The sequence below is a fragment of the Lycium barbarum genome, chromosome 3, assembly GCF_019175385.1.
Source record: "Lycium barbarum isolate Lr01 chromosome 3, ASM1917538v2, whole genome shotgun sequence".
NCBI classification, from domain to species: Eukaryota; Viridiplantae; Streptophyta; class Magnoliopsida; order Solanales; family Solanaceae; genus Lycium; species Lycium barbarum.
This window is the reverse complement of record NC_083339.1, coordinates 118,431,357-118,502,898: the sequence shown is the minus strand read 5'-3', so window position 1 is coordinate 118,502,898 and position 71,542 is coordinate 118,431,357. Positions and strand designations below refer to the sequence as shown.

The window sequence follows — 71,542 nt, the reverse complement described above, 5'->3', positions numbered from 1 at the left end:
AACTCTAAGAAGATTATATAAATTAATAATAGACTATAAGAATCAAAGCAAATTAAAAACATACTAAAAATATTCAAATTGATGACTTCATCATAAACTGAAAATTAAAATTGACCGCATGAGTCTGAAACTTAAATGACCCAAAATCTAAGAGAGTGAACCAAAATAACCCCTAATCATCATCAGAATAGAAGTCCTCAATATCGTCCTCAAAACAATATTTTGGGTTTCTTAAGACATCTTTTTTCTGTAGATGTTAATTCTCTACTTGTTGATGACGCTTGTTATTCGGTCAACTTTAGCATGTAAAATCTACAATGTCTTGTTAAAATCCTGTTGTTTTCTTTTCTAAATCTTTGTATGGCAAACTTGCAAGTTTCTGGACCTACTTGAGGCATGGTTATTGAGTACCTTGTTGGAATTTGAGCGTTGAGATTTTTCAAGTCACGAACAAGACGTTCTGATTCGGCATGCCGATATGCCCATTCTCGACGTAACCCGCAAAAATATTCTCGTAGACCTGAATATTTCACGCTGCAAAAATCATCATTATGCTCTATAAGAAGGTGAGATTTCAAATCGTCTAGTTTGAAATCATTATTATCAAGAAAACTTGGTTCACTGGAATAGCTGCTATGAATTGAACTATTATCACCACTGCAATTCGAATCATTTGGAAGGAATAACGACCAATCTACATTTCGACTACTCGACATTGAATATTTTGTAGTCTAATAACAAATGAAAGGCTACTTATATAGTTGCGAACCCCCAAGTACCCTCAGGGGTGGTCATTATGACCCTACCTACTTACTTTATTATAAAAAAATATTTATCTTCATCGGACATCTCATAGTCCGAATCCCACTTGGATCTGAATCTTACGTAACCATGTTGATCATATTCTACTCTTAGCCAACGTATTTTCATCCGATTGTTCTATTCGCGAAAATGATTAAGAGCAAAATTCAACTCTTGTGGAGTGTCACGAGGCATTGACACAACACGTTTTTTTAGGCGTTTAAACCCTAATGACCTTAAGTTTTGTTCCAGTGCTGCAACCTCCCTGACACGCCAATCTCACTCCTCTCTCATTGTATTATTGTATTGTCGAATGAATCTGTTGTTCGGGTTATTTGAGTATTTAAAATCATCATCTTGTTCCCATGTCCTACCCATTGCTTCAAATATGTCTACTGGGGTAAAACATGCAATATCAGCAAATTGGGGATAGAATGACATGATCACTCATTTTAATGTGAATGCTAGTTATTCATCAATCATGTTATATACTACTCCTTGATTTCACAATACCAACTTATATTGCGCAACATTTAAATGCACAAAATATGAGTTTTTAGACACACTATACTTGATTTGACAACACCGTGTTGTATTATTTGACCGCTTTTTATGACACTAACTTATATTGCGCAACATTTAAATGCACAATATATGATCAATAGATGACACACTATGCATGATTTGACAACACCATGCTCCATTATTTGACCGCTTTTTATGACACACTATGCTTGATTTGACAACATAATGCTGCATTATTTGACCGCTTTTTATGATACTAGCTTATATTGCGCAACATTTAAATGCACAATATATGAGCCATAGATGACACACTATGCTTGATTTGACAATATAATACTGCATTATTTGACCGCTTTTTATGACACACTATGTTAGATTTGACAACACAATGCTGCATTATTTGACTTCTTTTTTTATGACACTAACTTATATTGCGCAACATTTAAATGCGCAATTTATGAGCCATAGATGACACACTATGCTTGATTTGACAACATAATGCTGCATTATTTGACCACTTTTTATGACACACTATGCTTGATTTGACAACACAATACTTCATTATTTGACCGCTTTTTATTTCAGGAATCTTATCCTATTGCGCAACATTTTCATATGCAAAAGTATTGCCTAGAGTTTTTATGCGCAATAGGGGTTAATCCCACGCTTTTTAAATGTTCACTTTTGCGCTCGAATTTTTCCTATTTAATATGAATGTTGGATGAGGTAAAAACTCATCCATTTCATAAGTTTAAGTCTTTTAAGTTCTTGAAAAAAACCAAACTTCAGAGAAAAAATGTCTTCTCCTCCATCAACTGTTAAGGTTTCGCTATTCTGGCATGGAGATATACTTGATGACAATAATACCGTTCGTTATAGTATCAAACCAAAAGCCCATGTAAAGTTTTCAACAACCTTGAATTACGAAACCTTAGTCAGTTACTTACACAAAAAAATGAAAACTAATCCCACTCAGTATGGATTATCTGTAATAGGCAGATATCCACATACCGTTTCACAAGGTTTAGTGCTTTATGGTGTGTGGAATATCATTAATGATGACTCGTTGAGGGAGTATTTGAGGGATCCTGAAGAATATAGGGAATTAGTCGCCATTTATGTTCTTGAAATGTATATTGAAAAGATACCTCAAGAAGTCCCTCAAGTCCAGCCTACTCATGATAATACTTATGGAGAATTTAGTTCTTATGGAAACATCTTACGTGGTCAAGTGTCGTTGGAGACTCTAAGCCAACAATTTAATCAAACTTACATTGAAAATTGGTAAATATCCATTTTTAAATTATTATTTTATATAGTAGCATGCGTTTATTTTATTTATTGGTAAATATCCATTCTTGGTATCTTTGTAGGGGTTATACACCTGATATAAGTAATATTGGGGAAAACTCTCAGTCCGGAGGAGTTGATCTTTCTCCAAACCAACAATTTAATCAAACTTACAGTGAAATTATTCACAAAACTCGTCAGTGGTACCAAATGTTTATTTTGGGCAAAACTCTCAGTTCAGTGGAGTTGATCTTTCTCCAAAACATGACAATGTAGATCAATATCGGTAGGTTGATCACCTTGATATTAAATAATCCATATATATTTGATGTTGGTATTTAAAATATGTTACTTTTCGTTTAGGAAGAGGCCTTTCTTAGATGGGATGATTGTCCAAATTATTGTGAGACATCATCAAGTGATAGCGAACCCAATAATGCAGAAGTAACCGATAATGATGATGATAACGAAGAAGTCGATGTTCAATGTGGTATGCAGCAAACAAATTTAATAGAAATGATGCAAAGTCTAGCGATGGAAAATCCAAATTTCGAAAGCCCAATGCGTTATTTTCAGAATGGTGATACAGAGCTAGGGGACCAATGCCTGTCCAATTATCCCACCAAAAGTGTATTTTAGCTTCATTTATCCTCCATATTATATGCGGTTCTACATCAGCTTTGATTCTCAATAATTCCTTCCAGATAAAAGAGTGATAGCCTTGAATTTTCCTGGCAACTACATGACTTCTTTGACAGTACTTAGCCATCATAAACTGAGACCATAAATTATCTTCAACTCTTATTCTCCACCATCTTTTAGCTGCAAACACTTTACATATATCCTCAATGCTTTTGAAACCTGTACCCCCCTCCTGTTGAGGGTAGCACATATTTGTCCAAGAACTCCAATGGTACCTCTTTTTATTTCAGTCTGCCCCCAGAAGAAATCTGCAAAGTATCTTTCCAGCTGTTTTATAATGCCCCTAGGAGGTGACATTGCTGCAAGAGTATGTAGGGTTTGAGACTGGAGTACATGCTTAATGATGATTGCTCTGCCCCCAGATGATAGAATGTTGCCTTGCCATCCTTGAGCTTTGTTCATGACACTCTTTGCAATATCAGCAAAATAAGACAGTCTTTTCTTTCCAGGAAATATAGGACAGCCTAGATACTTCATAGGAAAGAATTGGTGTTTGTACCCAGTAATCCTACTAATCATCCTTCTCCTATCTTCAGGTGAGTGAGTAGCAGTCAAAAAGACACTTTTCTCAATGTTGATCTCTTGACCAGCCTCCTTTTCATATTGCTTCAAAACCTTGGTGATCATTTTAATAGTTCTTTTGTTTCCTGAGGAGAATATAACAATATCATCCGCATAGCATAAATGATTAATAAGAGGGCCCTTCTGATGCATGGTGTAACCTATATATCTCTCATTGTTGTGAAGATGGTTCAGAGCCTTAGACAGAGTTTCAGCAGCCAAAACAAATAAAGCAGGTGATAGAGGATCACCCTGCTTAAGACCTCTGGTAGAGTGAAAGAAACCATGCCTCATGTCATTGATCATAACTGAATACCAAACTTCAGCTATGATTCTATGTATGAGATCAATAAATATCTCAGAGAATCCCATTTTCCTGATAACAGTCTTGAGGAATAGCCAGGACACCTTGTCATATGCTTTGGCCATATCCAACTTCATTACAATGTTCCCATGTTTGTTGTTCTTTTTGATGTCCTGCACCAACTCTTGTGTGAGTAAAACATTCTCAGTAATCAGCCTACCTTTGATGAAACCCGTTTGATTCTGAGAGATCAATTTAGGCAAGATGTTAGTAAGTCTGTTGGAGATAATCTTGGATAGGATCTTGTTTGAGAAGTTGCTCAAACTGATTGGTCTCATCTGAGAGAAATTGTTTGGAGATTCCACCTTTGGGAGCAATATTAAACAAGTGTGAGTATAAAACTTTGTGAGTTTGGCCCCTCTGAAGAAATCTGTGACCATATTGTGTACATCTTCCTTGATAATCTCCCAAGTGACTTGGTAGAACTTTCCGCTATACCCATCAGGCCCAGGGGCACTATCAGGGTCTAGGGAAATAATAGCATGATGAGTTTCCTCCATACTAGGTATATTATTAAGCCTCTCATTATCTTCATTGGTTACACTTCTCTCAATGTTATCCACTATTCTGATTTCAGATTGCTGCACAGGCTGAGAGAACAATCTGCTAAAGTGTCTAATGGCAGCATCTGCAATTTTATCATCCCCTTGGATCCATTGATCCTGTTCATTTTTTATCCTGTATAGCTGTGTTTTTTTCCTTTTTTGTCTAATGATACTGTGGAAGTATCTAGTGTTGCTGTCTCCCTCATCTTCCCATTTGATTCTGGCTTTTTGTCTCAGCATAGAAGTCTCTTTATTAACCCAATAAATTTGCTCGGCATACTTAGAGTGAAGCAAACTTCTGTTTATATCAGTGTTGTGAGTAGTATACAATGCTTCAGCTTTTTCCACTTGTTCTTCCAGCTCCTTCACTTTCTCAAACACATTACCAATGCTGTTTTTTGACCAATTGCTTAGGCAGCTGCTCAGTCTTTTTAATTTTTGTTGCATAATCCACATGGAATTACCCCTAATATCAGAATGCCATGAGTTTTTCACAATATCCATGAAATCATCTTGGTCAGTCCAAAAGTTTAAAAATTTAAAGTACTTAGTCCTTGGAGGCTCTTTACTGCCACATTTCATAAGAAGAACCCTGTGATCTGATCCTGTTCTTGGGAGATGTCTGATATTTACACTAGGGAATTGCTGTGACCATTGATCATTATACATGACTCTGTCCAGCCTCATCAGGATCCTCCCTCTCAATCTTCTAGCATTAGTCCAAGTGAATTTATCCCCAGAATACCCAGCATCCATCATGTTGCAATCTTCCATACAACCTACAAACTCCAAACTTCTGCTAAGTCTATGTTGTCTTCCCCCTTGCTTCTCCTCAGCTTCCATGATGTTATTGAAATCTCCCATTATAGCCCATGGTTTTTTTATGTGACTATTTAGGGTGCTCAAGTCCTCCCACAGTTTTTTTCTCTTCCTAGAAGAAGTTTTAGCATATACTATTGTTACAAAAAATCCTTCAGTGTTACTGCTATGCTGAATTTCCAGAGTAAGCTGTTGATTGCGATCACTGATCACCTTACATCTGAAATCATCTTCCCATAAGCACCATATCTTGCCATTTTTGTTTGTAACAGCATTAGCAAAACCGAGTTTTCTTTTGTATTTATGAATCTTGTCCTTGTTGATGACAGCATTGTGTACAAAAGGTTCTTGAAGGGCCACAAAAGTTGCCTTGTGTATCTGAGTGATTTTTTTGAGTCTATCAAAAGCTCCTCTGGAGCCTATCCCTCTTATATTCCATATGATCGTATTAATCATAGGAACTGCTCAAAAGTGTTTTTTTGATCCTCGTCCCTTGCCTCTGGTGACCATTGCAGGGGTTGAAGTACTTGGTTTTTGTTTTTGTTTCTTTTTTCCAGGAATCTCAGTTCCTCTGGGGGATAGATTCCCTTTATCCACCGCCTCCTTGATCTGATTTTGCACCTCACACTCCATATTTGGTTCTAGTGCAAAGGCATTGATCAGGCTATCAGCCACTTCTTCATCTGATAGGCTATCAACATTTTCTTGTTCACTTTTCCTGTCTTTATTGAACTCACAGTTATCAACATCTTCTTTCTTGTCATCACTAGAGCCAGTTTCTGATTTCTCAGGAGGTTCCTCGTTTGCATCAGTGCCACCATGTTTCTCATGTATCTTCTTCTTCTGGTTAGTTCCTGGGACCATATTTTCAGATAGAGTGTTCTCACTGCTTTGCTCTTGTTCTTCCTCCTCTACAGGTTGTCTAGTATCATCAGCTATGCTCTGAAATGCATTCTGAATTTTGAGTGGAGGATTGATAGGAACAGTTATTTCATGTGTACTGTTTTCCTCCTTTTCACTGGTGGTGATAACTACCACAGTTTTAGGAGTCTGATTTTCCTTTGTATTGTCTTGTTGTTCCTCTGGTGTTCCTGTTCCCTTGAACTTTCCAATCTTTTCTACATTAGTATGCTCCTTCTGAACCTCTACTTCATCAGTAAGTTGTTGTTCCTTACTAATAATTTGCTTACTGTCCTGCTCATTGCTATTTCCTTTGTCTTGGTCTTTCTCCACTTTTTCCTTTTCCTCCCTCTGATTCTTATCCTCATTTTTATGATTCCCTTTGCCTTTATTTCTTACTACTTTTAGAGCATTCCTTCTTCTTCTTTGCTTTCTCTTTTCCCTGTGGTTTTCCCCTTTGGTCTTAGCTGCTTGGGTTTCCACTGCAATTTCTTCTATCTGTCTATTGTCTATCTCTACTTCAAAATTTCCTTTTCCCTTATTGTCTCCATTTTTGCTTGTCTCAGCCTGATCTACTATTTCCCGATTCTCTTCATCCTTATTCTCATCTTTTTTCTTTTTGGCAAACCTACATTGCACTAGAGAGTGTCCTATTTTCCTGCAATGTGTGCAGAATTTTGGAACACTTTCATACTCAATTTTTTGGTAAAAACCTTTGAGAGGGTGTGATTCATCCTCCAAACCCACCCATAATTTGTCAATTTGTGGTTTCGTTAAATCTACTTCAACCCGGACTTTAGCCATGCTAGGTCGAGTTCTACTGCTTGTAGCAGCATCCATAATCAGAGGGGTTCCTATCGGCGCTAGTATTTGTCTCACATAATTCCATGCGTGGCAATGAAAAGGAAGTTTAGGAAGGAGTACCCAAATTGGAGCCATTGGTGAGTCTTCTTCCGGCTTGAAATCTGGATGCCACATTTGGAGCCACATCTGTGCTCCATTGATTTCAATTGATCTCTTGAAGTACGTTCTTTGACAATCTTCCTCGTTGGTGAAGTCTATGAACACCGAGCTGTGGTCGTATGCCCCAATTACAGTTGTTTCCTTCAAAGTAATTTTTTCCAAAAACATGGACCGAACTACATCGATCTGTGGTCGCCCCTTTAGAAATTTTCCAATCAAAGTGAATTTACACTCATTAGCCATGACTCCGTAGTAATCTTTGGATTTGAAGATGACAGCAGCTACCCCGTTGTGTTGGGTTCTTCTGGTTTTCACCGATGGGCATCCGAACTTGTTCGCCGGTGGTGGTGGTTTAGGTGTTGATATTGTGGTCGCATAGGTTGGTTTTTGTGTAGAATCTTCACGAGGTATTGTCGTCCCCATGGTAGGGATCTGTTCCCCCACCGGACGCGCCACTTGGGGGCCGCCGGGAGGCTCCATTGGGCCGCGCGTGGGGTTCACGCGTTGCTTTAGTTGAGATAGAAGAAACGTTTTACCTTTAGTTAGTTGGGTGCTTTAGATTGCTAATGAGAGAAGACAGAAACTTATCAGTATGTTTAACCGTAAGGCTTCAGGTGAACTCATCGGCAAGCACCATTAATGAGGCGGCTGGAGAGCAACACGCACCAAATCATATACTTTTAAGCAAATAAGGTTAGTAAACAACCAGCCATACACACTGAATCTTCCACTAAGAAATAACTGCAAAATGGAAGTGGGACTCATCTTGTCCCTCTCAGCCTTGTCTTGAAATTAAAACAATTGGCTGAACTAAGATTTTTATCAAGGGGATTTAAAATATGTAGAATTGCATATACAAAGAAGTTAATGAAATTTAGCATATATATATATATATATATATAATTTTAATTTTATATATATGGTGTAATTTTTCAACGAAAGAGATTCAGATGTCTTCTCTTGCTACCCGCTATCGCTGCCTGAACAAACCCTGAGTTCCAAGTACAATATGAATCTATCTTTTTTTTTTTTTAGACATTGAGGCACTCAGTGACGGAATCAAAAATTTATGTAGGAATTCAAAAGGGCATCATCATACTTAAGATTTGAACTTGTGACTTAAAAGTAATTTTCAACCTCCGTGGCACTATACGAGAATCTCTTTTATGTATGACAAAAAATTCAGTTTTATCATATTTAAGTAATATAATTTTTCAATGAAGTAGATTCAATTAAACTCCTCGCACGGACTAAATCGGGAAAAGATCAACTATTCAAGTAATATAATTTTCCGACGAGTAGATTCAATTAAACTCCTCGCTCGGAATGATTAGGGAAAGGATCAACATTTTCTAACTATTTTTAAGAAAGCATTGTGGGAGTTAGGTTTCTAATGAACCTGATTTTCAGAGACCATGCCTTATCCCCTTTCTTTCTCCCACCTGTGTGCACGACCCTTGACAGATTATGTTATTAATTGAATATAATATCGAGATTTTAAGAGTTTTCTATCAGAGATCCTTTTGTATATCTCCACTCGACAAGTGTAATTCATTTATGTATTAAATAATCCAATTTTATTTTTCTGCCAGTAACATAAAAATACAGTAGTAGCACCAGCTTATGAACACGACATGTCACATGAGTCACCGTGCCATTTTTCCATTTTTTATGATAAGCTAAAATGGGCAACCTTTCTTATTGCAAATTTGCAATGAGGGCTGATATTATATTTGTGGCAAACTTTAACTCATGTAAAGAGGGTACCTTCGTCTCAATTTACATGCTATACTTTCATTTTTAATCTGTTTTAAAAAATTATATGTTTTTATTAATGATGTATATAGTATAAATTGATTTTTTTATTTTATACATAATGAGATAATTAATACGCAGAACATATGACATACCTATGACTTTTTTTTTTTCAAACCTCAAGCTTCGATTTTTTTTAATTACTCCATGTTCTAACGCCATTATTCTTTGAGCTTTTAGTCCTCTTAAAGTAACGATGACTTTCACAAACATATTTATATCAAACTCCATCATTTCTTGCTTCACTTACAACTTACGAAAAAACATTGGAATATTTGCTTATCATACAAAATCGCGTAATTTCTTCTGCTTGATGAGTTATTGCGTAATGCAGAACTGACGAGGAACAGCACAGAATTATGTGCACTTTGTGAGAAAATCAAAGTGAAATCACATGGCTCACTCTTGGGCAGGCTTCTATGAATTCTTTAAATGATTTTAAAAGAATTGTTGTAACATACTGATTCCAATTCTATTTTGAAGTGAGAGTAAATTTAGTGTAGAAATCTACTCGCATCGATATTTATATCAAATTATACTAATTTATCATGATTAAATTATAAATTAAGATGACAATATACATTAATTAATTATAATTTAGTAACAAAATGTACATGAAGACGTGTTGTGTATTCATTAATTGGTATAAATACCGGATATAAATAATTTTCTTACGGTGACCCCCTGAGGTTTTGAATGGCTGTAATATAACTAGTATTAGTACACTCATTTCATTAATGCTACTGACTCTGAGTCTCTGACCACACCTACATTTCATTCTATTAATTTTTTCAACAACAATAACATACTAGTGCGATTTCAGGGGTGGGTATGGAGAGAGTAGGATATACGTAGACTTTACCTTTACCTTTGTGAGGTAGAGAGGCTGTTCCCGATAGACCATAGGCTCGAATCACTTCTTATTTTTCTTTCCCACATAGTTATTGGAATTGAACTCTTGACCAACAATTCGAAATGTGAGTTTTAACCACTAAGCTATGCTATTGAACCAACATTCTTCCCTTCGGTGATCTACAAAAAATGGTATTGGAAATGAGTGAGCTTGAATTTTTGGACCAATTCATACTATGGCCTGTGGGAAAAACATCAAGTTTAATAAGCTTTACCCCATAAGCAACACTTTAAACTTTTGACTTTGAAGGTTTGCCGATGATGTCAACGGGTCTCAAAAATTCAAGATCATTCATTTTCAAAATCATTAGGTGTAATTTCGTGTTTCGTTTCCATTTTTTTGTGCGGATTGCCCTTCAAATGCACTGGTCTTTAATTTTTATCCCTCAAATTGGTGGTCTTTAATTTTTGTCTCTTTCGCCTAATATCATGAGGTTTGGAGTTCGAAATCCAGCTCAGTAAAAAAAAAAGGGAAAAGGACATAAAGGGCCATCCGGCCCAAACTATTCCCACCGGATGGCCCATGTTTCTCCAAACCCAAAGTGTAGCCAGCGCGACCTTTTGTGGCGACTTTAGTAGCCACTAAACTCCGCTGCAAAAAAAAAAAAAAAAAAAGGACTATTTGTGGCGACTTTAGTCGCCCCTAAAGATCTTTTTTTTTTTTCCGTAAAAGCCACTAAAAATCAACTATGTATAGAAAATGTATCATAAGTATAAAAAAGTATCATTGTTGTATAGAATATGTATCCTTACCGTATATCTATAGAAAATGTATCATGGGTTTGTATCATTATATGTTGTGTAATTTGTGTATAATAAATGTATCATCAACGTATACTCACTAATCATACATATATTATACATTAGTTATACATTGGTTATACACTAATGATTCACCTATTATACATATTTCATACATAAGTATAGAAAATGAATCATTGTTGTATAATTTATGTATAAATTGTATCATTCTTGTATAGAAAGTGTATCATATGTCTAGACAATGTATCATACATATATAATATATATAAACTGTATCATTCTTGTATAGAAAGTGCATATAAACTGTATCATTCTTGTATAGAAAGTGTATATATAATTCCAGCATATGTATATAAACTGTATCATTCTTGTATAGAAAGTGTATATAAACTATATCATTCTTGTATAGAAAGTGTATATGTAAGCCCAACATATGTATATAAATTGTATCATTCTTGTATAGAAAGTGTATCATACGTATAAAAATGTATCAGACATATACGTATAGAAACCGTATCATTGTTGTATAGAATATGTATCACTACTGTATATGTATAGAAAATGTATCATACGTATAGAAACTATATCATTATTGTATAATATGTGTATAATAATGTATAATTAACGTATAATTAATGTATAATTAATGTATAATTTATGTTTAATAAATGTATAATTAATGAATACTTACTAATTTTATTAGTTTGTAGTTGATATATTTTAGTTTGTTAAGTTTTCGATGATGGTTACTTTAGTATATAAAATGTATCATTGTTGTATAGAATATGTATCCCTATTGTATATGTATAGAAAATGTGTCATAAGTATTATTATACATGTTTCAAGATATTTCTTGAAGGCTCAATCAATGTATAAATATACGCATATTATAGTACATGTGTTTGAAATATTTTTTGAAAGTTCAATCACTGAATAAGTATACACATATTATACATGTTTTGAAACATTTGTTGAAGGCTCAATATGAATTTAATCTTTAGTGGAAACTTTTTTTAATTGCCACTAAAAAAAAAAAAAAAGTTGATCTTTAGTAAAGTCGCCACAAATAGTCCTTTGTTTTGCAGCGAACTTTTAGTGGCCACTATAGTCGCCACAGAAAGTCTCTTTTTTTTTTTCAAAGGCATTTGGGCTGCTGGGCCGGCCAGTGCTTGGGAATAGTTTGGGCCGGCCAGCCAGCTCACGGTATTAGGCTCAAATGTGGGATTACTTTGGCCTATTGGCCATTGTATGTCTTTTTCCCAAAAAAAAAAAGATAATTTCGCAAAGCAGAGTTTTGTAGTAAAGTTAGGCCTGTTCGGGCCAAAGTTAGGCCTTAAGGCAGAGTTTTGCCTTCAGGTATAAGGCAAAACTATGCCTTAAGGGAGAGTTTTAGCATGCATGGGTAGAGTTTGCCTTAAAACTCTACCTTAAGGAAGGTAGAGTTTCAAACTCCACTTTGTGAATCCAAACTTTACTTTGCAAACTTTTATTTAATTTTTTACTTAGCGGGAGTTCGAACTCGAAATCAAAAGGTTCTAACGAAGGACAAAAATTAAAGATCACCCCAAAATAAGGGCATTCCACCCTTTCGTTTCTGATTCTACTCTTGGGCCGGTATCTGGCTATCTGGACTACTAGTTGAACACCAAATTGTAGAATTTTCATGGAAGAAGCCCAGTTCATGACAACATAACCCCTGGAATACATTTAAAAAGTGGTAATCATCTCTTAGACCCCTTTAAGTTTGGAATGTCAGTTGAGCCTCCGTAATTTGATTATATACTGGATATACCCATTTTATACAGTTTAGTCATATTTTTTAAAACGTGTTAATCAAGTTTAAAAAATAAAAGAAATATGACTACTTCTTAAATGGCATTATTTGGTTGCTAGTCTAATTAAGAGATAGCAGCAACAAGATTACCAACTTATGTCATTTTGGCCCTTCCCATTGAAAACGTACGTAATTTGGAAAAGGGAAAATAAATATATACTCGCTTTAATAGTACAGCTATACTCTAAATTTTACTCCAAATGTTTAATCATGATTTTAGTAGTTCAAATATGCTTCCATTCACCTATGTAACTACATGGTTACCATGTTGATTTACCATTTACCTTAGTGACAGAGTTACCTATACCTGGTGGGAAAATAGGAACCCAGTGGAATAATAAATGTATGAGTAATTACCCATACCATGGTTATAAAAGCTTAACTCGCTGGGATGTTTCTATCGAGTAAACATTATGCCCTCATCAAGCATGAAGGACGAGTCGGCAGCCCAGAAAATAGACATAAACATCCCCATGATTCTCTGTTCTGCCTTCTTGTTGAACTTAAAGGTGGCAGTGAGTGCTTAGGGCTGGCCCTCTTGGGCTTATTGTGCCGAGTATAAAATTCATATGAAGCTGAGAAATGGAACTAATTTCTCCTCAACTACAGGGTGGATGCAGGGTGGCTCGACTATAATTCGCTTTTTTTTTTTTTTTTTTCTTGAGCTCCTTTTTTTCATAAAGATGTATTATATAACTATTGCCTCGGCCAAAAGAAGTTTTTCAAAATTAAAATTAAGAAAATCTTATCTAAAATCAACAATGTCTCAATATAGATTGAATGGATTAACCATATTATCAATTGAAAGGAATTTTTAGAACAAATCGATTATAAAACAGTAACTAATGACTTGACATCTAAAAAATCTACGAACTTTAAATAAAATATATATGATCTTTAATTTTCTTTAAAAAAGAATGGGGCCTGATGTTTGGCTTTAGCCCCCGTTATTGAGACGGCCCTGGGTGGATGATTATATGCTGCCGTGATCATATCTACTTTATCTTGACAACTTTAGTGATTTAGTCATATGAAAGACCAACAACGGCGTTCTCCTTTTATGTTTTTTTTTTTTTTTTTTTTTTTTGACATATCTCTTCAATAAAGTACCAGATAGCAATCGTCATTACCTAAACAGTCCTACCTGAATGCTTCAACATGGAGAAGTTAAAGGGCCCTATGCTTCCCTATGCTTATCGCGTTTCAAAACCTATCTATATTGCTCCAAGATAAGAGCTTGTCAAAACAAATTGTCAGCAAATATTATCAGCAGAAACACCTGGAAGAAAAGGTTAATTCATTGGTTTCTATCAAAGATCAAATTGCTCATACAACCATTAAAGATCAACATTCATGATTTTCCTCCCCTCCTAAGACATCGACTCCCTCCATCTGCCCATGGTACAACTCAAAGAACAGATCAACTCATTAATACATCCAATGTAAATAACAAAGTATCTGAAAGTAAAATGCCCTGACTCCACAATTACCGATGTGCGTTTAGCCCATGGCATACTTCTGGGTCCAGCTCCTTGCAGTAGTCTCGTACTTGTTCCGATCTGTCTTGTACATGTGTGCAATCTCAGGTACCAAAGGATCATCAGGATTAGGGTCCGTCAAGAGAGAACATATCGAAAGCAACACCTAAAATTGAAACAAACAGTTCTCAATAAATAAGTGGAGGCACAGAGCAGAAGTAATATTTATTGCCCTGCAGAGATTAAAGCTTTGAATAATGCAAGACATCCTCATGAAAAATTTAGTGGCTGATCACATCCTAAGAGAGCTGTTAAGTTGTCCGATCAACATTGATTATGTTTTGAAGGGGCTCCCCTTTTTTCTAGATGCACCAGTAGTGCAAAAGGTAAATAGCAGGAGGATCACCAAAAGTTGACACGACTGTTATGTTGAATCAATGATAGCCTTTTTATCTAAGATATACGGTCAGAGGCAGTACTTGAATATATGAAAAAGACGTTTAAATAGGTACTCTAATGGCATAATGAATAGAAGAGGAAGTCATTTGAATAGGAACTCTAATGGCATAATTTAAAAAGGAAAACCGGGCCCAAGATGCCAAGAATCTAAAGCTCTCTAGTCGACTAAACAACTTTAGCTCTGATATATATGGCTATGATCATGACAAACTGGAAATTTGAAAATAAACGACATAGATTAGTATTGAGAATATTCCTATAAACTAGTTTGCAGACATTACGATTTGCTCATGGTATTAAACGGAAATGCAAAATAAGTTTTAATTACTCTAATGTAAAGATTTAAACGATATAGAAATCTCATCGTTTTGGCTACTAAACAATAATAAGAGTTCTTTTTAAAGGAAGCCTTTCTAGTGGCAGTATACAAGGCTCTTTTTTTTTCTTTTTTTTTTTTAAATACATGTAACCAAAGATTTTTCAAATACTTGCACTAAGCCAATGCCACAAAAACGTAATTACAGATTGTGCAGATCCTATATTGTATCTAGGATTGCACAACGCTCTGTTTATTATTACTAAATAAATCTTCATATTAGTTTCCAAATAAAATGAAAATAAAAAAGCAAGATTGTCCCATATAAGTGTAGAACAATTTATTTAACTACAAGGGTATTATGAGCGTGCGAAAACAAAAGCACCAAAACACTTAACAAAATATTGATAAGTAGCACTTCAGATATAAACAACTCAAATGTAATAAGAGATGAACCTTGGAAATCGTTAGGGCAGGGCTCCACTGCTCCTTTAAAATGTCAAGGCATATGCTCCCATTGCTGTTGATGTTTGGGTGAAAAACTTTTGTCCTGAAAGCCACCTGCCAGAGTTTCATCAACGGTGAGTGTCTTTCAGCGAAGTTCATTGCAATGCAAAAGCAGTTGAAAGAAATGAATACAGAATGTCACCAAATCAAGCACTCAAGCACAACAGCTAATGCTATTTGTGACTACCACTTTCACGGATAGTCCTTGATCTTTCACCTTAGTTATTCTAGTTGACATTTTTTTTTATTGATCTGAAGAGATATTTTGACCAGTTTTGACAGATTTTGTTGATGCTTTCACAACTTGGAGAAACCGGTTTTAGACTTACACTAATGTTTGGTTAACATAAAGATTTAAACGATTATCACAAATCAATGTTTTATATGCGGTGGCCATTATTTATTATAAATTGCAGAAGGCAACTAAAGTTGGCTTTTCTCTCCTGGTAGACTTGAAACATTTTTTGTGCTGTTAAATTTGATATCTATTTCATTTGCTAAACAATCCTCAAAGAAAAAGTAAAAATAAGATGCTCAGAATCCAGAAGGAAAAGGAATTTATGTCATCTATGGAACCAACACTATTTTCAAGGGAGAACACTGTATAAAGAAAATAAAAATACAAATAAAAAACTCTTTCATGTGGAACCATCACGCAAGAACTATTGGGATCTTCAGAAGACTATAAACTGCAGCTAAAAACAACATAAGCATGGCAGCTCCAAAAGAAATATGAGCAGAACCTATTCCCTCTTCAGCTATCTATTGAATTTAAGACCCAATTTCACATAAAGGAGCTTAATCAATCGTGTTAAAGTTGCAGATCACTAAAATGAAACAATGCATCGTAGTAACAAAAATTGAAGACTAAGTTCACTTTTTCAATGGACAGGGTCTCTTAGAAGCACAATTTCTAGGTTGTTAAGAACCATACTTTATCTGTGAAGTCATATCAACAGCTATTATCCATGTTATATTTAAGGAGCAACAAGAACTCATAATGCACCTTAGGTGGCTTGAACGGATAATCTGGAGGAAAATGGATTGTCACCAGAAAAACCCCACCAGAATAAGGGCTGTCTGGAGGACCCATGATCGTTGCTTGCCAATGAAACATGTCCTCAGCAACAGGTCCTGAGAAATCCAATTTTAGCAGATGAGTAAAATAAAATGCAAATGACAAGCCCAACAAACTTATTCCTTAAGAGAGGTTTTAAGATATGTGTCAATGGGGTCTGCCCTGGACGGCCGATCAGAATATGACTTTGTTGCTTTATATGAATCCAAACATTGATAAACGAAGGAATAACCTGCATAACTGAACTTTTGATTTTTCCTTTCAAGAAATTACATGAAATAAGCATATCTTGATAATGAGAACAGAAAAATTGTCATGGCGTCTTTATTAAAAGAAGGATCTGACTTTAAGCAATAACCATTTATGTCAAAAGGCAAAAGTTCTTAGTTCTATTAACCGGCAGGGAAACCATGAAAGGTTCTTTTATAGACTAGCCCATTCAAAGGACTACATAAGAACCCGTCAATATAACATAATTGCAGTTTCACGTATACAATTTCCTGCACGAACTATGCTAAACAAACACCCCAGTTCGTAATGCATAGTGCATGTAATAGAATATGATATACATGCTGAATAAACTACTCCACAAGATTGGACATCAGTAGAAAAATAACAAGATCTCATTTTCATTTTTGTTTTTGCAAACAGAGAGCTATCCATTCTTGCAACATATCTCTATTTCCATAAAACTTTCATGTCCCCTTGCTATCCGATTCAATTGTATCACTGGCAGGCCGCTACTAAGCAGTTGCAGCCATATAAATGACACACAAAACCAGAAAACAGATTATAACTTCCATTCAAGTGACATCAAATGCAGCCGTTGACATGTTTATGGTTAATAAATCATACTATTAAACCAGGCATAAAGCCAAAAACAAAGCATTGATACCAAAAAAGAAAAAGATAAGAATTTTGTGGCAGGCAGATCACAGTGGCATCATCACATCACATGATATGATCTTGATGAAGGTACAACCATACAAAACAAAGGTACGAAATTAGAATCCTTAAAATGATGATTCCTTCATACGTCCAATAAGTCAAATGACAGATTTGTTTAGCAACACAAAATTTCAACCAAAAGAAAGGGTAAATAAATTAAATTGTCTTAACACACGTTTATAAAAAATGCACAAAAAGCGTACAAAAGAGAAATTGGGGGGGGGGGGGGGGGGGGTGTTTACCAGCACTACAAGAAGTAGGAGGATCCTTTTGAAGATCTTTGAGCTCCTTCAAGATCCGCTTGGAAGCCATAGCGACTCCTGCAATTCTAATTTTCTAAGATCCATACCCCCATACAATAAAAAACATTGCTCTAATTTTGCTTTTAAAAAATAAAACAACAAGAAAAACATTAATGAAATTGACCTGACAGAGATCGGGATCCTCCTTTTCTTTGGATGAATAAACAGTAAGAAACTACCACAGAGGAAAAGAAGATTAAAAAATAATGATGATTCCGCTAGGAAAAATGACCCTTTATATAGGGTCTAGCCCCGCATTAAACATATTTATTTTAGTAAGTAATACTAATTTTTTAAACATTTCCATTTTCCGCCGATCCGCCGTTCCTTACTAAATTCTACAATAATCATTCCAATTGGAGATGTCATGCTCATTAATGCATGTATATTTGGTAGTACGATATAAATCATGCAACATAGTTGTGTTACACGCTTGATCAAAAATATTTATATTTCGTACTACATGAAGGTACTATGTCAGCAAAATACCTATTTTTATTTGACCCACAATTGAACTTTCGAACTTCCAATTGCCAAATAAATTGAGACAGAGGAAGTATATATTATAAATATATCGGCTTTGGTGATGACTATTGATGTTAAATTTTCTTATTAATTTGAATCTCAATTGAAATAAGTTCATTTTGGATGAATAAATCCAAGTTTTCTAGATTTGGAATTTGAAATCTCCGGTCCAAAATAAAGAGATACAGTTCCACCATATTTTCTTGTTGAATTATATCTCAATGTACTATTATTGAAAAATTCTAGTTGGTTCTAGATGGAAGTTAGCTTTTGCAAGAAGGGCGTCGTTCGAGCAGATGGAGTTGTTAGAAGGAATTACCTATCGTCGGAATCCCTCAATTGACACCACCGAGTAAAATTTTCTTGTGCTTCAGGACCCCATGGTAACAGCAACGAATGTGCTAAAACTATTAGCAGGAGTAGAAATCACGATAGTTAAAAAATTGTAGTCTTTCAAATAAGCAGCGGCCAATCCTACGAAGAAGGAAAGGATAAAAGATTCCAGGAATTGCATTTGCACCATTATATTTCTTTTTTCCTTTTTTGATATCTGACAGTGACTCCTCTTATTAAATAGGTGAGAAGTAAGTAAACTTTTATCGTTATTCAGATCATTACCAGTGTAGAATATTCTCAGAAACTGGACGATATCTAATGAATAAGGAGCATAATTAGTAAGTTCTAAATTAGAGAAGTACTTATGTCAAATCAGTTCCCCATTTTGAGCAATACTTGCACTATAACGTGAACATGAATTTCCTACTAATTGTATAATATTCACGCCGGATTAAAAAGAGCGTCCACTTAGTTATTTAGACACCCCTTAGAAAATACTAATTCCTAAATAAAAAAAATTAATTTGACTAAACTTACATAATTAAATATGTATTAGGATTTGATCACATAACACTTAATAACAGCAAATCTAGAAAAATAAGATTTTTTTTTTTTTAATTTGATAAGCGAACACTTTTTTTTACTCAAAAAAAAATTAATTAAACATTCTTTTTTATTCAGAGTAATAATAATAAATAAAAAAAGTTGCAGGTGATTTTGTACGTCCCAATAAAGATTAGTCAAAGGAAATATTGCATCGTTGACCAAAAAGAAAGAAGCATAAAGTAAGAAGCTCTTACAACCAATCGGGAAATATCTTCACAGAAAAAAAAAAAGTAAAGAAGAGCAAAACTCTTATAGAAATACTTTTTATTATTTTAACTTCAAATATTCTTTTTAACAAATTTCAGCCAAATATTATCCAAATGCCTAAGTTCCAAATCTATAAAGAAAGTCACTTTAGTAATCTGTTATTTTCTTTTTCTCGCTAATATTTTGGGTTCTCAACTTTGGAGGAAGAGATATAGAATTAGTTGCAAAAACATAATTTTGTAACATCACCCAATATATCGTCTCGCACGACGAGATACCAAATTTATCACCTAGTCCTTTGACTTTTTTTTTTTTTAACTTAACCGTTATTGACTTGATATTCACCATAAAAATTACTGTATCCGTCCCAATTTAAATGTCTTACTTTCCTTTTTTATCTGTCTCAAAAAGGAAATCTCTTTCTATATTAAGAGCCCATTTGACTTAGCTTATAAGTTGTTGAAAACAGCTTATAAGCTATTTTTAGCTTTTTCGAATGTTTGACTGACCAACTTATAAGCCATTTTGTGCTTAAAATAAGCCCAAAAAAATAAGTTGGCCCGTTTGGCTTAGCTTAAAAAAGGTAGCTTATAAGCTATTTTTTTAAGTCCATCCAAACAGGCTCTAAGTAAGTTTTGGCAAGTTTTAGCCCCCGTTTGGCCATAAGAATTATTCAATTTATTCCGGAAATTTTTTTCACTTTTTTTCGGAATCAGTGTTTGGCCATGAGAATTCCGAATACAACTTCAAGTTGTATTCCGGAATACCAAAAACTCAAAAAACTTGTTTTTTAAAAAAAATTCACTTTTTTTACTTTTTTACAACTACATTTTACCAAAAAAAAACTACAATTTCAAAAACTACGGCCAAACACAACTCCAACTCCAAAATTCCCAAAAAAAAGTGAAATTTTTTTGGTATCTATGGACAAACGAGGACTTAGATTACAAGATTTAAAGGAGTACACACATCTTTCATTTAAAATCACAAGATTCAAAAGTCTCACTTTATTTCTTAAATTTCGTGTCCAGTCAAATTAAGACACTTAAAATGAGACGGAGGAAGTAATATTTATTACAGTAGAAATTTATTATACTAAATTATTCTTATTAATTATACATTGAAACTTTAAATTTGACTATTAATATTTTATGTAGTAGTTAGATAACGGTAATATTTATTAAATGAAAATAATAAGTTTTTCTTAATTAACTTGTAAAAAAAAAAAACATTGCTTTTGATATAAGGAACAAGTATGGTGTTATAGCAAGCGATATGGTGTTCTATGTATAGCTATAGTTACCAGATAACTTTTCGTATGATTTAGAAGGGGAACTCATCAGATTTAGTAAGCTGTGTTATAGCTTGACTGTTTTGTAATTATTCTCTTGGTATTAATACAAGTCTATTAGTTACAAAAAAAGATATAAGGAACAAGTAGCGAAAAAATACAGATCAGATAAGATTGAATAGTATTATATTTCAAAAACTGTATACGGTTCTTTAGAAGCTACTACTAAGTACTTAGATTAGGATATAGTAGAGTTAAAAGGGGAAATATGAGCTGGATACGTAGGAACATATGAGTTGAAAGCAAGGAATGAGTTGGATACAGGGGATGCGCAACTGGCCAACTGGGCTCATGCCTTTTACTGTATAACAATTTGGGAAAACAATATAAAATATCCCTAAAATGTAAAATATTCACCCGTTCATGTCTCTTTCTAAATTAATTTCGCTTTTTACCTAATTGGTCAAAAATATTTACCCGAGTACTTCCTCGACAAAAACCCTTCCTTCATGATATCATCGCAGTATATTTATATATCGTGATGGTATCATGAAGAACTAAGAGAAGGACTGAAACAGTTTTCCATGATACCATCTTAGTATATATTTATGTACAATAATTGTATTACGGAGGATTGAGGAGTACCTCATTGAAAGACTGAACCAGTCCTCCATAATACCATCACAGTATGTGTATATAAGATGATGATATTATAGAGGGTTTTTTTAGAAAAGTGTTGAATAAATGAACATGATATCATCTCAGTATATTTATATATCATATTGGTATCATAATTTTGGAGGTATTTTGAATAAATAAGTTTAGGGGCATAAACATAAAGAGAATTATGGGCGGATAACCATTTTGTTTTCAGGGACAGCGGCGTTCATTCCCCTAACAATTTTGCTTTCCAACTGGGGCTTAATGACTAGTCTACGTCCTGTATCTCTCACTTTCACCCATTTCCTCCTTTCTTTTCATAGATAACGAGACTTAGCGGGCATTTGGACATAAGAATCGTAAAATTTAATAAAAAATAAGTTGAAAATGGTATTTGAAACTTAGAGTTGGTTTTGGATATAAATATAAATCGAAGTTATATTTTAAAAAAAAAATCGTAAGTGACTTAAAGAGAAAATTGTGAAAATAACTTTTTGGAAATTTTTAAATTTCAAAAAATTATAACAATTCTATGTCCAAACAATTTTTCGAAACAAGTTATGAAAAAAAAAAGTAAAAACTATTCTTGGTCAAAAGGGCACTTATATCAGGATTCATTTGGTTTTATTGATCCATTATGACCGTCACCTGTTAATAAATAAAAATAATATATATTATTCATAGTAATTATATCTAAATTAAGAATATAAGGACTTGTAATGAACTAGATAATTTGTTTTCATCAAGTACAAAACACTTATTTCTACACTTGCTACGGAAACTTTAGAACTCTTTAAAGCTTGTCCAACGTCTTTTCTTTTGGTAGATTTTGCAACTTTAGATTGTTCCATTGTTTGGATACTTATGGGTTCACGGTGTTGCTTAGGACGCCTTTCGGCAGCCATTTTTGCAATATAGACTACAATTACATCTTCTTCTTGAGTAATGTCTAATCAAAAGATGGACCGTCAAATAAATTACATAAGACGATATACCTCGAGTAACCCAGGTTAGAGTTGTTATCTCCCGTGTTCAAAACCAGTATAAAAAAAACAGAAACTGGAAAAACAGAAACTGGAAAAAACAGAAACTTCGAAAACAACAGAAACTGTTGGAAAAAAAAAAATAATGTAGAAACATCCGAGACCACAGAATACACTGTGTGTCCTTAAGGAATTTAACCCCCTCACTGTACCCGAGGTTGCGGATTATTTCCTCCCAGGATAAAACGGATGTACCTGTCGCAGAAGTGGCGGTACCTCAAACGCCTACGACTTCGGCGAACTCAAATATGGCAACGAAAACACACGAAGACTCGATAGTTTATTTTTGTGAAAGAATACAGATGCAGTGAAAAATTCAGTAGTCGAAAATTGAGGCATTGCCTCAGTTTATATAGCCTTGAACATGCCTCTTCAGATTAGGCTTGGTGGTTGTTCGGAAAGGCCATGCCTTTTCCGAAAAAATAAGAACGTTGGGAAATTTAATTTTTCCTTAAAAATTTGTTATTTCCGCCGTAATATAATTTCAGAAAATGAAGATTGAATTTAAATAAATTTGGTCCAAAAAGATTATCAATCAATCAGATCATTTGACCAAATCCAAATCCGAAGTCGAGCCGAGCGACGACGACGGCGCGAGGGGAGTCCCTCTTCTTGACCCTTTAAGAGCTAGAGGAAGTGCTTTCTAATATAAGCACATAACTTTCCCTTTCTACCACCAATGTGGTACAAGGCTCCTTTTCAACAGAACTTTGCTTTGAACTTCATTTTCCTTCCATTATCTTTTTTTTCCCCTCCATTTCTCATTCACACCAACTTAGCTAGCTTCAATCATTAACAATCCCCCACATGAATGGGGAATGGCTATATGATGGAAAAACATGCATGACAAAAAATACTGTGTGATTCGTAAGCAAGAATTAATCGCATCTGGATAAGTAGATTTCTCTTTGAACTTTCCGTAGTGAACGTATGTCGGATATACTCGGTCAATCGGTAGATTTGATATCTTTGAACCGTCGAGCTTTGGTGTATACCTAGACAACCACATGTCACACAATTAACCCTTTAACCATCTTTGGTTCTCATTGTTTTGTTCGTTTCAGCCATGAACACTCCTGGTTCATAAGTGCGTAGAGAATTGGCCTCACAGAATTCTCCTTGAAGCGGCTTACACTTCACACTTACATAGGTGTCATCCCGTAGATACACTATTTGATATACCCCGTATCAAACTTGGAAACCATTAAAAAGCCGTAATGCTTTATCCTGGTACTGAACATTGTCTCATCACGAGAATGGACCACAAAAGTTATTGTGACAACGTTGAACCGTCATCAATGACTTTGTTTGATCTCTTTGAACCTAGATCTTGGGATCTCCAGTCTTCTAGGTAGAGTTACCGCCACGATGACTTGTCCTCGGCCAAAGTCCCATTCCCCTCGATGATCTTTCAACCACCTCTCTAGTTAGGCCTTTAGTTAGCGGATCCGACACATTATCTCTTGACTTAACATAGTCAATTGTGATAATTCCACTAGAGAGTAGTTGTCTAACGGTATTATGTCTTCGTCGTATGTGACGAGACTTTCCGTTGTACATCGCGCTCCCGGCTCTTCCTATTGCCGCTTGACTATCACAATGTATGCATATAGGAGCCAACGGTTTGGGCCAAAATGGAATATCTTCTAAGAAATTCCGGAGCCATTCAGCTTCTTCACCGGCTTTGTCTAAAGCTATGAACTCAGATTCCATTGTAGAGCGGGCGATACATGTCTGTTTGGATGACTTCCAAGACACTGCTCCTCCACCTATGGTAAAAACATATCCACTTGTGGATTTAGTTTCAGTTGAACCGGTGATCCAATTTGCATCACTGTATCCTTCAATAACTGCAGGATACCTATTATAATGCAAAGCAAAGTTTTGAGTATGTTTCAAATACCCCAAAACTCGTTTCATTGCCAGCCAATGTGTTTGGTCGGGATTACTAGTGTAGCGACTTAGTTTACTTATAGCACACGCAATATCAGGTCGCGTACAGTTCATGATATACATCAAACATCCCAACACTCTGGCATAATCCAATTGAGAGTGACTTTCACCTTTATTCTTTGCAAGAGCAAGGTTCATATCAATTGGTGTTTTTGCAACTTTAAAGTCCAAGTACTTGAACTTTTCAAGTACCTTTTCAAGATAATGAGATTGAGACAGTGCTAGACCTTGAGGAGTCTTATGGATTTTAATTCCCAAAATTAAATCGGCAACTCCTAAGTCTTTCATATCAAACTTACTAGCAAGCATGCGCTTAGTAGCATTTATGTTAGCAATGTCGTTACTCATTATCAGCATATCATCCACGTACAAACAAACAATGACGACGTGGTTCGGAGTGTTTTTAATGTAAACACATTTATCACATTCATTTATCTTGAATCCATTTGACAGCATCGTATGGTCAAATTTTGCATGCCACTGTTTAGGTGTTTGTTTAAGTCCGTAAAGAGACTTAACAAGTCGACACACCTTCTTCTCTTTCCCTGGAACTACAAACCCTTCAGGTTGTTCCATGTAAATTTCTTCCTCTAACTCTCCATTTAGGAAGGCTGTTTTCACATCCATTTGATGGATTTCAAGACCGTACACGGCGGCTAACGCTACTAACACCCGAATAGATGTAATCCTCGTTACCGGCGAGTATGTATCAAAGTAATCAAGACCTTCTCGTTGTCTAAAACCTTTAACAACTAGTCTTGCCTTATATTTATCAATACTACCATCAGCTCTCATTTTCCGCTTGAAAATCCATTTGGAACCTAAAGGTTTATTCCCTGGAGGAAGATCAACCAATTCCCAAGTATGATTGTCCAATATGGATTCTATCTCACTATTGATTGCCTCTTTCCAAAATTGAGCTTCCGATGAAGACATAGCTTCATTGAAAGTTCGAGGCTCATTTTCCAACAAAAATGTTAGAAACTCTGGTCCAAAGGAAGTAGACGTCCTTTGACGTTTGCTGCGTCTTGGATTTTCCTTATCAGGAATATTTTCCTTTGTTTCTTCCCAAGGTCGTTTAGATTCTTTGCTAGACGACTCACATTCCTTTTTATACGGATATATGGTTTCAAAGAAGTCAGCATTATCTGATTCAATTACTGTATTCACCTGAATGTCGGGATTTTCGGATTTGTGAACCAGAAACCGATATGCCTTACTATTTGTGGCATATCCTATAAAAACACAATCAACGGTTTTAGGTCCTATTTTTACCCTTTTGGGTTTAGGAACTTGCACCTTGGCCAAACACCCCCACACTTTGAAGTATTCCAAATTGGGTTTCCTTCCTTTCCACTTTTCGTATGGAATTGATTTTGTTTTGCTATGGGGCACTCGATTGAGTATTCGGCTAGCTGTTAGAATAGCTTCCCCCCACAAGTTCTGGGGTAACCCAAAACTTATTAGCAAGGCATTCATCATTTCCTTTAGTGTTCTATTCTTTCTTTCTGCAATTCCGTTTGATTGTGGCGAATAAGGGGCAGTCGTTTGATGAATAATACCATATTCCAAACATATTTGTTCAAAAGGAGATTCATATTCACCGCCCCTATCACTCCTTATCATTTTAATCTTTTTGTTAAGTTGAGTCTCAACTTCAGTTTTGTACTGCCTGAATGCTTCAATTGCTTCATCTTTACTATTAAGTAAATAGACGTAGCAATACCGCGTACTATCGTCAATAAAAGTTATGAAGTACTTCTTTCCACCGCGAGATGGGATTGACTTCATGTCACAAATATCTGTTGATATGTGTAGACATCGAAATTTTGTGGGACTCTACAAGTTGAGCTCAATATGTGTTAGGGTTTTTTGGAGACTACTCTACCCTAAACCCGAGATTAAGCCTATATAAAAGACACATATTCACTTGAAGAGACATCTCAAAGATTCCATAAACTCATGGGTATTCAAGAAGAGGTCAATATGTGGCCAGATATTTCTTGACAACTAAATACTTCAAGAAGATCCACAATATCATTTCATGGAGATCAAATACATCACAAGAAAATCCACATATCTAAATCCAAATCATACTACGTTCGAGAAATAAGCTACTAACGGTCCTCGAACTACGAAGAAATATTAGGAGAGAAGAATCAAGGAAGTAAACAGATTTTGTTTACTTCATATTTATCAAAAAAATATATGTTTCTTCATATTTTATTTATGATTATAATTTATTTTCGCATATTAAAATTTATTACAGACAATATGATTTGCAATCATAATCTGAAACTTGTTGTATACCTTAAATTTCAAAAGTTTTAATTTTATTCTTAAACTCTAAACCTCGTCAAATAGTAATACATAAATTTGGACAGATGGAGTACTAAATTATTAGGGGGAAAGAAAGTGGGGCCCAATGCTGGTAAGGCAGGTGATGGACGCCAGCTGTGCAAGCTCTCTCTTTTCCCACTGGCAAATCAACAAACTTTTATAGACATCGGCACTTCCACCAACCATTTCTTCTCCCTCAATATGTCACGTTATCTATCAAATAGGGTTCATTTCGATGAGGAGGGCCAAGTGGGTCTAACTAATTTGAAGTTGAGGCCCTCCGAGGAAGATCAAGAGCCTTTTATGGGAGTCAAAGTTCGTAGAAAAGCTTCTATTCATAGAGATTATCTTGACGTCCCTTCTCGACCCTACCTAATCAAGATTCTCGAAAAACAAGGTATTATTCTCAGCCTTCTTAATTTCTATTTTAATATTTGGGGTTTCTACTCTCAATTTGTTAAATTTGTGCATTTATCCTTTACTTTATGTGACCTCTGCTTGAGCACCGCATATTAACAATTTTTGCCTATTGCACTATGCTTCTTGTACGTGGTATTGCATAATGGAAAGCAAAATCAGAGACTTCATTTTTTTTTTTTTTTTTTTTTTGTTGCTGAACCAGCTCTGCTTGGATATTTAGACAATGGAGAGGAATCTCTTTACATTCCGAAGTAATTACTTTTGTTATTGGACAAGCAATTAGGGAAACCTAATTTTAAGCACATTTTCTTTTCTTGGATGGAAATATGTAAACAGCTCTTATTACAAAGTTTAAGGAGCGGACAAAATCCAAAAACTGATTTACATCATCAAAGGTTACACCAGTAAAAAAAAGATGGTTGGTACCCCCTTAAAAACATCTCAAGTTTCTATTAAAAAAAAAGCCTGTCTGGAATGATTTGCCATAGTTCTTTTTTGAAAACTTCCCAATTTTACCAATGACCCCAGCTGATATTGGATTCATTTAAGGATTGTGGCATAATCCAGTAAACTCCCAAAAAGGACGCAGAAATGTTACATATATCTATAGCTTCAGGGCAATGCAAGAAAAGGTGGTTCATAGTTTCTGAATTTGCATTGCATAAGTAGCATCTGCTGTATAGGATGAGAATTCTTGTTTTTCAGATTCTCCCTTGCAAGACAAGCCTCCTGTAGAAGTATTCAAGTGAAGCATGCTACTGTTGTTTTGGACATTTGGTTTTTCAGATTAATTTTCATTCTCAATCTTCAATTGTGCCATTCCTAGTAAATTTGTAAACACCGTATCTTCTTGCACATGCAACCTCTATTGCTTTCACATCACACTAATTATGTGTGTCAAGTTTAATGCCTGATCTGCTTTAGAAGGCTGTCAAAAAATGTATGTCTTGGTGGAAACTGTATTGACTGTCGGGACAACTGCTGCAAAAAGAAGATGAATATATAGGGCTGTCGTGTATGATTACTTGGATATGTCTATGTTATCTTGGTTGAATTCGTTGAATTTAGATCATGCATCTTTTGAAAGCTCAAAGATGAAAACATTATATCCAATCTAAACTGAACATCTTATCTCTAGAAATTCTCATCTATGTTGATCTGTCTATCTTTTGCAGGTGACAAAAAGGTTCTATTTGCAGACACAATTCTGAAGTTTACAAGCACAGGGAAGATGAAGCGGCGCATTTTCTTTGTTACTGATTTCGCCATCTACATTGTAAACCCAGAAAGTGGCGCACTTAAAAGGCGGATTGCCCTGGCAGCTGTTGAGAAGCTTTGTCTGAGTGAATTAAGTGATAATTTCCTTGCAATTATCATCCCGACTGAGTACGATCTGCTCATGGCCAGTACTCGGAAGACAGAAATAGTAACAACCTTAGTAGATGCTACCAAGAGTCAATCTGACTATGAACTCGATGTTCTCTTCTCTAATAGGTGATTTGAATAGTGCAATATCATTTTCTTATTCATCTTTGAATCCAAATCGTTCTTTTAATCGTGTCTCTGAACTTGACAAACTTTGAGCTACACTAAACACAGATCTGCAGATATCACTCTTGTTAAAGAAGCGTGTTGATGGGTTAAAGAAGATAAAGACACTGAACATTTTCTGTCTCGACCTGCTCATGTCCTAGCCAACACTGTGGCTTGAGAATGATTCTATAACTGATTACCCTCATACAAATGCTCTCAATAGTTATTGATATATGACTTCTAAACTGCTAATATGTGGCAAATATGATGGTTCTAGGTGTTGACCTTCCATTTTGCCCCTAAGCTTTTCAAAAAGAGGGGTGTAGACCCATTTTTTATAACGTGTTCAATAAAATATTGAGTTCTCAAGGAGGATGCATGGGAAACTGATTCATACGAAGAACCTTAAATCGGAGCAGCAAGTACTGCTGTAGGTGGTTTGTTGGTTGAATTTACTAGTTCTTTTTAATGAAGCATTATCATTAATGGCATCACGAAGATGCAAATACTGCAGATATTACAAAAGATAGTAAGTTAAAGTAAGATTCTATAACTCCATACAGTGAGGCTTAAGTTAGGAATATCGAGTTAACAAAATTCAAAAAGGTGCCAGGAGAGTTTATGGGGGATAAGTTGCTCCAACTATATAAACTTAAGAGACATTTAGCTTTCAGGGAGTGGTTTGGAGTTGATACTCCATCAAAACATCTTCTGTTCCTTTCATTCCAAACATTGAATTGCTAGTTCTGGAAACAGTAAAGAAAAAGGGCATGGGGTTGGGCAGGGTGGGAGCTGTGTTGTCACATTATTAGAGGTTGACTAACATGCTATTTCCTCATGGCATCACCTCTGGGAACTTGTATACCTTTTTGTCATTGGTATTTTCTTACCTGGACACTTGTGCTAAAAATTTTTATGTTAAACTTATTTACCTAACACAGATTTCATCTGACGTGATCAGAATAGCATTTAGGACTCTAATGTAATGCTTGCCCTGCTAATGATTATTTATTGTCTATATTACATATGCTGCTTCGTTTCCTCTTCCTCTACTTTGCATATTTTGTCATTTTTATTTCCTTTTAGTTTTTTTCTTTGAAGTACCTAATAATGTTGTTTATATTGTTTCCTAATCTTAATCTTGCAGGTTTGAGTACAATGCAACTTCTGAACTCGTTAAAGAAGTTCAATTTGAGCAAATTGAAGGTTGGTGGTGGTTTTTTCTCGTGACATTTTCTGTTTACTATCTGTTTTCTGCAGATAGTGGTTGGGTTTTATTTGACATTCTATCTAAATTCTCTTATGCTAAGATGGATTTTTTGTTCTCCAACAATTTCAGCGGGTGTCAAAACAAGAATCTCACGGAAATGAACTACCCTTAGCATGTAACTGTCTAAGAACATCAACTGCTCTCTACCATGTCTGCAAATGTATGTCTTGCTATTTGGAAGGGGGAGCCGGTTTTGCACTTCCTCAAACAAAGAAACAGGGTGGGGATCTGGATGTATCATTCTATGTAGAAAGGTGATCGATTTTTACTTATCAAAGAACAGAAAAGGAAAAGGGACAGAATGTATTATTTTTTTCATCATATGAGCTGGTTTCAGTCGCTCTAGCTATGCCGACATATGCATTTATATAGCTTGTTGTAAATCTGTAGATGTGTTCTCCTTTCTTCTTCTTTTCCCTTTCTCTGATTGTGTTTTGTAATATTGTACATTTTCCAATTTATAAGATGAGAATGTTTGGTGGTTGATAGTTGGAAGGCACAGGTAGGCACAAGTTATACAGAAGTTTCTGCACCTAAGGGTAGATTGACTTAAAAGTCTTAAACCGTGTATAAAACATGGAAGAAGAAAACGACCGTTGTGGATTTCATATCTTACAGTAACAAGACAGCCCATCTATTTATAGTAAATAATGTTGAGTGCTGTGGAGTCTTGGCGTAACTGGTAAAGTTGCTGCCATGTGACCAGGTCACGGGTTCAAGCCGTGGAAACAGCCTCTTGCAGAAATGCAAGGTAAGGTTACGTACAATAGACCCTTGTGGTCCGGCCCTTACTTGGACTCCGCGCATAACGAGAGCTTAGTGCACCGGGCTGCCCTTTTTAATGCAGAGTGTTGTAATGTGCAAATGTAATGTATTAGTTTACAATTCTGAAGTCTGCGCCTACCATGTGCAAATTGATACCATTACAAGTTGTGCCTGTTTGGTTTGTATTCTCAAAGTTATTTTCTGATTATATAGACTAGTGATTACTCTTTGTCAATTGATTAAAATAATCAATTCTGTTGAAGAACACTTTGTTTTCTATACTTAAAAGTAGTTTTATTGATAGATTCCGATTGATGAATTGACATTTAGCTCAAATAATCCAAACCAAACACAGTTTTGGCATCACTATTCAATTTGGTCGATGAAAAAATATTTGGCGGAAGCTCGAGAAAGGGTATCAAAATAAATACCAGCCCATCTCTTTAGGGAAAAGTAAACCAGTGTCTTAATCAGTTTATAACAGAAGACAACAGTATTTCAGTCATGGCTGTTGTTAGGGTGGGCAAGCCTTTATTCGCTATTCTAATGCTACCATCTACCATCTATATATTAATTACTAGACGGTCTATACCCGTGCTGCGCACGGGCCCAACACTTTACATTATAATGCATTTATGTGTATGTAGCTGTCTTTGAATATATATATATATATATATATATATATAATTGTAGTTTGTGCTCCGTATCTAAAAATTTATTATATTAATGTTTGTTATGAATACAAAATCGGCAAATTTATTAATATTTTTTAAAAGAGAAGACTTGTTTAAAAGGAAACTATTTTTCTCTCTTTGAGATAAAACAATAGCAATATTTAAGCATCAGTTGATACTTTCAATTTTAATTCGATTAATTTAAAGATGTAAAATACTTATTATTTTTTATCTCATTTTATTTGTCATGTTGTCTTTTGCATGATTTTTTAAGAAAACGTCGATTAGAATTATAATTTGAGTAATTTACCTTAGTCATTATTTGATCTCCATTTGATATATTTTTTTACGACATTAATCTCTTTTCACATTTATTAGAGTAGGAATAAAAATAAAAAAGTAATTAAATTCTATGTTATTTTAAAGTATAAATATTTTAAGTATATTTATTTTACCGAACATAACAAATAAATGACATAGCGGAATAACAAATATAACAGTTTAATATCTAGATTAGATCTCAGGCTAATATAAAAAATTAAAAAAAAAACTGTATGGTTTGACTACTTAACTTTTTGAAGAAAAATAATTTTATTTGCTCCCACTAATGGATTGATACGCACGTGACAATGAATCCGCCATTATTGACTTAATGAGATGCTTTGGAAATTACATGAATATTGTTTGATTTTTTAATATGGAGTGCGCTTTTTTTTTTTTACATTATTGATTTGCACTATTTTTATGCATATATATATATATATATATATATATATATATACACACACTATGTTCAAAACACGATTAATATAACATTGTAGTTTGTACTCCGTATCTAAAACTTTAGTATATTAGTGTTAACTACGAATACAAAGTTGCACTTTTTTTCACATTATTTTTTTTAATATGGTGTTCACTTTTTTTTTTTTTATATTGTTTTCTTTTATTAATATGGCGTCCACCTTTTTTTTTTTTTTTTTTTACAGTGAGTTTGGAGATGGTGGGTCCCAATTTTTTTTTTTATATTGTTTGATGTTGTTTAGTATGAGTTTCAACCTTTATGGGATGCACTTTTTTTTGGGACATTATTAGTTTGTACTATTTTATGCATATAATATATATACATATACTATGTTCAAAATACGATTAATATAACATTGTAGTTTGTGCTCCGTATCTAAAACTTTATTATATTAGTGTTTGTTATGAATACAAAGCCAACACTTTTTTTAACATTATATTTTTTTAATATGGGGTTCACTTTTTTTTTTATATTGCTTGATTTTGATAATATAGGGTCCACTTTTTTTTTCCCATGAGTTTGGAGATGGTGAGTTCCACTTTTTTCTTCCTTTTTTTTTATTGCTCGGTGTTATTTAGTATGGAGCCCACTCCTTTTTTTTAAGGACAATGGACGACGAAGCATGGGTCTAAACCCATGCTTTATATATTCTTTTTTAATTTTATTTTTTATAGGTCTTTGACATATATATACATCTTAAGGAGAAATATTTACGAAACGTGAAGATAGTTTTATATTTACAAAACATAACATTACAAATCCTATACAAAACATGCTTTATTTTTTATTTTATTTTTATTTTTTTTAAAATTATTTTTTAATTTTTTTAATTTTTTTTAAAAAAATTAATATTTTTTTTCGCTCACAAACTTATGTATGAAAGTTGTATGAAATGTGTATATCTCGCTCAAGACTTAAAAAGTTTGCTAAAAATTTAGTGTATAAAAACGGTATGAAATGTGTATATCTCGTTCAAGGCTTAAAAAATTCGCTCAAAATTGTGTGTATAAAAACAATATGAAATTTGTATCTTGCTCATGTCTTAAAATTTCGCTCACATTACCGTATATAAAATTCATGTTAGATTTCTGTAAAATTAATACGACTACAATAACATTGTATACAACTTTGATACAATATTCAAGACTTAAAATAATCGCTCAAATTTTTATGTATGAAATGTGTATATCTTGCTCAAGGCTTAAAAAGTTCGATCAAATTTTATGTATGAAGAACGTATGAAATGTGTATATCTTGATCAAGGCTTAAACATTACGCTCAAAATTTTATGCATGACAATAGTATGAAATGTGTATATCTCCCTCAAGACTTAGAATTTCATTGACATTTTTTGTATATAAAAGTTCATATTAGGTTTCTGGAAAATTAATATAACTACAATAACATTGTAACAATTTTCATACAATATTCAAGGCTTAAAGTTTTCGCTCAAAATTTTGTATATGAAAATTATATTAAAAATTTCGCCCACACATACATATTTCATACATTTCTCATACAACTTTCATACACAGAAATTTGAGGTAATTTTTTAAGCCTTTGAGAATTTTTTTTTTTTTAAAATATATATGTCATGTTTCGTAATATATCGTTATGTTTTGTAAATAAGGAAAATTATCGTTACGTTTCGTAAATATTTCTCCTTAACATGTATATATACGTAGTTTTTCCTTTTTTATATTGCTATGTTGTTTAGTATGGAGCCCACCCTTTTGAACATTATTAGTTTGCATTATTTTTATGCATATAATATATATATATATACACACACATGGGATACTATATTCAAAACACGATTAATATAACATTATAGTTTATGCTCCGTATATTATTGTTTGCTACGAAAACGCACGTGGCAATGAATCTATCATTATTGACTTAATGAGATACTTTGAAAATTACATAAATATTGTTTGATTTTTTAATTTGGAGGCAATTTTTTTTTAATATTATTAATTTGTACTATTTTTTTAATATTAATTATTGTTTAATATATGTGGGGCTCATAACTTTTTTTGAAAAAAAAAATTGGAACGGATATATATACACCTTAAAATTATGTGGCCCACATTTTTTTTTTATATTAGTTGTTTTGTTTAATAATAGTTGTTTTGTTTAATATATATGAGTGGGGAATTAAATATGAGTGGGGCCTACAATATATGAGCGGGGAATTAAACATAAGTGGAACCTACAATTTAATATAAAAAAACGGACGACGAAAGTGCCATAAACTGGCTCTTCTAAAGAGTACTAATACTTGTACTACCTATGCTTCCTATGTGAAGCAAAAATTGTAATGTAAGAATTATTTTTGGTTAGATGTTTAGTTTGATATATTAATAGTCAGTATAGAGCGTATAATTTGAAATAATATTTGTACTTTTTAAACAAAGTAAAAGTTTGCGCTATTTTGAGGCTTAGTTTTGTCATTCTAGTGTTTTTAATTAGTTTATCGTTGATATTTGTATTAATATTCCACAATCCATCCTGCTTAAATAATACTACATAGATTTTCACTTATACACGTACCTCTCTGTTTCACTTTATGTGATGGTATTTGATTGGGTATGAAGTTTAAGAGAAAAATAACTTTTGAAACTTGTAATCTAAAATAAAACAAACATTTTTGTGATTATAAAAATCAATTCATTTGGTAGCTGGTCAGGTCTAAGTTATTCATGTATTAAAATCCTGCATAAGTAATACTGTGTTTGATAGCTAGTTATGAGGTGAGTTATTCATGTATAAAAGTAGTAAATTGTTTGGTTTGCAATCTAGAAACCCACATAACTAATACATGTATAAGTTATGAGAGAATCTATGTATTATTTTATGCAGGGCAAAAGGTGCAATAGTTAATACATGAATAACTAATATGTGAATAACTAATCCTGCATAACTAATAGTCTAATACCTGCATAAAATAATACATAAATTCTCACATAACTAATCCATGTATTACTAATACCTGCATAACTCTAACCAATTACCAAACCACCCCTAAGGGTAAAATAAACAGTTTAGCATAAAATAGGACAAAGGGAGTATTTATTTATGAGAAAGCGGTGGTAGGGGCCAAATATTGTACTACTAGTGATCCAAGATCTTATGGGGAGATTATACCTCCTTACAACACCCACCAAACGGCCCCCTACAGTGTGGTCTCTGTTTTGGCATGATAGCTTGACCTGTCAAGCGTATCTACACCATTTCACGTATGAAAGTGATTGATTTCAACTTGTCAAATGACAAAAATAATAACGAATATTTGTCCAAACCTTGATAGAAAGAGTTATTATCTTTACTAGTAAGAGTTAGCAGATATTTTATAGAATTAGTCGAAGAATGCATAAGTTGGTCCGGACACAACAATTATGAAAAAAAAATAATACAAGGAACAAGATCTATTAGAATGTACTACTATCTTTCATCAAGTTAAGCTGGTTTCGTTGCTCAAGTTATTCCTCCATATACATTAATCTAGCTTTTGTTGCTTGGTCCTAAACTTGTTTTTAGCTTTCTCCTTCTTTTTCTTTTTTACTCCAACGGTTCTTTGTAATATTGCGATTTTCCCGATATTAAGAGATTCTTTTGTCGCTGATATGAGTATCCCAAAATCTTGAAAAATAATACATGCTCGCTTAATTTGGAAGGCACAAGTTATTCGAAGCTTCTGCACCTTCTCCAACAATTTAAGGTCTGGCCTACCATGTGCAAATTCATTCTATTACAATTCATGGGTACTTGCTGCTTTTTCCTGCTTGGTTAGTATTATCAAAATTATCACCGCATGTTTAAATAAGTGACCGTATGATAATTGATTAAAATAATCAATGCGTTTTAAGGACAAACACTTTGGTATTAGCATAAAAATTACTGGTAATTTTCTTGTATTAGCCAGACTAGACGAAGTGATTGAGTCAGTTATCAGAAATAATCTAAATCAAACAGACTTGCATACTTTCTGAAAACAAGCTTAATAGGAGAAGAAGTAGAGAGACTAATATTCAGCATCACTATTCAATTTGCTCACTGAAAAACTTAGCAGAAGCTCAAAAAGGGAAGTCTAAGATGCAAAATGCTCAAAGAATTACCAGCTATGTCTTTAAACTCGTAACAATGAAACAATTGAGGATACAGAACAGTAACTAATTTCTAAAGAACTCTGAAATATCAGTGTGTAACAGAAGACGACCCTATTTCAGTCATCGGTGGTGTCAGGTTCGGTGTAGAAGCTTCAGTGGATGGCCGAGTACCTGTATTCACTCTCCTAATACCCTCTACCATCTTTACTACTTCAGCCATTTTTGGTCTCTGCTCCGGCATTCTGGATACACAAGTCAAACCTATTTGTAACATCTCTACCATTTCTTCTTCTATATTAGGATACCTCAAAAGCTCCACATCGAATACTTCAGCAGTCCACTCCTCACGAACGACAGAATGGACCCATCTGACTAAATGGACAACCTCATTAGTACCTGTGGCATGTATAGGTGACTTTCCAGTGAGAAGTTCAAGCAATAGGACGCCAAAGCTGTAGACATCAGTGGATTGAGACACTTTTCTTGAATCTGTAACTTCTGGAGGTTGATAACCTGCCGCTCGCATGACTGGTGGTACAATTGGACTCATTATAGTTGCCAAGCCAAGATCAGATATACAACCGAACCCTTGGGAGTTGAGGAATATGTTTGAGGATTTTATGTTCCCATGGACAAGTTTTCCTCCAGAGTATCCGTGTATATGAGCAATGCCTCTAGCTGCACCAATGGCAATTCGTAGTCGGGTTTCCCAGTCAAGAGGAATACGATCAGCAGACCTCTTTGCTGCAATTAGAAAGTGCATCAGAATATACTGAGAGGAATACTTGAAGGGGCATTTAAGACACTATCCACCTAACCAAATGAGAATCGACTATAACGCCAAAGCAAAATTCTCCTCGGGGTTTTATTTCACTGATATCTTTGTCATAGAACCAATAGTGAAAACCTCTTGAGGAACATAATATTGTCGAATTTTGACAAATTAATGACCAAAGTTGCACTTAAACATGTCGTAGAAGTGGCATTCAGAATTATGACCTTGACAAGTTTCTACTATCCTATAAACTATTGATGATTGAAAAAAACTATCATGCAGTATATCTTGTCCTATAGTGATTGATTCAAAAATTGAAAAGCAAGAGTAGTAGAAGTTGGGTGCTTAACATACCATGCAGCATCAAAGATGCACTTCCTTGGCTGTAGAAATCGTACACCATGAGCTTCTCATCCTTGGAATAATAGTATGCCCTCAGTGGAGCCACGTTCTCGTGCCTGATATTGCCAACAACCTGCATCTGCTGCTCAAAATCTTTTCTTCCGACACTCTCCTTCAACCTCTTCACCACAACTGTAGTAGAATCTTCCAAAGCTGCCTTATACGTAGTGCCAAATGTTCCCTTTCCAAGCACTTCCGCTGAAGCTCTCAACAGATCTTCAAGGTCAAATGCAAGATTACAACCCTCAAAGAATGCAAGATTCCCTTCTCCATGCTGACTGCTGGAAGCTCCCTTCCTACTAACTGTTGCTTCTTTCTTGAATGATTTCTCTGTGTCTCCATTTTTACCCTCTTTCTTGGAATAGCGCGTAATAAGCACTGCAGCTATTACCAAGAAACCTAAAACACATCCTCCAATTACGATCCCAAGAATTGCAGGTTCATGTAGTTTAAATGATTTCTTTTTTGATGGGACACTTGGAGGAGGAACTGGAGGAAATGAAGGCGAAAAATTAGCAGGAGAAATCGGGTTACCAGCAAAAGCTGAACCAGGAAATCTTTGAAGAGAATTGGGGACACTTCCAGTGAAGTTATTGTTGGATAGATCTAATACTTGCAAACTAGGGAGATTGATATCAGGAATACTGCCAGAGAGTGAGTTATTAGCAAGAACCAGAGCGGTCAAATGAGTCAAGTTTGCAATCGAAGAAGGTATACTCCCACTAAAATCATTATTCGACAAATTCAAAACCGAAAGGCTTCTCCAAGCAGAAAAATCAGCAGGCAATGGACCATTAAAGTTATTGAATTGAAGATAGACAGAAGTAAGATTTCCAAGGTTTGCAAAATCAGAAGGGATAGAACCACTAAGACTATTAGACCTTAAACTCAAGATCTGAAGAGCAGACAAACGGCTAAGAGTGTTTACAGGAATCGAACCACGAAATCCAACTCCAGGCAACCTGATTGCTATAATTCTTGATTGGTCATGATTACAAGTAACTCCAGTCCAAGAACTGCAAGCAGAAGTTCTGTAATCCCAATTCAGATAGCGCGAGTGGTTAACATTATCAAGAAAATCAAGAAGTGCTTGTCTGTCTTCGTATGGTTCACTGTTTGCAATCCAAAACAGAGCTGACCAGAATAAAACTGACAAAAATAGGAACTTTGTGCCCATCCTTTTTCTTCCACTGAGCTAAACTACAAAGGCATCAATTACTAGTAATAACAGCCACCTTCATCATCTACAAGAATTTCAAGAAATGGAATCAGAGGTTGAAACGGCATGATATTCATTATTCAGTAAAAATAATTGCCATATAAATTAAGAGAACCGTTTCTTAGCCATAAATATACTATTTATAAGGTAACTTAAGTTACTTAGACTATCAGAAGACCTTTTTGTTTTTTGGTCAACCAAGCAAACTAAGTAAAAGTTAGGTTTCAATATACAGAATAGTAGCTAAAGTAAAACAAGAATTTGGTACAATTTCTTCCGTCATTTACTGACAAATGATCCATCTTCAACTTTTTTTCTATTTGGGCTGCCAGAAAATGAACGAAAAAAATAAAATAAAAGGAACTAGCAGGCATTTCATGTTCTTCACCTAAAAGATTGAATTTTCAATACTTGTCTTGATCTTAAAGCTAAGAATGCAAAGTAAAACAAGAATTTGGTACAATTTCTTCCGTCATTTACTGACAAATGATCCATCTTCAACTTTTTTTCTATTTGGGCTGCCAGAAAATGAACGAAAAAAATAAAATAAAAGGAACTAACAGGCATTTCATGTTCTTCACCTAAAAGATTGAATTTTCAATACTTGTCTTGATCTTAAAGCTAAGAATGCAGAATTTGAACTATCGGCAATAACAAAACAACATTGTAATGAACCTGAATAGCAATACCCAGATGGCCAAAAATGGGATAGAGTGATTCCTCTCCAGCAAGAAAACCCCACAAAATATCAGAAACTGTATAATATAGCAGCTATCTTACTGAGGAAAAAAAGAATCAAACAGCTGGTAGAGTAAACGGAAAAGAAGGAGTAGATGAACGGGAACGTAGATGGAAGTAAATGTAGAATTAAGTAGTAGCTAGGGGTGAGAGACAATGATTAAATGAGGGGAGTGGGTGAAGCAATAAATGATTGAAAGGCAGTTAATTTGAAGAAGAAAGCAAAGAAATAAAGAAATGGGGGGGGGACATTATATTTAGTAGAATGTATTTGGTTAGCCAAGAAGCGAAAAGAGAGGGAAAATCACGTGGAGACAAAAGCGGAACTACTACTAGTCTACTACGTGGAGAGGGTGCACGTGGTGCCAGTAGGGCAGGGAGCACCAGAACAGCATTATCCATCATTTCCGCTAATTTGAAGCTGCTCAATAAAGAAACACAGATTACTATTACATACACAAAAGATGAAAGGGAAGGGAAGGGAAAGGAAAGGAAACTAACCTCTCTTAATCACGTCCCCATGTTAGTAAAATCTAATTGGGTGCAGCTTTATTTGGTAAAACTAGTGGAGTGCGCCCTGTGATAGTGTGACTCGTTTAATTTGGGAACGAGTTATTATAATGGGCCGGATGATAGTGTATGTGAATTAAACAAAATGAAATTATATAGTGAATAATTACTTTTTACTAAAAAATATTTGATTCATTGGAGTAAGAATAAAATATACTCTCTCCATCTCAAAAAGATTATCTTAATTTGACTTGACACGGTGTTAAAGAAATAAAGGACGGATTTTGAAATGTGTGGTCCAAAATAAGCCTTAAATATTTGTATGACTGTAAATCATCTCATAAAGGTAAATTGTTTCTAAATATGAAAATGTGCCAATATTTTTTGGACAAACTAATAAGGAAAGTCAGACAATCTTTTTGGGATGGAGGGAGTAGTGTATATGTAATATGATATTAATAAGTGTTCGATTTTATACTAAGATTAAATAAACTTATTTTTTAATATATTTTTGTCATTTGATTGGTTTTTCCCAAAATAACTAGTCCTGAGATTGTTATCTTACATGAACCGTGGTATAAAAATACAGAGTATCGAAATTGTGGTATAAGCAATCTTATAATTACTTATACCAAAATAGTAAATTTTAACTAACTATATGTAAAGTAAAATAATCTCACATTTTATTTCGAAAAGAAAAGTAGCGTAAAGTTTTACATTTTCAGAAAATCAAACAAGCAACCAAAAAAAGTACTGTATATGGATGCAACCGTCTATACGCTACGCTAGTAAAGTCCTTACCAAACTAACGTGTAGCTGCAGGTCTCTAATATATATATATATATATAGCATGCATGGGAGTTGGGTCAAACAACACAAGGTGTAAAGGTGTGTGAGATGGACGACTACCAAGAAAGAAATTAAAATTATGGCGAAGTCAGGATATATATTAAGGGGTGTCAAAAAAATATGAATAAGTTGCTACCGGTTTAAACACACAATGTTAGGGAAGTTTTGCAACCCCTTAACCATTGCACTAAGCCAGCTTGTGATAAAGGGTATCAATACTAGTATACATAACTATAAAACCAAAATTTTACCAATTTATACAACGTAATTTTTGTTGCTTGACACCCCTCGACAGAGGCAGACCTCGGATTTGAGCGCAACGGGGGCACCATTATCGTTAGTACGCCAATTACTAGCGACAAAGTTAGGCGTGCGACTCTTAAAAAACTTATTGATTACAATAACAAAGTACAAACTTCAATATTATCATATATAATTAATTTGGTACTAATTTAACAAAAGTAAATCATCAACTCATACTTGAACTCGACGCGTTTTCATTTGGAAAATAAAAACAAACTTAACTTTTCAAGACCTTAAGTTGATTGTACAAAATCCCAAATTTAAGAATATGAAAAGATTTTAGGGCTTAGTATAAGATAATACAATTTTAATTTAATTAAATCTATAAAGTTATGTATCCCTCAATCCCTATTAATTAAATACTATTATATGCTTATATAATAAGTAATCTATATTAATCACTAAAAAAGAGGGGAAAACTTTACCGCAAGAGAAGTCTGATCGTTGGCTCGAATTCGATTGCCGGAGAAATTAATGAATATCGACAATAAATTTGACTATGGGTGACGTTCCTAACTTAGTGATTAGTGAGAAAACTTGATAACGAAAGAAGAGCTTGAGAATGGAGAGAGCCAAAGGAGTTTCTTTTTGCTTATTACGTTGGGAAAAGATGAGTGGGAAGTGGGAAAAGATCTTTTGGAATTTGGGGCTTTTGGGGGGAGGGTTTTAATAAAAAAGTAAAATGGGAGGGGGACTAAATAATAAAAAGATAAAAAAAGAATTAAAAATATGCATTAAATGCAGGTTTGTACAGCAGTTTACTACACAAATTTTAAAAAATAATAATTGTAGGAGCCAAGATTCAAACTCGGGTCACGACCAGTGAGCATCAACGAAGGGGCACTCCTACCAACTGAACTACTTTAGCAATTATAATTGATGGGTCCTTTTAAAATATATGATAGTTTTTCAAGGTATACAGATATATGTGTATAAGGGTTTTTCCGAAGTTACGGGGGGCACGTGTCCCCCCAATCTTCAAGGTGGGTCCGCCCCTGCCCCTCGAGCAAGGGTAGCTCCGCCCTAGGGTGGCCGTGACATTTTGCCACTAATCATAATTAAATAGTTGATTCTTTAACATAACATACCTTCACTTAATTTTACTCAAGTTTTATCCTTTTTTTAGGAAACTCCAGGAAAACCCGCAGCCGCTACCCTTCGGGTGCGCACTGAGTAAAACCCCCACTGTGGAATAGCCTGCAAACCGCACAGGAAATGTAAACCGCACTAGGCAAGCCCTGTGCGACAGGCTCGACTAAGAAGGCATTAGGGGGGGTTCGAACCTGCGACCTCCCTTAGGGAGGCCTCCCCTCAAACCAACTCAGCCACGTCATGTAGGTTCGAAATGTTTTATATTTCATCATGTCCAAACTACTCCTTTGTGCCTTAAAAGAATAGCATGTTATTACTTCCTTCTGTTATATTAAGTTGAAATGTATTAGTTGGTTTGACACTATTTTAAATTGTTCATAAGTATTTTTTCTCTACTTGACAACAATTTAAGTGCATTTTATCCTTCCCTAAATTAGTGTGAAGTCAAAATGTATGTTAACAAGATTCATCTTCTGTATTCGTTGGCCTAACTTTGACAATTAGGCAAGTCCCACAGACAATATGTGACATGTACATAGGATGGTGGCAAATAGAAAATAAATTGACTTTTTGTTGTTAATTATCACGCTCGTTTCCCTTTGTCTTTTATGTACCGCGATGATGGAAATAAAACTTTAAAAAATACATTTTGGCTTATTTTATGTTGCACCTTTCTGCTGGTTTGACACTTACTAAAAGAAAAGAAATTGAAATTAAATTGGTAATTGGTCCCCAAACAAAGATGTATGACAATTATCAATGTCTGAAGACGAAATCACGTAATAGTACATAGCAATTGACAATATTTTGTTTTGCCAGGACGCCTATTCAAGTGTAAACATTTACATGTTGGCTTTAATAATCTAACTATTGGTATAAAATTACTTTCGTGGTGGTTAATAGATAAATAATTTAAGTTATAAATATATATTAATCTTTTTATACCATTAGGTCATAGTTATTTGTTAACTCAAAACTCGTAAACGGAAGTATAATTGTAGAGGTTACTTTAAGTATAGCTTGTTTTTAAAACATGTGAAAAAATGAAATTCTGTTTTCAAGTACACCATTGAAAGACGAAAAGTTTTCAGTGAAGAATTACTCTAAATATGTGTTTTCAATTCTCTAAGAAACTGATTTTTTCCCCTCTAATATAGTATTTGATTCAAAAACTCAAAAACATCAAATAGCTAGCTTTAGAACAAAAGAATTCCAATACTTATTAAGTAACAAAGGTCAGTATTGTTACGTAGCCCGTGTTACCTACTAAAGTATGCCGACCATGACGATTGAAGCTAAAGATTAATTACTACAACAGTAAAACAAGGAGAAACTCAATTCAGCAAAAGGAAGGAAAAAAAAAAGGGACATGAATAGATGCAGCTTTGTCATGACCTCTTTAGTTTGAAGCTTATGAGTTATGAGTGTTGAATTCAAATCTTTTAAAATTATTTTAGTCTAAATAATTTGTTCATATTCCATAAAAATTTAAGACAACTACGAAGTTTATAAATCCGTATTTATTTTTTGGAAAAGTAATAATAATGCAGCGTACTCTAAACAAGCTAGAGTTTGCTCCTTAGCGAAATGAAAATTTGCACGCGCAAATATTGTCATAAAATCCCACTGCTAACTTATTGCTTAATGAATCGTGTCAGAACAACTGATCATTTTCTTTTGTCGGCTAGGCTTTTTCTATGGTTAATCAAGCTGATGACATTAGTGCTATTTCTATTAATAAAATTCATTTTATAAGATAGTGGTCAGGCATCGCATACGTACATGTGACAGCTAATAATTCACGAAGGACAACATATGTGGTCGTGTTATAGTGTTATTGTTTAGTTTAATGTTCTTCATATTCGTTGCCTTATTTCAATTACTACTATAAATAAAGATAGTGAAATGGTGGTTCCTGCATGCTTCAGTCTTCAAATACGTATACAACTGTCCGCATCTTTCATTCAAACCGGCCGCTAGGTAGCTAGTAACAATATATATATATCTATGCTTCTTGATTAGTTGCAGTTCCACCTACTCCACTCTGTTCACTTACTAATAATTTGGCTTAATACCCAGATGGACCCTTAAACTTGGCATGTTTTATAAGATAGGCATATAAACTTATAAGGTGACCAGATAGACACTTAAACTTACTCAAAGTGTATTTTTCAAGTTTTTCAGTTGTTTTGAAAACAAAAACTATATTTTTCAAACACTCACAATTTTCATGGCCAAACAAGCCCTAAATATATCACAAAATATTTTTTTTAAAATGCAAAAATAAGGCAAACGCATATACATGAGACTATAAATGTGCACTTAAACCAATAAATACTCGCTAATCGCAATTTTGCAGCTTTCAATTAACTCGGTTTTTTTTTTTACACTTGAATAATTAAAAAACAATAACTTTAACCAATAAAAATCCTTAAAAAAAGAAATTTCAAATTAAGAAATTTCTTTTTTTTAAGGATTTTCTTCTCGGCTTTACAATTTTCTTAATTTGAAATTTCTTTTACACTTGAAATACTGAACTTAGAAATTTCTTAATTTGAAATTTCCTTTTTTAAGGATTTTTATTGGTTAAAGTTATTGTTTTTTAATTATTCAAGTGTAAAAAAAAAATCCGAGTTAATTGAAAGCTGCAAAATTGCGATTAGCGAGTATTTATTGGTTTAAGTGCACATTTATAGTCTCATGTATATGCGTTTGCCTTATTTTTGCATTTTAAAAAAAATATTTTGTGATATATTTAGGGCTTGTTTGGCCATGAAAATTGTGAGTGTTTGAAAAATATAGTTTTTGTTTTCAAAATAACTGAAAAACTTGAAAAATACACTTTGAGTAAGTTTAAGTGTCTATCTGGTCACCTTATAAGTTTATATGTCTATCTTACAAAACATGCTAAGTTTAAGGGTCCATCTAGGTATTAAGCCCAATAATTTTGTTTCATTACTCAATGTACATAAATTATTAATACATGCTGGTCATCAATTTTTTTCTTTTTAAAGATAGTACTCTCAAGAATTTTAGTAATTTTGTTATTTTTGAACATATTTAATTACATTTGTACGAGTCAGAAGTCTGCACCCAGTGCTCAAACGTCTTGTTCTCTTCCACTCACATTTGTAGGGGTCGTTTGGTTTGTGAGATAAGTGTTAAAAATTCCGAGATACAACGTAGAATTATTTTATCTCGCATTTGATTGAAATTTTTGTTCCGGAATTAGCAATTTGGGATTCATTTGACCATAATTGTGGTATTATATTTATGCCAACCTTCAATGCGGGATAACAATTCCGGAATTACTAATCTTAAGATAAAACATCAAAATAACCAGAGTGTCCTTCTCAAAGTCATTTAAAAGATCTAAGATTAAAATTAGAAATAAAGGTTTATCCCAACTTATCTAGCATAAAATATAATACTATATGTACTAAAAAAATTAGTCATTATTTAGAGCCCGTTTGGATTGACTTATAAGTTGCTTATAAGCTGTTTTCAGTTTTTTTGAGTGTTTGGCTGGCCAGCTTAAAGTCATTTTATGCTTAAAATAAGCTCAAAAGAAATAATTAGGCTCATTTGACTTAGCTTATCTAAAGCAGCTTATAAGCTGAAAATAACTTATAAGCCAAAAAAAAAATAAGTTAGACTATCCAACTTATTTTTTTTAGCTTATAAGCTGTAAGCCCATCCAAACAGGCTCTTAATCTTCATATTATAATTTCGGAATAACTTGTTCCACAACCAAACAACCCCCTAGGAAATAAAAAGAATAACCCTTTGCTTTTAGCTCAAATCATAGTATCTATTACTTTTAATGTGAAACAAAAAAAAATGAATAGGGCTAACTTAGATTACTTTATCTATTATATCATATTAGTGTTGCAACAGATCAGAGTGGCGCAGCGGAAGCGTGGTGGGCCCATAACCCACAGGTCCCAGGATCGAAACCTGGCTCTGATATGAGTTGGCTTCCGGCGGTTACATATTTTTTTGTCAATTTTTCTTCCATGAAATTTCTCTCTGCCTTACGACGTCACTTCGTACTCCAAATTTTAAAAATGAGAAAACTTCAATTGATGAGATATTACAACGAGAAGAAATAAATGAAGAACCGATACGAACTAAACCCTAGCCTCTGAAAGGCGACAAAATATCGCGATAAATCAAACAGATCTGCAGCTTCCGCCGTTATCTCTCTATTGATAATTCGTCTCTCCACTTGTTCATGTGAGTTTTTCTTTCTTATTTCTCGTCTCTTTTCCCTCCTTTCAATTTCCGTTTCAATATTTCAAAAATGGTAAAAATCAACACTCTCTTAATTTCTCATTTCCGACGAACTTTCAGCTGGAATTTGAAATTTTAGAGTTGAATATTGCGAACTCAGTTTCTATGGTGACTGCAAATAATGAATTCATCATTTACTTGGAAATTGAACTACCAGATGAAGTTTTAATGGTGATTATCCAGTAATTTCAGTTTACTTTGCTGTTTTGATTTTTACTGAAATGCTGTTATTGCTTAGGTTTGTATAGCTCCAGTCCACTGTGAAGCGCCTCCATAATTAGTAAGTACACTGAACTATGCCTTTGTTAATTCAATTTATCTTATCTATGAAATGATAGTTTAATTAACTCAGATCTTAGCTTGCAAAGTAACTACTCCAGTTAACTTGTCTTCCCTAAATAAAAGTCAAAATACTCAGTTAGGACTTATTTTCCATTGGTTTAAGACATAGTTATAGCATCAAGCTATTTCATGCATTCCTGAAAGTAATGCAATAATACGTGGAACACAGAATTTAGCCAATTGCAAGTTATCCTTTTTTGTTATAATGTTGTTACCTGAGATAACGTAGAATCAAAAGTGTGTAGATATCTAGCCGTAACGAAGCTAGAGCCTTATATAGGTCTGTCTTCTCTTCTTTTTTCCGACTTGGGAAGGTAATGAAGATGAATACAAACTGCAGATAAACTCATTAATAAAAATGATTAGTAGTATGATGAAATCTGAAAACAAAAAAAAAGGGAAGAGGAGAATCTTCTAACAGATATCTTACTGGCAGTGGTTCGAGAAAAAGACGTCTGTTGGGAATATGCGGAGAAGTTAGACGGGAATAAAGTGAGATGTAAATTCTGTCTCAGAATTCTGAATGGTGGCATTAGTAGGTTAAAGCATCACTTATCCAGACTTCCCAGTAAAGGTGTGAATCCATGTACTAAGGTCAGGGATGATGTTACTGACAGGGTAAGGGCAATAATAGCATCAAAGGAAGAGACAAAGGAAACTCCTAGTACTAAAAAGCATAAGTTCGTTGAGGCAAAATCTCTTGTCAACATTTCTTTGGAAAAACCGCTTTTGTCTGTGGAACCAATAACTCCATCAACAACAACAACATACCCAGTGCAATCCCACAAGTGGGGTCTGGGGGAACCAACAACTCCAATTGCAAGAATTTTTCCACCCATTGGGCAGGCTATCTCTTCACCTGGAAATAACCAAGAAAATGCAGAGAGAAGTATTGCTTTGTTCTTTTTCGAGAACAAAATTGACTTTGGTGTAGCAAGATCTTCCTCTTACCATCAAATGATTGAGGCAGTAGGGAAGTGTGGTAGTGGGTTTATAGGTCCTTCTCCTGAAACTCTGAAATCAACATGGTTGGAGAGGATCAAGTCTGAAGTAAGTTTACAGTCAAAAGATGTTGAGAAAGAGTGGGCTATGACAGGTTGCACTTTAATTGCAGAAACATGGACGGACAACAAAATGAAAGCTTTGATCAACTTCTTGGTTTCGTCACCCTCCAGGACTTTTTTCTACAAATCTGTAGATGCGTCTTCGTATTTTAAGAATCTGAAATGCCTATCTGAGTTGTTTGATTCAGTCATTCAAGATTTTGGCCCAGAAAATGTTGTACAGGTAATTGTGGATAATACACTTCACTGCAGTGGTATAGTGAACCATATTTTGCAGAACTATGGGAGTGTTTTTGTGTCCCCTTGTGCTTCACAGTGTTTAAATGCAATTTTGGATGAGTTTTCAAGACTAGATTGGGTAAATAGATGCATTTTACAGGCACAATCAGTCTCGAAGTTTATATACAATAATTCCTCATTGCTTCAACTCGTGAAAAATTTCACTGGAGGACAAGAGATCATCAAGACTGGTATTACGAAGTCTGTATCACACTTTCTCTCCTTGCAATGTCTATTGAAACATAGGTCAAGATTGAAACTTATGTTTAGTAGTCCAGAGTTTGGTGAACATTCTGCTTGTACAAATAAACAGCAAAGTGTTAATTGTATTGGAATTCTGGATGACAATGACTTTTGGAGGACAGCTGAAGAGTGTGTTGCTGTGTCTGAACCCTTTCTCAAAGTTATGAGAGAGGTATCTGGAGGAAAGACAGCTGTGGGCTTTATATATGAACTACTGACCAGAGCAAAAGAGTCAATAAGGACATACTATATTATGGATGAAATAAAGTGCAAGACATTTTTAGATATAGTGGATAAGAAATGGCAGAACAACCTCCACTCTCCTCTGCATTCAGCAGCTGCCTTTTTGAATCCTGGCATCCAATACAACACAGAAGTCAAGTTTCTAGGGTCTATAAAAGAAGATTTTTTCAGAGTGCTGGAGAAGCTGCTACCAACTCCCGAACTGAGGCGAGATATCACCACTCAAATCCTTTTATATACAAGGGCATCCGGAATGTTTGGTTGTAATCTAGCGAAGGAAGCCATTGATACTGTTCCTCCAGGTACGCTTGAAGCTTTACATTTTGTGCATTCTACAAAGTTAAATTGAAGCAATCCTAAGAAAAATCTTATCTGTTCATTCCTCTTTCTTCTCCTTGAGATAGTAGGAAGGTTGACTAGCATCTTCTTCTAAATTGAAGATATCATAGGTCATGTTTATATTCCTGGTGTCACACCCCTCTCACGCATCCACCGGTTCCTCTTCGCGTCAAGAACTACCTGAATCAATGGTTATGTTCTTGCAGTTGTTCATGACGAGATGCGGCGAGCTCTGCTACCTATACTTCCTGGACTGTGGACAAGTTAAGTTGTCCTCAGAGCGTAGCTTTTATATGGGCTGATTGGGCTCTTCCTCTGCAAATTATGCTTGTTGTTCTTCTATTCTTTCCCTAGCATGCTCCAGGTCTGAACAGTAAACTGATGATCTCTCTTCACATCTAACCGTGCTTGCTTAATTCTCATCTCCACTCCGGCTTCCTGGTCTATGAACCCCTTCACGGATCCTTCGGGCATGACTCTAAGGGGGTTGATTATGAAACCATGTTAAGTACCAGCGTTCCACTTTACCTCTGTCATGGTCGGCTGCCATGTTGTGGCAACCTGAATGCAAACATCTGCCCCAAACTTTAAGGATTTTGGAGCTCCTAAGAGGGATGTCAGGGCGGAACTCTTACATAAATCCCCGCATGTCCTTGACTGGGGGTATAGACCGGTGTCGACCGAGTTGTCTCATAACTAGTCTGAGAGGCATATAAGGCTGGACACCCTGAAGTCCCATTAAGATGATAAAATAACAAAAAGAAAACATGTACATCATCTTTTTTAGGGTAACCAATGATAGTTCCCCAGTAATATTATGATCATCAGAACTTGTTAAAGATTCCATTTTTAATTAGTTCCTCTAGAAATTTTTTGAGTGTTTGAAAATCCTAGACTAGATTTTAAGTCTTTTTTCCTGAAGGTTCTAGGCTTTAGAGTTAGAGTACTGATAGAAGTTGAGTGTTCGAACCCTGTTACATACGAAAGCCTGGTATTTAGTGGAGAAAGGTAGACTGGCGGGCCCATTTTCCACCAAGTTTTGAACCTTCTGCCACTGGTACTTGTGTATTTCTCAGTTAAAAAAAAAATTGATAGCAAGAACTAAGCCATTGCTACCGATATTTGTTGAAACCATAAGTTGATAAAAGGAGATGTACTTGGGTTCTTGTTTCTTGCTTATTAAAAAAAAAAAAAAAAAGAGAGGAGACTTAATTGCACAGCAATTTTGCCTTGGAATATATAAATATCACTTCCTGCAAGGCTAAACATTCAGGCTTTGGTAAGATACTGGCTTAAAACAATGATTAAAAATTGAAATCATATCTAGTTGATCTCTAACCTTGAGTCTCCTCTGGAATGCATCAATTGCATGGACATTCTCCGGCATGTCTTAAATGGCTCTTGACTGTTCTGTTATACTCCCTCCATTTCAATATAAATGAATTTTTAGGGTGTGGCACACCTCTTAAAGAAAGTTAAAGATATTAATCAAAGGGTAATTTGTCAATATTACCCTTTTGCTTCTTCCAAACTTTTCTTAAAACTAGTGATAGTCAATGTTGGAAAATATAGAATAGTTTAAAAATTCATTAAAGAGAAGGGTAATTTTGGAAAAAGTTAATTACTATATCTTTAGTTTTTGAAAAATTCATTCATTTTGGACCATAAAAGAAGTGTCAGAAATTCATTTATATTGGAATGGAGGGAGTAATTTTCTATCCTCTAGTTTGCATCTCATAGATTAAAGCTGTCAGAAAAATGACTGCTGCCAACAGATCATGCTTTTTGAACTAGTTTTCTTCATAGCCTACTAATTTTCAATGGACTGATGCAACAGAAGTGCATTGTAGGTATTTGGTGGGAACAGTATGGTGATGCTGCTCCTACATTGCAAAGAGTCGCTATCAAAATACTTAGCCAGGTATGCAGTACGTTCACTTTTGAGCGACATTGGAGCACATTTCAGCAAATCCACTCTGAGAAGCGCAATAAGATTGATAAGGAAACACTTTCAGACCTTGTTTACATAAATTATAATCTGAAGCTAGCACGGTATTTGGTTTCTAAACCTACCGAGGAAGATCCCCTCCAACTTGATGACATAGATATGACATCCGAGTGGGTAGAAGAGGCAGAAAATGCTAGTCCAAGTCAGTGGCTTGATAGATTTGGTTCGGGTCTGGATGGGAATGACTTGAACACAAGACAGTTTACTGCTGCAATATTTGGCGGTGGTGACCACATATTTGGTTTGTGATCATGTTGACTGTCCACCCCCGAAATACACACGCATTTAGTCATCATAGTATAGTGTCTTGGAATTGTGTGGTACTTTCGACTGCTCTTTTTTTCCCATGTAAATACCTAGTAGAAATGATGCAAGTAGCTTTTACTGATAGGCCATCTAAATGTCACGCCTATACAGAAATAGAGAGTGAGGGTAGTTGGAGAAGCTGACTATATATGTTTTATGTAAATACATCGAGTAGTATGTGAAAAAGGTGTACTGCTTCTCCTCTATCGAAATATTTGGCTAGTCCGGGAAGTCGAATCGACAGCCCTTTGGACTAAATAGCAACAAGAAGGTGCTTGACGTATAAACCAGAACACATGGGAGACCAAATGCTAGCGAAAATTCACTACTGTTTGCTTGTGTCGACTAAAAATTTACCCAAAATTCTGTTAGCAAAATCATACATATTATTAAAGAACTGCTATTTATTTACTTAATAGAGAGGTAGATTGGGTGATCTTTAATTTTTGGCCCTCAAATCAGAGGTCTTTAACTTTTACCCTTAAAGCCCAAATTCTGCCCTGCGATTTTTTTTTTACTGAACTGGGATTTGAACCTACAATCTCGGGGTATTAGGCGAAGGGCAAAACTTAAAGACCACCAAATGACGGACAATCTGCGCAAAAAAAAAAAGTTGAAACAATCATGACCATGCTTAAACACTCTGAAAAGCCCACATACTTAGCCTTTGAGTCTGTCCATGCAAAGGAATAATGTCAACGTAAAATGATAGCAAAATTCCTTGGAATCTGTCCAGTTGTTCTTATATGGAAGTTAACTGACTTCGAAGTTGAATCATTTGGTCCTACCTTCGCATCGCATTACATATGATTAACACGGGGGTGCAGTGGCTGGTATCGTGTTTGGCAAAGCACAGCTATAATAATTGAATAGGAAGCAAAATTGACATGGAAGAAAAATAATCACTAACAGCCAGTTTTGCTTATCGCAACCTGTAGTTATCAAATTAATGCCAAACGTCACTTATCTAAAGTTAATAGGACTTATACACGCATATATGGCTCAACATACATTTACAATGACATTATAATGTATTGACACCCTTATTACATGCTCATAAATATTATTATGATGAACTGCCGAGCAACTGAGCTGCTGCCTTGTCTTTATCGTTCTCATTCATCAGTAAGGCATCTGCAACACTATTTGATGAGAATCCCATCTCCTTCAAGAGAGTATATCCCTCCGCAAATTCCTTGACCTGAAAAGTTGATGAACAAAATGTTAGAAGAGCTAAAGAACGCTAGTCACATTTATTATAGACAAGTGCTCGTCAATGCTATTGAACAAGTCATTATACAACACTTCTCACTGTACCATTCCGCAATCAGTTGCAAATTAAAATGTCGTGATCTGCTTTTCAAAAACTAAAATTCAATTTTTGTAAGCATTACCGTAAATATTTCTCAAACGGTTTTATGATGCAGATGGTTACACCATGTCCTACTTTCATGCAGTTTCCAAATATTTAACTCTATTTTCAAAAAAGAATCTACTAATTTTCCGGTTTCACTACAAGAATTAGTTAAATCGACTCAATGAATTAAATTTGAAATTCGACCAAGGACAGGGGATCATAAGAAATGGAGATCCTTGTGGAGAAATGTCTCCACAAAAATTAATTTAAAGACATTTTGGTAGGTAAATTAATTTGACCATGCTCATAGTGCCACACGCAGACAGAAATGTAAGAGAAGCATGTAAAAGATCTGTATGCCTTGATCGGATTATCTCCATAATTTGCAACTGCTAGGGCCACAGCCTCTCTATTGAAACCAGATGTTGTGTATTTGCTCAAAACAGGATCTCCAGTGAATCCCTATATTCAAGCAAGAAAAAAAAATATCCAAGTAAGAAAAAACTCATTCAAATCTCAACAAAAGTTAGTCCGCCGAAGACCACAGATCAGAATCACATTGAGTTTCTTAACTGCAAAACATTTGATGTTAGTACACAAAGCACATGATGCACTCTTGGATATCAATGCTTAATTTACATACATATAAATTAAGCAGTTTAAGGATGCTTACTACCTTTATCCATAGACTTAATATTCAATATCCTAAAAAAATGTCATAAAATTGACATGTTTTAAGACATGATATTTTGACAAACAAGCCGTATTTGAATCCAAAAATTCAAAATGAAGAATCCAACTTGAGGATACTGGTCACACCAATTCTTACAAAGGAAAAGGAGAAATATATTAATCTCTTAGCCAAGTATGTATAATTAAGTATGTTGTTTAAACAGAATATTCCATCACCCATAGGAAGGATTCGATCATCTTGAAAACTCAAAGTAGTCTACATGTTCCAATGAAAAGGAATTATAAGAACAAACACTTGGACCGTAATCCCTGAGTTATAACACAGAAATATTGGTCTTGTTGTTAGATAAGCAAACAAATTTAGGAGATAGATGAACAGAGATTCTGCATTGCCAGAGTCAGATTTCCCATATTGATTAATGGTGATCCTCAAGGTTTCTTCAAGTCTGGAAGGGCATTAAGATAGGATGATCCTTTATCCCCCTAACTCTTTGTTTTGGTGATAGAGATCCTAAGTCCAATGCTCAGAAAAGCATAGAATTTGGGTTGGTTCAAGGGCCTATGTATTGGCAGGAACGAAGAGGAAGGAATGGTTCTCACCCATATTCGGTATGAGATGATACTTAACCGTTTTGTGACACTGAAAGAGAACACCTATTGTATTTAAGAGGGGTTCTGTTAAGTTTCGAAGCAGTTTCTGGGCTGAGAATCAATCTGGCTAAAAGTAGTATGTGATGCTGAAGATTATATTGAGGATTTGGCTAATATATTGCGGTGTGAAGCTGACAAGTTCCCACCAGTCTATTTGGAATTACCATTAGGGGTGAAGAGAAAAGATAAAAATATTTTGCGAGGAATAATTGATAGATGTATTAATAAGTTGACCCCATGGAAGAAACAACATCTATCCTTTGGGGGGAGACTTAAAGGGTGTTTGGCTAAACTTTTTTTTTTTTTTTGATAGGTAAAGGTGTTTGGCTAAACTTATTAAGGGTGGTCGATCTGGCTTATAAGCACTTTTTTAGCTTATTTACGCGTTTGGTAAATACCAAAGTGCTTGTAAACCAAAATCAGCCATAAGCTGGTTATCCCAACTTTTTAGCCTATAAGCACTTTGACCAAGTATTTTACTATTTGATCCTCAATATTTCTTCAAATTCTCAAAGTATATTTCCCAAGACAGAACTCCTAACATCCTTTTAACTTCGTATCTGTCGCTCCTCCTGTTCTTTAAACGAATATACTTTTAAATTTATAATTTTTAACAAACATTTTAAGGGTATTTTAGTCATTCTAACAAAAGAATAGCTTATCATCACTTTTTTACCAAACACATCAATTGCTTATTAGTAGTTTCAACACTTCTATCCAAACATGTAACTGCTTATTTATAAATCAGTTTCAACACTTAAATGTTTTCAGCACTTAAAGCTTATCATTTTTTTTATAACAATGGTGTTTAGGCTAACTTGTGCGCACCTCGACTAATTCCACGGAATACCTGACCTCCCACTAGCAACAAGTACCAAGTAACTCTGTCCGCCAAGGCTGAGACAGATGGGAAGAAATCACATCGGTATCAGGAAAGCTTATCAACTATTTATAATCAACTAATCCAAACGGGCTCTGAGCTGATAAGCAGTGCTAAAACTAATTTTATAAATAAGCAGTCACATGTTTGGATAGAAGTGTTAAAACTGTTAATAAGCAATTGATGCGTTTGGTAAAAATGTGTAGATAAACTGTTGTCTTGGTAAATGAGTAAAATACCTGTAATTAATTTTTATAAAAAATTAAAAATTTAGAAGTATATTTGCAAGAAAAAGGATGAAACGCGGATATGGAACGGAGAGGGAGTTAGAGACTAGTTTTGAGAAAGGTATTTTGAGAATAACAGAAAATATTAAGGATAAAATAGAAAATCTTGGTCAAAATAGAAGTGCTTATAAGCTGAAAATCCAGGAGTTTGTGGAGACCAACTTACAACTTTTGGCTTATAAGCATGTTGGTTGTTTACCAAATGTGCAAATAAGCCAAAAGGTGCTTATAAGCCAGTTTGACCAACTTATAAGCCTAGCCAAACACCCTCTTATCCTAGTTAGTAATGTGCTGAATGAAATGCCAACTTATACAATGCAAGTTGTTTCCTATGCCTGCAGCAGTAGATAAGAAATTGAATTCCATTAGGAATGAGTTCTTATAGGATGGTAATGCTAATAACAAGGAAGATTCATTTATCAAAGTAGCAAGTGGTTTTTAAAAAAAAAAAAAAAAAAAAAAAAGGAGGTTAGGGAGTGAGAAATCTGAAATTACATAACTAAGAGCTTATTATTAAATGCTATGGAGATATAATAGAGGTGGTGATTAAGTCTGGAAAAAACTCATAAATGCTGTTTATGGCAAGAAGGATGGTTGGAAACAATATCCTTCACAATTGAAAGCAGCCCTGGGAGTTTGGAGAGGCATTGTTGGGATGTGGATGGGTTTTTACAGTATACTAAATTAGGGGTGGGTAATGGAGTCAGGATTAAATTTTGGACAGATAAATGGATCAGGAATACAGATTTGAGAAGCAGTTTTCCAGATATATTCAGGTGTTTTGTTCTTAATGATGGCTGTGTTTCTGAGTTCCATTCAGAAGGAACCTTAATGATTGGAAATTGGAAGCTTCTGTCAACTTACTCTGACTCAACCGCTGGATTCTATATCAATTGATCAAAATAAGGAGGATGGATTGATTTGGGTGAATGGCAAGGATAAAATGTTCTCTGTTAGTAATTGTTACAAACAAAGCAGAATGGTCAAGGAACATCTAATTAGCCAGGGAAGATCATCTGGAAGTCTAAAGCTCCTCTCAAAGCTGCCAGCTTTGGATGGATTGTCACTTGGGAGGTCTGTTTGACTCATCATAATTTACAGAAGAGGGGTTTTGCTTTAAGTAATAGATGCTATTTTGGTGTGAAGCAGACTAGGAAATAGTGGAACATCTGTTTTTGAATATTAGTAACAAGTTGATGGATTGCTTGAAAAGTTAAAGGATGCATAGAAGCCTGAAGCAAATCTGGAGAATCATTCCCGTATGCATTTTTGGGACGTTCCAACTTCCAACAAAAATCAGAATTCAGAGGATTGATTTGGGTGAATGGCAAGGATAAAATGTTCTCTGTTAGTAATTGTTACAAACAGAGCAGAATGGTCAAGGAACATCTAATTAGCCAGGGAAGATCATCTGGAGGTCTAAAGCTCCTCTCAAAGCTGCCTGCTTTGGATGGATTGTCACTTGGGAGGCCTGTTTGACTCATCATAATTTACAGAAGAGGGGTTTTGCTTTAAGTAATAGATGCTCTTTTGGTGTGAAGCAGACTAGGAAATAGCGGAACATCTGTTTTTGAATATTAGTAACAGTTTAATGGATTGCTTGAAAAGTTAAAGGATGCATAGAAGCCTGAAGCAAATCTGGAGAATCATTCCCGTATGCATTTTTGGGACGTTCCAACTTCCAACAAAAATCAGAATTCAGAGGATTTCATCATATTTAGAAATTTTTATGTTACGCTGGCCATCAACCTACAGTGACCTTCCACCTTCATTCAGATAGGGGACTTGCTACGCTATGAGAAACTCGTGTAAGTAGATTATAGTACTGCAGTTAACAAGATCACAAAAAATGGAAGTACCGTGTTTGTTTGTTCTGGCCTTCTAGGTGGAAGATTTTCCAGCCCTAGCGTGCTCCAGTTCTGGGTTTCCTTTTCTGCTTCGGCCAAAATCCTTTTCTCAAGGTCAAAATCAAAGTTGAATGTGCTTCGTGGAATGTCTCCCACTTGTGTTGATAATTGAGGCTGCAAGATACCAAAAAAGAATATGACCAAACACAACTCCATCTTCCACTCCAACTAAAGTGAAAAATATTACAAATCTATGGCCAAACGCCTAGTAAGTCAACATACAAAAGCTAGAAATGTCTATTAAGTTGATGAACAGAGATATACCGGAGGTGTAATGCGATATTCGGGTTTAATAGCAACTCTGATGCCAATTCCAGCTGCAAAGGTGAGAGAGTCAAAATTCCCCTAGTTGGAAATTGACATGTAAACAGATCAATGAAAGATGGAGGAAATACATACAGTTTGAAGAGGGCGCGTGATGAAGAGGAGGGTTCCGACCACCGGAGTGTTGACCAACCCTAGGATAATGTCCACCGTACATGGGATGTGGCTGTGGAGCGGTAGTTGATGGTCTGCCGTACATGGGCAATTGTGTATCGTAAGGAGGTCTGTTCCTGAAATCGTAATCCATGCTGATCCAAATTGGAAGAGATGATGGACAATGAAGTAGATGCTAGTTGGAATGAATCTCTTTGAATCCGGCAAGGTTTGATTTCCGTAAACAGCACGCCTGTCTTGCTGATTCGGGTTTGGGCTTTGTGCGTATCTCCAAAAGTGGGCTGGGTTATTCCCACAAATGCCCCTATTTCAGGTGGCCTTTAATTTATGGAAAATTTACTTTGGCATACCTACACTTTAAATTAATTACCTAATATTGCTATATTATGTATTTAATTAACTACCATAGCTAATTATTATGTATTCACTAGACGGCAGCACGGGCCCAAAACTTTAGATTATAGTGCATCTATGTGTATATAGTTGTCTTTGAATAGTGATTATATATATATATATATATATAGTATATGTTATGTTTAAAACATGATTAATATAACATTGTAGTTTGTGTTCCGTATCTAAAATTTTATTATATTAATGTTTGCTACGAATACAAAATCGGCAAATTTATTAATATTTTTTAAAAGAGAAGACTTGTTGTACAAATTGATTTTTATCTAAACGAAGAAATACTATTTTTTAATTGTTGGTAAATATTCTCGATTTAGCTCATTTTACTTGTCATGTTGTCTTTTGCATTAAATTCTATCTTATTTTAAAATATAAATATTTTAAGTATATTTAGTGAACATAATAACTTGATTTTGTCAATATGGGATACTATGTTCAAAACACGATTAATATAACATTGTAATTTGTACTTCGTATTTAAAACTTTATTATATTAGTGTTTGCTAGGAATACGCATGGTGTTTAATATGGGGCCCATATTTTTTTTTAACATTGTTTGTTTTTTAAATATGGGATTCACTTTTTTCAATATTGCTTGATTTTGTTAATATGGGGTCCACTTTCTTTTTCCGTGAGTTTGGATGTGGTGGGTTCCACTTTTTTTTTAATACTGAATGGTGTTTAATATGAGGCCCACAATGTGGATTCTTTATATATATATATTGCTTGATTTTGTCAATGTGGGATACTATGTTCAAAACACGATTAATATAACATCGTAATTTGTGCTCTGTATTTAAAACTTTATTATATTAGTGTTTGCTACGTATACGCACGGTGTTTAATATGGGGCCCACAATTTTATTTTTTTTAATATTGCTTGATTTTGTTAATATGGGGTTCACTTTTTTTTTCCCGTGAGTTTGGATGTGATAGGTTCCACTTTTTTTTTTAATATTGGATGGTATTTAATATGGGGCTCAATTTTTTTTTTAATATTAGTTGTTGTTTAATATATATAGGACTCACAATTTTTTTTTACAATTTTTTTTAATGGGCCTGTTTAATATAGGGCCCAATTTTTATTTTTATTTTTATATATACTATGTTTAAAACACGATTGATATAACATTATAATTTGTGCTCCGTATCTAAACCTTTATTATATTAGTGTTTGCTAAGAATACAAAGTCTGCACTTTTTTTTTTTTTGACATTGTTTATTTTTTTAATATGGGATTCATTTTTTTTTTATATATTGCTTGATTTTGTCAATATCTATGTTTAAAACACGATTAATATAACATTGTAGTTTGTGCTCCGTATTTAAAACTTTATTATATTAGTGTTTGCTACGAATACGCACGGTATTTAATATGGGGCCCACAATTTTTTTTAACATTGTTTATTTTTTTAATATGGGATTCACTTTTCTTTTTTTTAATATTACTTGATTTTGTTAATATGGGGTTCACTTTTTTTTTCCCGTGAGTTTGGATGTGGTGGGTTCCACTTTTTTTTTTTAATATTGGATGGTGTTTAATATGGGGCCCACATTTTTTAAATATTAGTTTTTGTTTAATAAATAAGGGGCCCACAATTTATTTATTTTACAATTTTGTTTTTTTTATGGGCCTGTTTAATATGGGGCCCAATTTTTTTTTTTTATATGTACTATGTTCAAAACACGATTGATATAACATTGTAATTGTGCTCCGTATCTAAAACTTTATTATATTAGTGTTTGCTACGAATACGCATGTTGTTTAATATGGGGCCCACTTTTTTTTTTAACATTGTTTGTTTTTTAAATATGGGATTCACTTTTTTTTTTATAATACTGGTTGGTATTTAATATGGGGCCCACAATTTTTTTTAAATATTAGTTGTTGTTTAATATATAGAGTATATGTTATGTTTAAAACATGATTAATATAACATTGTAGTTTGTGCTCCGTATCTAAAATTTTATTATATTAATGTTTGCTACGAATACAAAATCGACAAATTTATTAATATTTTTTAAAAGAGAAGACTTGTTGTAGAAATTGATTTTCTATCTAAACGAAGAAATACTATTTTTTAATTGTTGGTAAATATTATCGGTTTAGCTCATTTTACTTGTCATGTTGTCTTTTGCATTAAATTCTATCTTATTTTAAAATATAAATATTTTAAGTATATTTAGTGAACATAATAACTTGATTTTGTCAATATGGGATATTATGTTCAAAACACGATTAATATAAAATTGTAGTTTGTGCTCCGTATTTAAAACTTTATTATATTAGTGTTTGTTACGGATACGCATGGTGTTTAATATGGGGCCCCCGTATTTAAAATTTTATTATATTAGTGTTTGCTACGGATACGCATGGTGTTTAATATGGGACCCACAATTATTTTTTTAACATTGTTTATTTTTTTAATACGGGATTCACTTTTTTTTTTAATATTGCTTGATTTTGTTAATATAGGATCCACTTTTTTTTTCCGTGAGTTTGGATGTGATGAGTTCCACTTTTTATGGGGGGCCCAAATTTTTTATTTTTTATTCTTGTGGGCCTGTTTAATATTGGAGGGGAGGGGAATTTCTTTTTTTATTTATTTATTTATGGGGGGCCCAAATTTTTTTTTTAATTTATGGAGGGCCCACGACGGACGACGAAGAGTGAGCAAAACTCACTCTTCTAAATAGTAGAAATATACAAGGACAAAACATACTATCAATTATTTCATTCTCACACACAGCTCCCTCTGTCTCTCTCCTTCAGCTAAATAGTATTGCCTCCGCTACCACAGGAAACAGAATTCCCGCGCGGAGAAATAAACTGCGTCAATTCTCCATCTCTAGTTTAATCCAATTCCGGTGGTTAGAGGGTTTTCATTCATCGCGGGCGACATGAATCTAGTACAGTCTCCACCATCGGATACAGAGTTCATGTCGGAGAAGTTAAATCGGTAACATATATAACTTCCGGCGACCATGTCGGCCAGATTTGGAACAAATTTTCTCAGATTTGAGCATATATAATCTCTGTCCTCTCTCTTCTCAATTTCTTGTTCTTCAGTCCAAAACCCAAAGAAAAAAGTGAGGAACTTATAGAAAGGTTGAGGAAACTAGAAGAAGCCTCAGAGAGGAAAGCTTCTCAGATCTAGACGGATACCGGAATTCATGGCTTCTTCTCCTTGTTGTATCTTAGATCTGAGTGTATTAGAATGTATTCGTTATTTTTTTCTCGATATACATATGTTGTACTATATTATATCTGAGTGTATCCGTTATATTTTTCTCTATATGCATAGTTTTTCTCAGATCAAAACTAGATGTATTTGACTGTATATGTTGTTTGAATGATCTATATACATATGTTTGTATACAACTTTTTGAAGTAAATATAGTGTATCTGATTTTTTATATTTTTTATGACAGTGTATTTGAAATTTTGCATCTCAAATTTTGTTGAAATACAGTCGAATACATTCAACTTTGCGACGCCGAAGGCAACCTTGCTGATCAGAGCTTGAATACAGTAAAAAAAAGAGAGGATATATTGGTATATAAATATAATAAAATACACAGCTCCGTTATATATTTAAATGCACTGAAATACAATTATTTTGAATACCCATATATTCAGAGAAATTAAGGTTGCATTTATTCAAATACAGTCAAATACACGTGACATCAGATAAGGTTAGATACAATTGAACAGTGTATTCAAATACACTCAAATATAGCGAATTTGCCATAAACTAGCTACGAATTGTAAATTGATAAAAGGTAGCTGCTAATTATTAACAATCCTTAAAAGGTAGTTATTCTTGTAAGTTTCCCATTTATTGCCCTTCAATTTTTTGGTGTTTAATTTTTACCCTTCAGCATTGTTGGCGCGGCATAATTTAGATTTCGCTCGGCAAAGTTTATGTTTAGTTTCGGTATGTGTATCATAAGATCTCACAAGTTATGCCAAACAAGGCAAAACTTTTAACACTCAACATAATTTGAAAAAAGGGTATAAGTTTGGATTTCGCTCAACAAAATTTACATTTTGCTTACGCATACTTTTTCATAGCATCCACATAAGTTATGCCGGTAAAGATAAAATTTTCATCACTCAACATAATCTGAAAAATATTACACAACTTATGCCGCATAACTTAATCCTACATAATTGTGCCGAGCCAAGCAAAAATTCAATTTCCGTAGATAAAAATATTATAGAACTCATGCCGAGCGAAGCAAATCTGGATATTTTCATTAAGTAAGCAGCAGGGACAAAAATTAAAGACCGTATATATGAGGGGCAAAAAGTAAAGACTAGTCCGTGCAAAAATTTGATACAATATCGTAAAATTTTAAGGGGATCTTACATAAATATACCGTTCGGCCAACTAGTTTACCAAACATGATCGAAATATACGCTGCCTATACATTTTGACTGTATATATTGTGTATAGGTGTGTATATCATGTGTATATGTATGTATATTATATGTATAGGTATCTATAAATCATACATTATCTACACACTGTGTACATATTTGTAAACTAGATGACCGGATGATACTTGGTTGTAATTTTCCCTTATCAATCTGGTGGCCAGATTTTAGCTACTATATAAGTTATATTCAATTTTTCCAAAATATTTAATTTTATATTAATATTGACAAATTTTAAACAAAAGTATGTTTGATCCTTCTCCGCTTCTTCTTCTTAATTATTGCTAAAATGCGAGTATTTGTTACTTTAGCTATTAATATGAGTTCCTTTGTCAAACCTCTACCACCAACCTCTATTTCACAATTACCGCTAACCACTAGCTATCCCCACTAACTATTTCTACCGCTAGCCACCTATTTCATACCAACTTCTACAGTCAATCACCAACATCAATCACCTTCATCGTCAACCATTATCAGCCACTATTGCACAACTACTCCCGCTTGATATCTACATCAACTACAAACCACCACAACTTCCACCTCATCATGGTTATCACCAACAACTGTTGCTAGCTTTGAAGTGTGTTTCATCAAACAAACATTTGTCACATCATTATGGAATTTAAGGGTTTTTAAAAAATATATTTTATTAATTATAATAATACATGAGCATGCAATTTAAGGGTTTTTTTCTTAAATGAACTTAAACTATCTCATTACTTTCGCTTTAACCTATTAAGTAACATGTTCGTTTAGTTTGCAAAAAGTAAATCACTTGAACTTCTGATATCATTAGAGTAAAATGGTTTGTATGACAGTTCACATTTCTTAAAAGTAAACTTCTTCTACTTTATTTAGAGGTTCTGAAATATTAATAGTACTCGTCAAGTTTAGCAAAACAAAACTTTAATATAAGGTGAATGTGGACTGTGGATGACTTTGATTTGTTAGCAAATTGTGCTAGCTCGCTTACCATGGACATGCTGTCGATCCTCCAAACTGACTATAAGCTACACACGCACAGATTTATAAGCTGGTTGACGGTTCAGATACAAGCAACTAATAGTGAAAAAGATAATACATATAAAAGGTCATTTTCGTTTACAGAATTTTATCTACATAAACTCGTCACCATAGAAAGTACATTATCCTAAAATTCACAGATGTATTCAAGTATCCAGTATTCCACCTTCGCTACTCAAAGAATAAGCAATGAATATATCTTAATATGGTAAAATTAGTGTCTGACCCTGACAAGCCCAGGGGTTGGGGTTAAATACCCCGAATTCCTAAAGAATGGATACACATACATCAGATGTATTATGGGTTACTTACGTCAGAAAAGAATCCTCACAATTCTGGCAGCTCCGCAATCTACATATGTTTTTTGATTAAGGAATGAACTTCAGAAGAACCCCTGACAGAGATGCGTTACCAAAACCTAACTGCCATGAAACAATGCTAGCAATTGCGAAGCAAGGAAATCAACAAGCATGCCACTCTAAATATCTCTTGGACCTTTCAGTCAAGTTAAATCACACTCCCGAACAAATGGCTCCTGCAAAACACATCACAGGTTACATCAGGTCCAGCGACTTGGTCCAGGAAAAGCACTTCATTTCAATTCCCGTGGTCCAGCAAACTCATATATCAACAGTCAGTTAACTAAAAAGTAGGATACTTCATTAGATCATGGTTTAATCTGTCCAAGAAGGTTGCTGGTATAAAGAAAGAAGTATAAAGAGACCTGATGACCAAGACGAGCAGCAAAACTTCCTGTCATCTACATGTTTGACATCGGCACCAATAAACCAGGATCCCACACTGACATCATCATGTGCATAAGTACGGAGTAGGGATCTGCAAGTCAAACCAGGGTTTACTATTTGTTGAACGGCCATCCACATTTCATATGCTGAATGCAAGGGAATGAGAACTCACCTATTTATTGAAATGTATCTAGCCATTGCTTGGGATATTACAAACAGCTCTGTAGAAGCATGACGAAAGTACCTAAAAGAAAGAAGCAACAAAAGAAATTTGCCATTTTGGTAATCTTTTCATAACAGATAAATAACATGTATTCCAACAAAACCGAATAGACTAGCAGAATTTGAAGCAGACGGAGGTATATTGGTATATAGAAGGGAAAAAACTTGGGTGTGCATCATAGTAATTACGAAAGTTGGCTTCAGTTTCCAGGAAATACCATGATTAAGCTCCTGAAGCTACGATTTAAGCAAATGGTAAAACCCCCTTTCTAATTATTTTTTGGGTTTTTGAGGAAAGACGGCTTCCAAAGCTGTCATGAGAATCTCCAAATTTGGAGAAGATACACTTAATTAACTCTGTAAAGAACAGGTAACTGGTAACTATGCTAATTGTGAAATGACGCAAATGTGATTTGAAAATTTTGGCCTCCCCAAGAAAATTCAGGTAACTGAAAAGGTCAATATCTGCAGTCTAGCTCCAACAGAGCAAGAGAAGTTTTAACAAACAAAAAAGGCATCGCTCCTCTTTCAGTTATACTGAGCCTTCCTCTTATATGGACTAAGGGGCACGGAGAGTAAATTAAAACTTGTGCAACACAGAGACAGGTAAATGCACTTTCTTAAAGGCACCAAGGACTTACGTTTTCCCATCTCCAAATTTCCACCAATCTGGTTCATACCATTTGTGGCCCCTGTCAAAATCAAGTAAAGAGTGATCATATTCATAAAGGATAACCTCAAGCACTTCTATGCAACTATTTCAGTTCAGATGAATATTATCAATAAGTGGAGTTGTTCAATGACACTCACTGTTCAGAGAAAACTTCGCCTGATTTCATGCACCCAATATATACACGAGGGACACTCGAATATGACGCAAGTGTATTTCCCAACGAATCTGCAGCATAGCCGCATGTTAGTGAAGCTTATATTAACTTGTCGGGAGATGCCAAAAGCAAGTATTTGCAGTAAAATACCCATATGTTCTGGCAAAATTCTTTGGGGAGTCGTAGTAGTTCGCTTATAGTGCTTGCTTATCACTGTACATACCTAGGTTTACAAAGACATTGTCATTGACTTTTGCATAAAAGTCAGCAGTCCAGCTGTCTGCTGCATGTGCAAAGAATAGCTTTGTTTTCTTTGGGAGTTCTTCAGGTGCCTCAACATGATTTTCCTGTCCAAACAGATGACATTGTCAGCTCAATACCACTCTGCATGGCTGAATTTCTCAAGCTGGAAGGACTAAATTGAGGATTAAAAGCAAAATCTTTTGGTTCGGAAATAAAAGTTGCTGCATGCTAATGGGGAAAGTATGTTTTTCATTGCAGTTCACCTTCATATTTTTCATGGTCTATATCATGTCAATTTTAGCAGTCCTAGGGAATTCCTGTTATCTATGTTGGACATTGATCTGTTCGTATCTGAAGCAAACAACTAAATCAAGGAAGATGAGTTCACCTCGAGAAAAATCTTTGATGCTGCCAAGTATGCAATGAGAATATTTCATTCTAGTCATTCTAGTGGATATACTGATTTAAATACTCACAAGAATAAAAAGTAATATACTAATTTAACAACTCATAAGTCATAAGAATGAAAAAATATACTAGTTTAACAACTTACAAGAATAAAAAAATCATTAGTTTGACTGTTTTCACTGTCAATGCTCCTGTCCAAGCTGTCTCCACGATTAGCACTGCAAATTGAGGTGCAAGCGAATGAAACCAATTATGTAAATACTAACAACAGAACAGAGGCCATAGCCATAAGAAAATACCTTCTGCCAATGACAAAACGTGCAACAATGCCCTTCTCTTCCTCCATTCTTTTCAAAGCTGCACCTGGATGTAGGAAAATATGTGAGAAAAAAAATACTTTGAGAAGACATGCATAGTTCTACACCTACAGGACCATGACTTGAAAATCTTCCATGAAATTTCTAATAAATTACTCTTAAGTCAAATTAAAAGTGATGGTATGATAAGATAAGTTCCCCACTATGGAACAAATTGCATCCTCCATCATGAATCCAGTGACCCCACCTTTCGTTTCTAAGTCATCTCAAAATAGTTTCCATGTTACTAAAAAAAACAAGTTCTACCTTGTTATATGATAAAACCAAAAATAAAAAAAGGAGATTGCGCTGATGTAGTTATCCACTTCTCAATGTTTCAATAATATTCTTGAAATTTAGAAAGCAACTAGGAAGCCCCGCATGCCCCACCCATTCCCCTCCCTCGTAAAGCTTAACCAAATGTCCATTTTCATTTATCCTCTTAATAGTCTTCCCAAGATAAGTTGTGGCATTCCATTTCTGGTGGAGGGGATAATAAAAACATCATGATTATGTGAAGAACGAGATGAAAAATAATCAATACATCATAAAAACCGATACCATACCAGTTGACATCCATGCCTTCCTTATAGCATCTCTATCATTTTTGCGCCCAAAACCTGTGAAAATTCCTATTACTATTGATGGACCCTTTTCAGGAGTTTTCTTCATATCTGATGATTGTTTGGAGACAAATCCTTCCTGTCTGGCAGTTGCCAGTTCCATCTCTAGAGCAGATAGTTTCTTCCTTTGCTCCCTAATAACCAAACATTTTTAATTAAACTAGTAAATTTGTCAATTGCAACATAAATTAACACAAAATGAGAGGGGAAGATTTTAGAACCTGCATTCTATGATCTTTAATGTGTCTGCAACAGATATTGCAGAGTGTCCCTGGAAATTAACCAGAAATATTAATTTCCTCACAAAGCACAAAAATCAAAATTGAGTGTTTGCTCAAGAATGGACATCAAGCTATGGTAGGAGAACATTTACTGATTTCATCACAATTCAGAGAAGATTGCATATCTGTTGCTAGATACTACTGCGAAAAATGCAAAACCTAATGAAACCAGAGAAGGTTATTCTTCGAATTTTACACGTTGAACACTAATCGCATAGGCAGTAGGAAAGTAATGATACTTTTCTTCACAAGCCTCCCATGATCTACTAAATGATACACGTGCCCGAAAACTATTCTTATGCAACCAAATTGAGATTACAGCTCAAAGTTCACATCAAAATTGAAGGTCTGCTCGAGAATGCAGGCAAACTGTTACTAGTTATACTGTCTTAATTGTCCAGATAGAGAAAGTCTGCATAGAGGTTGCTATATACATTACTGCATAAAATTGCTCTTTCTTTAAATCTTACATGTTGAACACCAATCACATTGGACAATAGTGATTTTTCAGCACAAGCTTCCAAGTGATCTAATATACTATACATATTCCGGACAAATCTTTTGTACGTCACAAACTCTAGGGCGGATGTGGTAGTTGGACAGTTAGTGCAACCACAACCACCTATACCCAATTCGAACCATATGAACAATATTCCTGTTCATTAACATATGCGTAGCCACGATTCCAAGTCTAAATTAATATTTTTTACATATTAAATGAATTTCTTAAGATCAAATATGCACTCACTGCTACAAAAGTGATACCGCCTATTTCGTAGTACTCCGTACACACTGAATTAAGATCCTGGATCCGCCAAGTGGGATCCAATTTAAAAAGCCAATACATTGACAAAACAATACTACTCACATCAGTCCAAGAAAACTACTAAATCCAAAAAAATAAATAAAATCACTCAAAAAGAGAGGTTAGTAGATCATATTTACATACCTGACCAGTTATTCTATCGAGCTCTTTAGTTAAGTAAACCCTGTTTTGTGCGTCTTGCCATAAACTGTACCATAAAAAAAAATACAAAATTAAATCAGTGAACTCAGAGAAATGTACTAGCGAGTAAATTGACGGAAAACAAACCGGCCAGCGACATAGAAGGAAGCCATAGTAGCGAACATGGCAAGCATGAGTGATGAAATTGGGGATCGAACCCCCGTTCGGGAATTGGATCCCCGGCTTTGCATTTTTCTTCTTCTTAAATCTTGAACCACGAATATTAATTTATAGTTTATAAATTTGGTGGATCCAAACAAAACAGTAATTCCGAGTCAAAATGGGTTAATGTACATTGACTCAGTGCGGTTACACTTGGCGTCGCGGGTAAGGAAAGATTTCAGTTCGGATATATATGGATTTCAGAGCCATTGGGAAGTTATATGTTCCGATTTGGGAATTAATTAATTACACTTATTGTGTAGGCGGGTCCCATTCGAACCTACATTTCATTTTCTGGGTCGAAAGCTCCATTATAACTAGCTCACCTTATTTCATGAACTAGTGATATTGGCCGCGCTTCGCGCGGTAAGTGAAGAATTTAGTGGATCTTTTAATTTATCTATCTATCTATATATATATATAGAGAGAGAAAGAGAGAGAGAGTCAATCTAAAAAATTAACTTTTCCTGAGAATAAATAATTAAAATCACAAATATAAAAAAAAAAAAAAAAAAACAGTTTAACTCCGACCTCGCCAATATCGTCAAGTTCGCGTCAATAGGAATTTAGATTGGAATACTTCCTATATGCATGTGAGTTTAAAATTACTCCAAAAACTTTAAAAGAATAAATACTTATACTATATAGGTCACTCAAAAATTCTTATTCAAACAATAAACTTAACAAATCGATAAAAAAAAAAAAAGGGAGATGTGATGATGAAGTTGTATGATGGTTTATCAAACAAACTCATGAATATCTTTTCATTTCTCTCATATAATAATTACAAAAATTACTAAAAAGGAAAGGAAGCTACATGAAAAGAAATGTAAAAAGAAAATAGATGAAAAAGATGAAGGAAAAACTCAATTATGTTGTATTTTGTCGACGGAATTAAATTTTGTATTTTTTATCAACCTGCACCAGAAATTCTTAATTCAAGTTGATCAAATATCACATGATAAAAGAGGGTGAAAAGGAAAGCTGAGTCTACTTCAGGAAAACTCTTAATTGTATTAGATTTGAGATTTCTAGATCTTGAATGGCAGGGGAAACAACAATAACAAAATTAGTTAACAATTAAATAATTCAGAAGGAATCAATGAGACCAAATATTATGTGATTGAGATCCTTCACATACAATTAGACGTTTCCCTATTGGTTGTTGAAGCAAACAATAGGAAATCATTGACAATGTCAAAGGATCATCAATGTTATTACATTTAATAGAAATATTAATAAATTCTTTCGATGAATTATATGGAATGACATGACCAGTGAAAATTCATATAGCCGACTTCAATTTATTTAGAATTAAGACATAATCATTATTATTGTTATTGTAGGAAAGAGTATAACTGACCTCTTCATCATAAGGCCGAGTGATATTCTCCATGACTCCATAACAATACTGTCTATTGTCTTTCAACAAAATTCAATTCAATAGACACAATTGGTATTCATGCTTGTTTAGAGGAGGATGAGAGAGAAAGGAACAAAGTAAAATTGACAACACAAATAAATAGTAAAAAGTACTCACCAACATTAGTTAGTTTTGTACTCGGAAGATCATGAATCAGTGTCAGATTTATCATTAAAATCCAAAATAAGAAGATGATATATCTAGTCAAAAATATATATATGCCTATCTGGGTAAAGAGCTTGAATATAGAATGAAAAGACAAGAAGGTTCTTTTGGGTTATCATTGTTTGAGTCGTTTTGCTTCACATGATCATACTGTTTTGGATTTTTAATAGCAATTAACGGGCTGACTTTCCAGGAGCAAGAACGTTACTTACTGTTTAATTGTAATCATTACTCATTTACGTTAATAGATGATTAATTGCAGTTAAGGATTTTTATCACCAAAATACCTCAGCAATTCTTTAAATATTGCCTTCTCCAACCAAACAAAAACAATTAAAGAAATGAAAAAATGTCAAAAAAAGGAGAAAAAAGATAAATAGGAATGGTGGCATAGAGAGATGCCACATCACCTTGTCTATGCCTAGCTTTATTATATATATAGATTTTCTCATCACTCGAATTAAAAGAAGGGAAAAGCGTCAAAAATACCCTCTCTACTTTGCAAAAACGGCTATATTCTAGGGTTGGGCATAAATATCTAAAACTGAAAAATCGGATCGAACCGAATCAAACTAGTTGAGTTCGGTATTTGGTGTTCACCTTCAAAAAACCGAAACCGAAACCGAAATAGCCAAACCGAACTTTGATGAAACCGAACTGAAGAACCGAAATTTAAACCGAAATTTATACATTACCCAAAAAAATTAAAATAGTCTAGACCCATTAAGTTTAAGCCCAAAAAACACCCAATTGTAATAAGCTCTCTTTTGCTTTTGTATCCCTAATTTTCCACTTCAGTTGAGAAAATCAAATATGCTTAACAAAGAAAGGTGACTAGGATGTGTCTTTAGGATTAATGTTTGTCCTTTATGTGTTTTTTTAATTATTCTTACTGTATGTATATAACACCTAGTAATCCTATATTATAGTTATGATTTTCTGTTCTTGTGTATCCTGTTTGTTTGATTTTGATTTTAATTTGTTAGTTTTATGTTTTGTTGCTTTTGAGAATATGAATTAGTGTAAATGGAATCGCTTCTAATATCATATCAAAAAAATCGAAACCGGACCGAACCAAACTTCAAAAAACTGAAACCGAAAGAACAGAACCGAACTAGTTTGGTTCGGTGTTCGGTGTCCACCTTCAAAAAAACGAAACCGAAATAGCCAAACCGAAGTTTGATAAGACCAAACCGAAAAACCAAACGCTCACCCCTACTATATCCTCCGTATTTGAGTTAAAATCCCGTTATTAAATTTTTTAAATATATCTCTGTCTTAATAAAAATCCCTAAAATAACCCAATTTTATTTTTAAACCCGCTTTATTTAAATCCGACCCAATTAAATAAAAAAGCCATATGAGTTACCTGCTCCTGTACCTAGTGGCTCCAGATGTAGGACTCGGGAACAAGTTGGTCGCATATGAATTTTTTATGTAGTTGGGTTGGGTTTAAAAATGAAATCGAGTTATTTTGGGAGATCTGGGTATTTTGTTAAGATAGGGGTATATTTGAAAACTTTAATGACAGGAGGAATATTTTTATACCCAAATTTATAATGGATGATA

General features: G+C 34.4%; 6 protein-coding genes and 1 non-coding gene across 11 annotated transcripts; 3 read left to right on the top strand and 4 right to left on the bottom strand.

The window, feature by feature from the left end:
- Positions 1–14,073: 14,073 nt before the first annotated feature.
- On the bottom strand, positions 14,074–18,151 carry LOC132632019 (SUMO-conjugating enzyme UBC9). The gene is made up of 5 exons (XM_060347801.1): positions 18,006–18,151; positions 17,822–17,899; positions 16,560–16,687; positions 15,503–15,607; positions 14,074–14,437 (listed from the first exon to the last, which is right to left on the bottom strand). Exons 2-5 carry the CDS (start codon positions 17,889–17,891, stop codon positions 14,294–14,296), a joined length of 447 nt encoding a protein of 148 aa, XP_060203784.1. The 5' UTR covers positions 17,892–17,899; positions 18,006–18,151; the 3' UTR covers positions 14,074–14,293.
- Positions 18,152–26,872: 8,721 nt separating this feature from the next.
- Positions 26,873–30,551, top strand: LOC132632018 (uncharacterized). Its single transcript, XM_060347800.1, has 4 exons — positions 26,873–27,239; positions 28,438–28,756; positions 29,943–30,001; positions 30,135–30,551. The coding sequence occupies exons 1-4, from the start codon at positions 27,044–27,046 to the stop codon at positions 30,164–30,166; spliced, it is 606 nt and encodes a 201-aa protein (XP_060203783.1). The 5' UTR covers positions 26,873–27,043; the 3' UTR covers positions 30,167–30,551.
- Positions 30,552–36,314: 5,763 nt separating this feature from the next.
- LOC132632017 (probable inactive receptor kinase At4g23740) lies at positions 36,315–40,006 on the bottom strand. 2 transcript variants are annotated; one of them, XM_060347799.1, is made up of 3 exons: positions 39,501–40,006; positions 37,545–38,836; positions 36,315–37,159 (listed from the first exon to the last, which is right to left on the bottom strand). In XM_060347799.1, exons 2-3 carry the CDS (start codon positions 38,767–38,769, stop codon positions 36,504–36,506), a joined length of 1,881 nt encoding a protein of 626 aa, XP_060203782.1. In that variant the 5' UTR covers positions 38,770–38,836; positions 39,501–40,006; the 3' UTR covers positions 36,315–36,503. The 2 variants fall into 2 exon arrangements, with proteins under 2 accessions (XP_060203782.1, XP_060203781.1); XM_060347798.1 differs by having other exon boundaries at positions 39,487–40,005.
- A 6,194-nt stretch (positions 40,007–46,200) lies between these two features.
- TRNAM-CAU (transfer RNA methionine (anticodon CAU)) lies at positions 46,201–46,272 on the top strand. Its single transcript has one exon. It is a non-coding gene; the product is annotated as a tRNA-Met (tRNA).
- Positions 46,273–46,324: 52 nt separating this feature from the next.
- Positions 46,325–51,566, top strand: LOC132632016 (uncharacterized). 4 transcript variants are annotated; one of them, XR_009579217.1, is made up of 5 exons: positions 46,325–46,539; positions 46,835–46,876; positions 47,375–49,069; positions 49,313–49,470; positions 50,957–51,093. XR_009579217.1 is itself a non-coding variant. In XM_060347795.1 (5 exons), coding segments are annotated over exons 2-5 (2,160 nt in total). In that variant the 5' UTR covers positions 46,328–46,539; positions 46,835–46,875; the 3' UTR covers positions 51,364–51,566. The 4 variants fall into 4 exon arrangements, 3 of the variants coding, with proteins under 3 accessions (XP_060203778.1, XP_060203780.1, XP_060203779.1); XM_060347795.1 differs by having other exon boundaries at positions 46,328–46,539; positions 49,313–49,369; positions 50,957–51,566; XM_060347796.1 differs by lacking the exon at positions 46,325–46,539 and adding an exon at positions 46,549–46,767 and having other exon boundaries at positions 49,313–49,369; positions 50,957–51,566.
- Positions 51,567–52,302: 736 nt separating this feature from the next.
- LOC132632015 (uncharacterized) lies at positions 52,303–57,919 on the bottom strand. The gene is made up of 5 exons (XM_060347794.1): positions 57,595–57,919; positions 57,460–57,512; positions 57,148–57,309; positions 53,138–53,239; positions 52,303–52,621 (listed from the first exon to the last, which is right to left on the bottom strand). The coding sequence occupies exons 1-5, from the start codon at positions 57,764–57,766 to the stop codon at positions 52,487–52,489; spliced, it is 624 nt and encodes a 207-aa protein (XP_060203777.1). The 5' UTR covers positions 57,767–57,919; the 3' UTR covers positions 52,303–52,486.
- A 5,629-nt stretch (positions 57,920–63,548) lies between these two features.
- LOC132632014 (hydroxyproline O-galactosyltransferase HPGT1) lies at positions 63,549–68,698 on the bottom strand. Its single transcript, XM_060347792.1, has 12 exons — positions 68,311–68,698; positions 68,167–68,230; positions 67,158–67,207; positions 66,880–67,070; positions 66,257–66,320; positions 66,103–66,175; positions 65,530–65,653; positions 65,290–65,377; positions 65,121–65,171; positions 64,430–64,501; positions 64,236–64,348; positions 63,549–64,046 (listed from the first exon to the last, which is right to left on the bottom strand). Exons 1-12 carry the CDS (start codon positions 68,412–68,414, stop codon positions 64,024–64,026), a joined length of 1,017 nt encoding a protein of 338 aa, XP_060203775.1. The 5' UTR covers positions 68,415–68,698; the 3' UTR covers positions 63,549–64,023.
- Positions 68,699–71,542: the final 2,844 nt, after the last annotated feature.

Coding starts and splice junctions, on each gene's coding strand:
- LOC132632019 (XM_060347801.1), bottom strand. CDS start 17,891: ATGGCTTCCAAGCGGATCTTGAAGGAGCTCAAAGATCTTCAAAAGGAT. Junction 15,608..16,559: donor ATCCGTTCAAGCCACCTAAG/GTGCATTATGAG, acceptor AAACTCTGGCAG/GTGGCTTTCAGGACAAAAGT. Junction 14,438..15,502: donor CTGCCCTAACGATTTCCAAG/GTTCATCTCTTA, acceptor TTTCAATTTTAG/GTGTTGCTTTCGATATGTTC.
- LOC132632018 (XM_060347800.1), top strand. CDS start 27,044: ATGTCACGTTATCTATCAAATAGGGTTCATTTCGATGAGGAGGGCCAA. Junction 27,240..28,437: donor CAAGATTCTCGAAAAACAAG/GTATTATTCTCA, acceptor TATCTTTTGCAG/GTGACAAAAAGGTTCTATTT. Junction 30,002..30,134: donor TCAATTTGAGCAAATTGAAG/GTTGGTGGTGGT, acceptor CAACAATTTCAG/CGGGTGTCAAAACAAGAATC.
- LOC132632017 (XM_060347799.1), bottom strand. CDS start 38,769: ATGGGCACAAAGTTCCTATTTTTGTCAGTTTTATTCTGGTCAGCTCTG. Junction 37,160..37,544: donor TGCATCTTTGATGCTGCATG/GTATGTTAAGCA, acceptor TTCTAATTGCAG/CAAAGAGGTCTGCTGATCGT.
- LOC132632016 (XM_060347795.1), top strand. Junction 49,070..49,312: donor CATTGATACTGTTCCTCCAG/GTACGCTTGAAG, acceptor ATGTTCTTGCAG/TTGTTCATGACGAGATGCGG. Junction 49,370..50,956: donor ACTTCCTGGACTGTGGACAA/GTTAAGTTGTCC, acceptor AGTGCATTGTAG/GTATTTGGTGGGAACAGTAT.
- LOC132632015 (XM_060347794.1), bottom strand. CDS start 57,766: ATGGATTACGATTTCAGGAACAGACCTCCTTACGATACACAATTGCCC. Junction 57,513..57,594: donor TCACGCGCCCTCTTCAAACT/GTATGTATTTCC, acceptor TCACCTTTGCAG/CTGGAATTGGCATCAGAGTT. Junction 57,310..57,459: donor AATATCGCATTACACCTCCG/GTATATCTCTGT, acceptor GGTATCTTGCAG/CCTCAATTATCAACACAAGT.
- LOC132632014 (XM_060347792.1), bottom strand. CDS start 68,414: ATGCAAAGCCGGGGATCCAATTCCCGAACGGGGGTTCGATCCCCAATT. Junction 65,654..66,102: donor CTAATGATTTTTTTATTCTT/GTAAGTTGTTAA, acceptor CTGTTTGGACAG/GAAAATCATGTTGAGGCACC. Junction 65,172..65,289: donor GGCGAAGTTTTCTCTGAACA/GTGAGTGTCATT, acceptor TGATTTTGACAG/GGGCCACAAATGGTATGAAC.